The 72089-nt window shown below is 38.9% G+C and overlaps 1 protein-coding gene across 1 annotated transcript; it reads left to right on the forward strand.

The window, feature by feature from the left end:
* Positions 1 to 272: 272 nt before the first annotated feature.
* On the forward strand, positions 273 to 30509 carry CysRS-m (cysteine--tRNA ligase-like protein, mitochondrial). Its single transcript, XM_083119129.1, has 12 exons — positions 273 to 832; positions 2996 to 3113; positions 4906 to 5083; positions 9986 to 10199; positions 11945 to 12078; positions 13437 to 13568; positions 18647 to 18780; positions 20898 to 21023; positions 23664 to 23762; positions 24784 to 24906; positions 29306 to 29392; positions 29596 to 30509. The coding sequence occupies exons 1-12, from the start codon at positions 501 to 503 to the stop codon at positions 29650 to 29652; spliced, it is 1734 nt and encodes a 577-aa protein (XP_082975255.1). The 5' UTR covers positions 273 to 500; the 3' UTR covers positions 29653 to 30509.
* Positions 30510 to 72089: the final 41580 nt, after the last annotated feature.

A 72089-nucleotide genomic window follows, 5' to 3' on the forward strand; every position in this document is an offset into this window, starting at 1 on the left:
CACCCATTATTTGGAATCCCACCCGCCCAAAAGTTGTTTCTATTTTCTTCTCCAGAAATGATGTCACATGTTCAATCTTTAAACGCTTACACAGACTAAAATAAAACTATTTACGTTTGTTACTTTTTCTGGTGCAAGCATCCTCTTCCCATTTTTTGTTTTTTACGATGCGCGCATTAGATGTAAGGCCGGGTCACAAAGAAGAAGAAGAAGCATTAAATGTGCATTGATTTTAATGATCTGGCAACGTTGTGTAAGTTTATCCTACAAAATCGTCTGTGCATTTTACGTTCGCTAATAAATAAATAAACAAAATGTATTTCCAAGTTAGATAATGTTATCAGTCATTCGGAATTACTATTTTTATTCGTTTTGCTAGAATTTTTAATTTCATTCAATGCGAAAGTGGAAAATAGTTACTTGTAATGAAAATATAAGTATTGCTTGTTTAGTGCAAGGATAGTCTGCATATTGGTAATGGTCTGGCAAAGTTTTTGTCTATGCTGCGACTGGAAAAATACACCACCAATATGCTTTACAAGATGAACCTGTATAGAATATGCTTTTACGGTTGCAAATCAAACATCAAGCTAACTACTGTGAGTGTTGTAAATTTTGTACATCATAAAAGTACAATTGTGAAACCAGAAGAATTACAACTACCAAATGACAAGAAACAGTGGAACGTACCTGTTGGTTTCAATACAGGTGCTAGAATATATAACTGTATAGCTAAGACAAACGTGCCCCTAATATTACAGAATAAGAATTTCGTAAGTTGGTACATGTGTGGACCAACAGTATATGACTCTGCACATATAGGACATGCATGGTACGTTTTTAAACTTCGTACTCTTCATTTTCAAGAAGTATGAACCAGTTTCTGATTTTTGGCTATTTCCTTGAGAGGTTAGGTAACGCCAGTTAGATGTGTTGTTCTATGCCTTTCCTTTATACATTTCAATTAAACAGGAAAATGGCATCGAACAGCTGCTGCATCTTATTTAAATTGTCATGTAAACATTTTTAAAATCAATATCAAAAACTTGCTATTTTACTTATTTTCACTTATTCGAAAGTAAAGTCACTTGCACAGGACCATAAAACATGAAAGATTATTATTTTAATTATCAGTCATTAAACTGACCTGCCTAACCTACTCACTGTCGTAATAGCAATTACCCACTGATTATTGTATGGAGGGTGACAAATTATAAGTGACTATCCTAACAGCTGATGCAAAAGAAGTCATTTAATTAAATTTATCTTATGAAGTAACCTTTATGTAAAGTAAAAAGCTACATGCTTATGAATATCACCAGGTAGTAATGGCCATAAGGAAAGATGTTTGGCTTAATGCCCTTCCCACATATGCTATTTGGTGTATGATCTGTGCTTGTGGAAGTTGACAGCTTCATTTATATTACAATAAATGTAAAGGCCAAATTAAATTTTGAAGCTTTCCAATAATAGAATGGTAGCCTAAGTACTGGAATTAAACTTTTATTTAATTGGTAACATTATAGTATAGGGGAGATGGATTTCTTCAAATTTACAGGAGAAAGTACTTATGGAAATCATTTTCTGTAGTGTTGTGGAAGTTCGTGAATGTAGTTTTGATCCATTTTAATGCGAATAGGCCTACATGTTGTTTTCTGCGAAAATCTCTGTCCGACACACTGTTTCTGCTGCCGCCATTTGCTTTCTGCACGAGAGCACAATGTTCCGTGTGTTAAGATGATGTAACCCCATAGTCAGTGTTTCAAACTCGCCATGTTATCACTAGAACATGACGTGTCGAGTATTTTTCATTTTTTAATTTTTTTTAACTATGCTTGCCTAACCTAACCTTATGGAAAATGGTTTCTGGGGCTAACGTGAATGGTTTTTGGGGCTAACATCAATGGTTTGTGGGGCTAATGTGAATGATTTGTGGGGCTAACGTCAATGGTTTGCGAAGTATTAGCATAATTTCAAATCCCGGAACGAAAGTAGGTATTTTCCGGTGAACGAGGTTGCAACACTGCATAAATGGACAAAACACTCGCACAACGTGCCCTGAACCAGTACGCTATCGCCCGCCATAATGTGTTACAGAATCGAAATAACAAGTAACAGTAAGTACTCGTAAATGTAAGAAATAGACATTATCTTAGTTAGAAATGCATTATTCCACCTTAGGAAATGTTCCGCATTCCAGAATAGTTAGCAATGTAAAAAAGTGCGAAATATATGATTTATAGGTGTCTCCCCCATACTATTATAGTACCATTTAATTTTCAAAGAGTAAATATATATTTACAAATTTTAATGCTAGAATGGAATTGATGATTCAAGAATACTTCAGATCAGTGCAAATTACAGTAATTATGTAGTATTGCCCGAACACCTCTCACGTGTTTATTTCGTTAGTTTTAGCATTGATACTTACCTATTCTGCATTGCGGAAGATTTTTTAAGGTGAAGTTATGCCTTTTTCCATAAAATAGTGTCAACTTTTCATATTACGAGTCATTATTTGTGTTCCTTGTTTCGCTTGTGTAACAGACAATATGGCGTGCACTCGTCAAAGGATCATCGTGCGTCGTGCTTGTGTTGTGTCGATTTGCAGTGCGCAAACCTTAATGACCAAAAATTACGTCCTATTACGATTTTTTTAACATGTTTCCATGATTCTTGCATGATTAGCTCCATGAACCATGCACGATAAGGTTAGGTTAGGCAAACACAGTTAAAATTTGTGGTCGTTACCATTCATGTAAGTTAGTTCACCAAAGGGTATTTAACATCACAAATCATGAAACACCTTCACGAACTTCCACAATGCCAGAGAAATTGATTAAAGTAAGTAGTTCCTTCTGTAAAAATGAAGAAATCCGTTCGGGCGATACTACATATTTACCCAAATTACTAAGAAATTGTGCAGTGAATGTAACTTTTACCATATTGATAGGACTATGTACTGATCATTTTTAAATTTTCTGTATCATTTCAGCTGTTACATGAAATTTGATATCATAAGAAGAATTTTAACTAACTTTTTAGGTGTCAACCTTGTCATGGTGATGGGTATAACCGACATTGATGACAAGATAATTGACAAGGCTCGTGAGGTGAGTTTTCCAGTTTGGGCAAACATTTTTAACATGGGAGTTTAAGGATTAATTCTACAAAATGTGTGGACTAACTTTTGAATAAGCCAGTCACTATAAACAGTGGCGGATCCAGAAGTGACAGTTGGGAGAGGCAAATTTTACTCTGGTAAATCACCTCACCGAGAATCAATCTTAAGCCACACTTACATTCTTTTATGTAAACAATATATAGTACTGTGAACAGGAATCGAGCTGACTGCCATGTTCTAGAGATGAAAGTACTTTGGCAAAATTAGGAGTCCAGAGCTGAAATGGATAGTTATTACTGTATGTCATTATCAGGGCTATCTAGTCTATCTGCGAAGCCCAGACTCAATGACCAAAATACAGAAAAAAAAAATATCAGAAAATGTGCATAAAATTGTTCATTGCAATAAAATGATCAACCTGTTTTCTTAGGAGTTCGAAACCTTGCCCATTTTCTTTGCATTCGCGGGGCAAGGCAGGTTCAGGGGGGTGATGGGCGAGGCCAGGGGCCACGTGGTTGTGACAGAGCTACCACAATGTTGCAAACCAATTTTTCCCAGCATGTAATTTTCCCAGGAACGGGGAATTTTGAAGCCAAATCATCACAAGCAAATGGAAAGTGTGGCATATGGCAGGGATATTACCCCTGTTGGCATCATTGAACACTTGCAGATAGGTTGAAAAAGAGGTCATTGACTTCCAAGCAATCAGAGTGAGTTACAGTGGCGAGGAGAATTTTTTGGCTGACCGGGAATGTTTATGAGTGCATATAAAAATAACCTAAATAACAAAGACCAGTTCTACTCTAGATTGCATCGAGGGGTGTTTAAAGGTTCCTTGGTGTGCATGCTAATACAGTAGTGAGTGAATTGTATTTTTATGAATGATAGTGTAGTGAGCTGAAATGAGGGACATAATTAACAAGCTATCTATTCGGCTTATGTATGAGGATAAGCTCCAAATCGATGTTGACTTTTGTTTCACGTCCACTTTACGCACAGATAGAATAATGGGGATTGAACCTACAGTTAAAGTGGTATCCGAACCACCATGTATTGAACCCAGGACCCCTTAGTTTCAAGGCAACGACATTACCACTGCGCCAACGAGATGGCCTCGAACTTGAAATCGTGAAAATAAATAGGTAAAAGTTCATATTTATTCTCGTATATAGGCTTACATAAATATTTCACAATAGGGGCCTTTTTTTCTATGTAAATAAAAATGAAATTCTTGAAATCCTTTCCTTACTTACATGATTGATTGATTGAGTTGGTGTTTTTAAGTCCACTTTATGCACAGTAAGGCTAATTGGAACTGGACCTACAGTTTATAGAGGAATCTGAACCACTATGTACCTCCACTGGGTATCGAACCCGGGACTACTTGATTACAAGGCGATGTCACTAGCACTGCGCCATCGAGGAGGCTTTTACTGACATGGTACATTTCCATATTTTATTTATGAGTTATGTATTTTTAATCACAATGTCACATCCCTCCCAAATGAGCTAAAAAAGATACCCTCTCCACCAGCAAATTTTTGCCTAATCGAACATTATGATATGGTGAGATAGCGCAGGTTTTTAACCCAGTATACATCACTGGTCTGCACCTGCTACAAAGAGAGAGAGGGTGAGTGATGGGCAAAGGTTCATCCTTTGTGCATTTTTTACTTTGGTTATTCTGTTTGATTACTAATTGACTGAATTTTATTACCGTTATAAACTATAATAATAACAAGTTTTCTGCTTGGTTTTTGTAACATGGTTTTCTCTTTCAGCATAATACAGATATAAAGAGGATAGCTAGTCAGTATGAAGCAGAGTTTTTCCAAGATATTAAAGACCTGAGTATAACCCCACCTACCTTATCAGCCAGAGTTAGTGACTACATTCCCAGTATTATAAGTTTTGTTCAGAAGATCATTGATGCTGGTTTTGCATACGTCACAGATGATGGTAAGAGTGGAGTTGCCAGTTGGTAATTATTAATTTCTGACTTATTAAATATGATTCACTTCTGAAGTGTCTTATACTTGTAAAACAAATTGCAAAGGGTAGTACAGCAAATCGGGACTGTCTTTGCATTGTGTGTAATTTCAACAAATGATAAGAACACCACAATTGATCTTGTCAAGTATGAAGCGACTTCAGATGTAAGTAGGTTAGGTGGCTCAGGTTTCGCGCTCTTTTTTATTGGCATATGACGCAGGACTTGTGGGAATTGGATGTGCATTTAGCAGACCCACGGCAATCAGTTTAGTTTCGTCTATTATATTATATATTGTATATATATCTGTGTGTGTGTGTGTGTAAAAATTTCTACATTCCATGTTCACATGAGTAGTATTTCAGTGTAGTCAGGCAATTACACTAGTGTTTGACTGTTGGCTGGATAGTCAGTGGAGTAGGATGGAAAATGTTAGAAATATACATCTGGGATCAAGGGCATGGGTATAGGTTGGGATGGTTATTGAGCAGCAAGGCTGACTGGGTGCTTTGGTAGCATGCATAACTGATATGTAGCATCTTTCTTAGTGTTTCCAAAATGATGTGTTGGTTTGACCATAGTTCGTGGATAATGGCTACTCTGAAACAGCCATTGAGGTTAATGTTGTGGCTGTTGGTGAGGATGGCAATGGTGAAACTGGAGTTCTGGATGGAGGAGCAGTGATTGCACAAGGGCTAAATAAAAAGTGAAAGAGGAGAGAGGAAACACTCACCGGACGCAGAAAAACTTCAAATTTTCGTGATGGTATGTCACATCTTCAGGAGTAGAGAAACGTTGTAGAACTTTGTGACAAGAACAAAGAGTTAGCGTGACCTGCAGTGTTGCCAGGTCCAGAAAAAAAGTGTTGACAGTGCCACAAAATGTGACATACCATCACGAAAATTTGAAGTTTTTCTGCCTCCGGTGAGTGTTTCCTCTCTCCTCTTTCACTTTTTATATATATATATATATATATAGGGAACGTTCCGAAAGTCGCATGAGTTTAACGTGCTAAGCGAGTTATGGCAATTGGCCCTTCGTTAGAATTGTGAGTTTCATTATGCCATTCCAAAAGTCAGTTTTCGTGCAATGCCTGCACTTTGTTCTCGCATGGGCCAGGAGGCTGGTTTGTTCAGTGAGAATCATCTGCTGCTTGCAGACAACGTGGTTGCATGATGGCTTCAAACTGCACTAGCGATATGAAGCAACATGCACAAGATGAGTGTGCCTTAACTGTTGTTACAGTGTGATTAAAATGAGTAACAGTATCACCAGCAGTGGGGTGGCGTTATAGTACGCCCATACGCCTGGCATTCCCTGATTTAAAATTTTAAAAATGCGTAAATGCTGTAAATATAAAGTAAAACTTGACTAATTACATATATGTTTGACCTTTATGGCATTATAATAGCCATACTTGCGATCTACTTGCAACGCTTCACTAACAACACTCGTTCTAGCATATTTTTTTTTCAATGCCTTTCCTTTCCGGATGCCGGGCAGGTTTGGCGTAAAGGACTCTATTAGAGAGTTGCATCGAGGCTTTTTTGCTCAATCGTCTAATAGTTCGCATAGATGACGCTAGATTGCATTACGGAATCGATTGTTTCTCCGCTTGAGCGAATAACGCTCGAATAGGCAAACGACTGGTATATGCTTGAAGCCCAGTTGTTCCTGTACAACCGTAATTTGTCTGTGGTAGTGAGCCTTCAAATATGCTTTGTGAAGTGAAAAACGCAGGGAAATTGAAACTGAAGTGAACATAGTCATCATCTCCATGTTAAAATGTAATATAGCCTATCTTACCAGTACATATCAATATATGAAAACAAATAGATGATTATGGGTGTATACTACCAGCACGAATTTTACACATACTGTATATTTGTACGATTATTGAAATGATATTTCATATTCTTATATATTCAAGCGTGGGAGATTCGATCGATTTTGAGCGAGCGAGTCCATTTCAGTACTCTAGACTCTATATTCCTTGCTGCCTATCCGGAGGAAAGCTTGGATCTCTACAGCACGTGCGCAATGCTCTCTTCAACGCTGGCGTGCAGAGCAGAGAGCTACATGATTGGTTCTAGGGCTCATGTGACCCTTCCTTCCTTCCTTCCTTCACAGACGACAGAAGCAGAATTCCTACTTGTTTCTTCGGGCTCGTGCTGTGTGATGCTACAATATGCAATATTGACTGACGTAACTTTACCAAACTCAAATATACCATTTCTTAATGGCCACTGCATTTTATAATTTATCGCACGAATAGCGATGTGCATTAAAAACTAAAAGATCAACACAGTTTTAGTCAAATAAGCTGATGATGTCCTCGTGGTAGAAGTTCATCCTGTGGCTGCTCTACCACTTAACCTGCAAGCTATTCTTTTTATTATTATTATTATTTCGTTAGTTACTAACTGCTTAATATTGTGTCAGTGGAAATGTATAGCATTCATTTGGAAACTCTTAACATTGAATGGTCTGTGGACAAAATTATTTTAAAATGTTTATCAGCATTCTCAAGATGCAATAAACAGTGGTCTGAATTACTAATCGGCACTGTTACGTCAGTAGAGTGTACGAAAGTTGGATCATCCACCCACCTCCGTGTCAGAGTGTTTTGCACAGCGTGCCAAGACAACAGAGGCCCCTGATTCGAATCCCGGCGTGAGCATGGGTGTTCTTTGTGAGTGTCCCTTCATCAATACATCACTCATAATCATATTTGCGATTAACCAAAAGTGGTATAAAAGCGAAGTAAAATAAACCAAATCAATCAGTAGTTGGATCCTCCACAACAATGACGTCTACTGTTGTTCAGAGGCGCTTGTGATTCAGGTAGGTTTTTTAATGACTTGCATCATGCAAAAAGATATAAAACACCAGAGTTCAAAACATTTGCGGCATAGTGAGGCATCTCATTTTCTAGCTAAAAAAAATGTATGGATGATGTTTCATTGAAAACCCAGCTGACTTCAGGCAAATAAAATACCTGTGGAGACTAATTCCATAAGTAAATTATTAAACAAAAAAGGGCCGACCCTTCCTTCGGACTTGGCGTTCCCATCCGAAATGCCCATGCTACGCCACTGATCACCAGTAGAGTTTATTTCTGCTGGATGCCATGCAGAAAATTTCTATAAACAAAATGCTGCGCCTGCGCTTTCATCTAGAGCAGGGGTTTCCAACTGGCAGTCCGCGGGCTGCATGCGGCCCACGATGCCTTCTTTTGCGGCCCGCGAAGCCAGTTTGCAAAATACATTAATTTTATGTATTTTTATTAAAATATGTTCTATATTTACTGAAGGAACGGAAGCTCTGTGAAGAAAGACCATATCACAGGTAGAATTTATTTTGCAGTCAATAATGATCATCAGAAGGATCTAAAGTGAAACTTTCTCTTCACACCATGCATTTCAACCCCTTCGCTATGCGGAATGAACGTTTGAAAGTGTTTCTTCTTCAATGAAGTTCATCAAGAACCGCTACAGAAGCCGACTGGCAGATTCTTCACTGCTTCACCTTCGGAGACTTTCAAATACAGAAATTGAAGTGGACATTCCAACTTTAATAAAAGAAACTGATCGGGCTCAATTTTCACATTGAACACTTACTATGAAGGATTCTTATTTGTATGGTGTTTTCTTTTCATTTCTTTCAATTCATCCATAAGTATTGGGTTTTTGTGAAATAAATTGTAATTATACAATTTTGATTTGTGATTCCATTGTTTTTATTGCCTCATTTTAGAAATTTAGGTCATGCGAAAGTACTACATATTTTTAGTTCAGTACTTACAATTTTTGTAATGCAGCCCGCCAATCAACTGCTAGATATAATTTTGGCCCTCACACCTTTGGAAGTTGGAAACCACTGATCTAGAGCATCCCATAAGTCTGTAAAATAACTGGTTTCACCAGGTTCACGAGTCCAGTTATTTTCGTTGAATTCGTTCGTTTTGTTAAGACTTTTGAAATGCACCGATAGTGGACTAGAAACAGAAGACCTGGTAACAATGAAAGCATAAGATTTGTCATAAATAAACATACAACAATAAACTTGTATCTGATTCCACGCAATACGCTTTATTATAATGGGTTCCTCTTTCATCTCCATTTGGTTCCATGATATGAGTGAGAACTTCATGAAACGTCACCAAAGAATGTGCTGTTTATGTTAAGAAGTGATTACAGTTATTACAAGTATTTCTTGATAATTTGAAAGGTATACATAAGTAGCATACATAAGAATTAAGTATGTTTAATTCAGGTACTCGCATTTTCCACGAAGCTCTTTTAAGTAATTTTCTTTCTATTAATTTTGGTAGCCACTGCCACCATCCTCGTTGGAATTCGTATGAATAAGCATGTTTAATATAGACAGAAATCAGTGCTCAAAGTGGAAATTCCTACCTGAGGGATGTTTGATGAATAATGTACTGGTAAGGTTCACTGTTCATTAAGGTAGAATTGATTTATTTTCATGTAACTCATGGAAATACAAACATTTTGATTATTTTATGTGTAATTTTGTCACACAAGAGTATGTATAGCATAGCATACTTAAACAGTGTTCAAAAGTAGAATGTCTAAATTTTATAGCACTAACCAATAACCATCAATGCCAATGTTTTAAATGTTGTTAGAGTTGGTTTTAGTAGGTTTTTAAAATTACATGTAATAATTAGTAAGTGGCAAATCGTTCTGTATTAGACACTAGTATAAAAAATCTTCTTATGGCTAAAAAGTTTTTTATTCATTCATGACATTTCAACACATATACATTTGCCTTTTTCAAGATTTGGGCAATGTATTTCAAAGTACTTTTGGTATATTCACACCACTGACACTTGCATAATTTTACAGGTTCTGTGTATTTTGACACATCACATTATCCTCAATATGGGAAACTCTCATCACAGGCATCAGAGGAAAATCTAACACCCAGACCAGAGAAGCGCTCCCCATCAGATTTTGCATTATGGAAGGGTGCCAAGCCTGGAGAACCTTGGTGGAACAGCCCTTGGGGTGCTGGAAAGGGGCGCCCTGGCTGGCACATAGAGTGTTCAGCAATAGCAAGGTAAAAATGCAATGTATGCTGAGTATTGTATGAATATACTTGGGTGGATCAATAAATAAGGTAACAAGATCCAAAGAAACTTCAGTAACAATGGTGATTGATTTCCATGTTTGTATATTATAGGGTTTGAGGTCAATTACTTTGAACAGCAGGTAAAATTATTGTTTAAGTTCACATTATACTCAGAATGGGCTAATAGGGACTGAATCTGCAGTTTAAAGTGGGATCCATTGGGGATCGAACCCAGAACTCCTTGATTATAATGTGACACTATGCGCCTGGGAAGCCTGATGAGGTAGAATACAGCCCCGTATGTAGTTACTGAGTTAGATTGCTATGAGCATGCAAATACCAGGTATTTCATAAATAATAGAGTTGTTACAAAAATTTGTTGCAAGTAAAGTATTCAACTTATGTTAATAAGACCAGTCCAGAACGAACGAGGAACTCAAACATTTTTTTTTTTGTACACCTTCAAATGTTCAATGTGTGCACCACTGGTGACATGGCACACATCAACACGATAGTCTAGTTCTTGCCACACTTCCATCAACAAGGGCCTGTCAATGGTGCCTATAGCTGTGATAATACATTCCCTTAAGGCTGCAATATCACACAGCATTGGTGAGACGAATACCCTGTCTTTGATGAAACCTCACAAAAAGAAGTCACATGGTGTAAGGTATGGTGATCTTGGGAACCAAAACATTGCACAAAACACTGTGAGTGATGTGGGTGATTTGAGTGTCACCTAGCAGCACACTGTGAGTGATGTGGGTGATTTGAGTGTCACCTAGCGGCAGGGATATGAACTCTCAGCTTAACAAAACATACACGCACAAACTGTTTGCGTTCCTTAACATAAGTTCAATAGTTTGCTTGTAATAATTTTTTGTAACCCCTCAATTATTTATTATTTTTTATTTATTTATATTTTTATAACTCCCTTCTCTTTTCATGTGCTGCATTCCTCTCTAGCAGATCTGTTTTATAACCTCGCACTTTTAGTTACGAAAGGGGCTTTTAAACCTAGTATGTTGAGCTTGAAATGTTGTGGTTCTTATGGGAGGAATCAACCCATTTTAATCTGCACCCCCTTTGCCTGTATTCTACAATCTTTTAACTTACTTTGGATACCTGCTTCTTTACTTTTTAACTCCCCTGTCTCCTGTTGTGATTTCCCTGAAGGAGCCAAGTGACAGTGGTGAAGTATTGGACCACAACTATTTGAGTTTTAAGGTAAATATGGTGAAACTCCAATTTTATGTTCCTGGATTTTACATTTTTCCACATTATACATTCAATCTTTTTACATTTTTCCACATTATACATTCAATCTTTTTACATTTTTCCACATTATACATTCAATCTTTATGGTCGCAACATGGAAATATAAATTTTTTTATTAATTTTTACATTTTCACACATTTTAAGTTTTTTCAGCTTGATCCCCTGAAACACTTAAAATCGAGGTTCCACTGTACCTTCCTTTTAAAATCTGAATTGCTTATTCAAAATTACACCTAATCACTGGGTGTTTACTTTTATGTTGTACCAAGTGCAAAATCATCTTTGGGTGTTTTGTATTTTGCAACGTATTCACTTTTTTGGATCTGTGAAAAAATCATAGTAGTTTATCTCTACCTTGTATTGGAATATGTATCCCGGGGTTTCATATAGTTCTTATGCATGTGTTTTTTCCAAATATATATATATTAACATTTTCTCTTTTTTGTGCCTTTTAGTGAGCTGTTGGGAAGAAACATTGACATCCACTCAGGAGGAATAGACTTGATTTTTCCTCATCATGAGAATGAAGAGGCTCAATGCTGTGCTTATCACAATGTTCCACAGTGGGTGAATTACTGGATGCATTCAGGTCAGTTCATAGCTTTTTTAGCTATTTATTTGAAGGTTGTATTGGCTATACAAGTCAATTGGAACTTGCTTGATTAGGAAGCAAGTTGCAAAATCGTGGCTCTGGCAAGGATTTTTTTAAAAAAAAATTTACAACCTTGTTACAGAGTAAGAGGTTCATTTGAAAAGCCTTGAAGTGGACATTTTTTTCTTTGCCTCATTTGTATTTTTATTTATTTTACATAGTGATGGACATGTGAACTTTTTGCTGATATCAATAGTGTATTGATAAACTGATATTTAACCAGCCCGATAAAAAAAATGCAAATATTCCACGAAGAACATAAATGGTTCATTTAACCTCTTTATTTAATGTAAGGTCATGCAATGTAACCTTGTATCTTGAATTTTACACAAAGGGTAATTTTTATTTTTCTAAAAATAGTATAGATTGTGCATTGTTATTTTGCCTTTCTTTCCTGTTAATTTCATTTTGGCATGCTAATGAAAATTGCAGTAATATTATTTTTGCCACAAATAGACATCCTTACCCCATTCCTCTTCTCGTCTGCCAGCAGCCAGCCCTTCTCTGGGTATGGTCACTGCATTGTCCCATGGCATGTATATAAGGAAGGAAGGTTAAAATAGAAAGATACTTGACTAAATCTTTTGTGACCCTCGAAAAAGTGCTCAAGGGAAGATTGTCCACCTTTGTCACCCTCTCCCTGTTTTTTTCTTTTTTTTGGGGGGGGGGGAGGCAAGATGCTTGGTGACTCTGAACTAACCTTTCTTTGTCAGTGTGCACTACACCTCAAGATGACTGTGGTTTTCTCTCAGATTGAGCGAATGGAAGTTGTTTAAAAAGGTTGAGTACTATAAAGTACATAACAGTCATTCTGTCTTGGGCACTTCTTATGGTAAACACGTGACAAGCAAAGTAAAAGTGGTTCTGAAGTTTATATTTCTTAATTTGCCAAAAGGGACAGTAGCAGTTGCAGATAGTTTATCTTTCTTGAGTACCTACATCTGGTAGTCTACCATATCAGTCACAGAGCTCTAAAAATGTGCATATACACTCTACTTCACTTTCCCCCACAAACTTTAGTAAAATTTGCTGGTGTTGAGTCAGAAATTATACTGCTGTGATTTATCCACTCCCCAAAACTCTAATTTTTCTTAAATACCTCTTAACCCATCCCCCCAATTAGAAATCACTGCATAAATCTCTGCCGCCGTACTGGTACACCATCCTGTCTTACTAACAGACAAGACTTTGCCCTAGATTTCATTTGTTGTAACGAACACATTTTAAGTTGATTTGAAAATGTTGCTTTTCGTTTGCACAATCATGTCAAGTAATGCTCGATATTTATTTTTCAGGACACCTTTATCTCAAGGGAAGTGAGAAAATGTCCAAGTCATTGAAGAACACCATCAGTATTCAAGAGTTCTTGAAGTCATTCACAGCCAACCAGTTGAGAATGTTATGTCTGCTCTCTCCATACAGAAACAGTAGGTGTGGCTTTCTTTCCTAGATTTGAACTTTTAATGTGTAGACTTAATAGTTTTGAAAGTCCACTTCCACATTCAAAGTGTGAAATATATATATATATATATATAGGTAAATGTGCCCTGTTCACATTCTATAGATCTCGGCCATTTTGAAGGTGATGTAATCAGCACCAAACTCTGACTGCCTTTACCCTCCAGGGTTGCACCCAGGTACCCATTTAATTGAAGCTGGGTGAGCTCTAGAGGCACTTTATGCAGGGACAAAGTCGGAAAAATTCTGACCTTAGATCATAGATCATCCACTTTTGGAATCAAACCTGGGTCTCCCGCATGGTAGTCAGATGTCCTACCGACTAGACCACTGCAGCTACATGAAATGTATAACATATCTTAGAGCACATTGTATTTTGGTTGTTCAAAATGGGAGTACTGTTGATTATACACTTTGGAATAATAATTGCTGAGGTGGCTTTTAATAAAAAAAAAAAAGATAAAAAAAGGTAAAGTGCTCCCCTGTGCATAGCACCATGCCATGAAGGCGTATAGGGAGTGTGGGGGTAACGCCCCACACTTTCTTGATCCGGTCGTGAGTGGGGGTGATGTGATCAGCATCACACCCCTGACCACCTTTACCCCCCAGGGTTTCCCCCAGGTACCCATGTTATTTGACTCTGGGTGGGCACCGGGACCGCTTCCATCGTTAGAAAAGTTCCCGGATTTGAACTGGCCGGGGATCGAACCCGGGACCTTTAGCATGGTAGTCAGACGCGTTACCGACTGAGCCACTGCCTTTAGTTATACAGTGTGTTTCAAAATGATCTGAATGTTAAAAACATATTCCATGAGCAATACAACATAATCACCAACCCAATATCTTGTGAAATACATTCAAACACATCCTTAAGTCGTTTTGGAACGGTCTCAGTAGTTCTAAATTCTTCTGCCAGGGGCCAGGCTGACCAGTTGTAAAATGGCTGTGGTAAGGAGAAAGCATTTTGCGAGAGCACGTTGGTCGTGAGTGTGCAACGTCAGTTTCGTACACGATTTCATAAAGATCCACCAGGAAAGAACTCGATTAGATCCATTGCTTTAGTGCCGCAGTTCAAATTATTGATGAGAACATTCTGGAACATGGTGAAACATGTCTGGATGGAGCTAGATTACCGTATTGATGTGTGCAGAGTAACGAAGGCTGTTCACATTGAGCATTTGTTAGTTAGCTTCGCGATAACCATTGGCACTTAAACTTGTACAGTTATATTACATGTGTGTTAAGTTGTATCTTATTTTGACAATTTATGAATAAAGTATAACGGGTTGGAATCGTTCACATCATTTTGAAACATAGTGTGTAACAGTTGGGCTGAAAAGTTCGTAGGCTAACATAGTAAAAAATATTTTTTTGACAAAATTCGATTTTATTATTCAATATAGTTGCCTTCGAGGGCGATACAACGATTATAGCGGTCATGCAATTTTTCGATGCCATTTTTATAGTACGATTTCTCTTTAGCCTCAAAATAGGCCTCAGTTTCGGGGATTACCTCTTCATCAGTGCTAAATTTCTTTCCAGCGAGCATTCTTTTAAGGTCTGCAAACAGGAAAAAGTCACTGGGGGCCAGATCTGGAGAATATGGTAGATGGGGAAGCAATTCGTAGTCTAATTCATATAATTTTTCCATCGTTTTCATTGATTTGTGACACGGTGCATTGTCTTGATGAAACAGCACTTTTTTCTTCTTCAAATGGGGCCGTTTTTTCGTGATTTCATCCTTTAAATGCTCCAACAACGCTATGTAATAATCGCTGTTGATGGTCTGGCCCTTTTTGAGGTAATAGATGAATATAATACCATGCGCATCCCAGAATACTGATGCCATAACCTTGCCAGCCGACTGTTGCGTCTTTCCACACTTTGGATTCGGTTCATCACGTGCAGTCCACTCGGCTGACTGTCGATTGGACTCTGGAGTGTAGTTATGGAGCCATGTTTCATCCATTGTAATATATCGACGGAAAAATTTGTGTTTATTACGGTTGAATATCGCTAAACATTGCTCCGAATCATCAAAACGTTGTTGCTTTTGATCGATTGTGAGCACGCGCGGCACCCATTTTGCACACAGCTTTCGCATGTTCAAATATTCATGCACAATATGTCCAACATGTTCCTTTGATATTTTTAAAGTCTCAGCTATCTCGATCAACTTCACTTTACGATCATTTAAAATTATTTTGTGTACTTTTTTGATGTTTTCGTCGGTAACAGCCTCTTTGGGGCGTCCACTGCGTGCATCGTCTTCGATGCTCATTTCGCCTCGTTTAAATTTAGCAAACCACTTCTCAACGGTTGATTTTCCTGGTGCAGAGTCCGAATAATGTTTATCAAGCCAAGCCTTGGCTTCAACAGTATTTTTTTTCGCCAAAAAGCAATGCTTTATTAACACACGAAATTCTTTTTTATCCATTTTTTCACAATAACAAAAGCTGCTTCACTCACAATGCTATATCTCACGAACTAATTATCCGGCAGCTGTGAAATTTATACACATATCTTTTGAAGGTTAGTACTAAGTAAAAATCACATGGATTTAATTCTAGTAACGCCATCTATGAGTCAGCCTACGAACTTTTCAGCCCAACTGTTATATAGTTCTGTTATTTGGATGCTATTATTTTCTGTTTATATAGAGTGCCCATGGGAATGTTCTGGATTTTACTCAGTTAATTGTGCAAGTTGTGTTGTTTTAAGTCCACCTTATGCACAGATAGGTTCATCAGAACTGGATCTGATTAGGGTGGGATCTGAACCAATACATATGTGACTCTCCCTGAACCCCTTGAGTACAAGGCAATGATGGTTGGTGAGGAAGTAAGTACCACACATACAAATTAACTTGGCATGGATCCTTGGAGCATGCAACAAATTGTGTTGAGACCACAGCTCTACATCAAGACTGATTATAATACAGAATCAAAATGCATTCCAGCAGAGTATAGTATAGTAGAGTATAGTTGTATGAATGCACCATCTGACATGTTAGTTTGAAAGTGGGTTAAGCAATGCCATGAAACAGGTTTGGTTTATGACAGGAGTTGCCCCATACTGACTATGACTGCAAGAACAGAGGATGCCAATTTTCAGATCTCTTTTGTCCCCAGACTTGGAGATGTTACTTTTCCAGCCAGGTCTCCAAATTTGACAGTCCCAATTATTATTAATTATTATTATTATACTTGGTGCGTACTGAAAGTCGTGATCAACTTTTTATTTCAGACGTAAATGTTCATGTAGAGCGATGCGCTGTATAAGACAGTTAGAACCATCTATTGTGACAACATACACTTGAAAGTGGGGTGATCGGCGCAGTACGTATGCGCATTAGCGAGTAGCGAGTAATGGTTCCGTTTGACACGTCATTTCGCCAGCGTGCAGTAATTGAATTTCTGTTGAAGGAAGGTGCATCGGCATCAGATATCCACCGCTGATTGCAGGAAGTGTATGGTGATCAGTGTATGGCTGCCAGTAGCATCAGGCGATGGATAAAACATTTTAGAGGTGGAAACACAGACATCAGTAATCTCCCTCGCACAGGCCGCCCGAGAACTGCCTCGAACAACAGGAAATCGCATCCAGGAAATCATCCAGGGGAACAGGCGTGTTTCGGTTAGGGAACTTTCACACATTGTTGGAGTAGGGCACAGTGCTATCCAGGAGATGATTGGTGTACTGGGTTACCGGAAAGTGTGTTGCAGATGAGTGCCAAGGGATTTGAATGCGGCACAAAAACGAAACAGAAAAGATGTTTGCACGGAACTTTTGGCGCAGTACCGAGCAGAGGATGGAGGTGAGGGTTTCTTGAAGTGTTTGGTTACTGGAGACGAAACCTTTTTCCACCTCTACGAGCCTGAGAGTAAACGTCAAAGCCTGGAGTGGGGACATCAAACATCACCAAGAAAGAAGAAACCGAGGACAATGTCATCAGCTGGCAAAGTAATGGGAACTGTCTTCTGGGATTCGGAGGGTGTTCTTCTCGTGGACTTTCTCACTCCTGGGGAAACAATCAATGCATCTCACTGATTGCGCTCTTTGAGAAAACTTCGTCGTGCTATTCGTGAAAAACGTCCTGGCAGGGATAGTGTTATCCTCCAACACGACAATGCCAAGCCGCACACAGCACAGCTAACGAGGGATGAAGTTGCCAGATTTGGTTGGGAACTCCTTCGACATTCTCCCTACAGTCCAGATCTGGCTCCTTCTGACTTTCACTTGTTTTCTGAACACATGCGGGAAAACAGATATGACACCAACAAGGAAGTGGAACTTGCCGTTAGGAGAATACTCAGACGTGACCGAACGGAGTTCTACAACAGAGGAATTTTCAAACTTCCAGAACGTTGGTAAAAATTTGTCGATTTAGATGGTGATTATGTTGAAGACTAATAAAGGTATGTACTTTAACAGGCATATATTAGATTCTTTTTTGTACAGTTTACTTCCTTCTTGTAACATGTTGATCACAACTTTCAGTACGCACGATAAAATTGAAGGTATGCTGTGTTTTGTAATCAACTAGGTATCTGATTGGGAAAGATTGTTTGCCTAGCCAATGCTGTGACACGTGTCATTGGGCTCAGGACTCATCAACCAAATGGTGGAGATTTAACAGATATTCTCTTCCATACGAAGCATTTAAGATAAACTTTTGTCGTGAGCTACATCTGTGGTTTTCTTTAGGCTTTAGTAGATATCCTTCTCATGCCAACCATTGCTCTGAGTTTCATTTAAAATACCTAACATTCTTGTTGTTGAGTTCTTGTTTTAAGTCCACTTTTTGCACAGTAAGGCTAATTGGGACTGGACCTACAGTTTAAAGTGGGACCCGAACCACTAAGTGCCTCTACCAGGTATCGAACCTAACATTCTTGTGATCCACTCTTTATATTAACTGGTTCATAAGGTAAAGCTATCCACTATACATTGCACTGTGTCATGTGTCACATACCAGAGGTGGTGTGATTAGTTTTAATATTTTAACTCTCTTATTAAAATAATTATTTTTCAAATCTTTACACAGATATAGAGTATACGGATTCAACTATGGAGAATGCTGTAGCTGTTCTTAAAAAGATAGAATCATTCTTGGATGACTGTGAAGCTTATATCAGTGGATATAAAGCTGGTGCTATTGACGAATCGGAATGGATGCAGGTAAGAATGTAGGATTCCCCAGAGGTGGGTGTCCAGATTTTGTGGAGAGTACTGGATTATTGATAACAGTGAATCTGTAGAGTAAACTAGCATTCACGTCACCATTATGTTCTTCAAAAGCAAGTTTAGAATTGATAAGATTTCCTAGATCTCTGAGTTTGGTTTATTTCATTAGAAGATAGTCATAGAGGATTCAGGATACTTTCGGGATTGTCCTGGGTCAAGGAAAGATGATGTGTGAGTATTTGCAGGGCTCCTGAACAATTTCCACCATTCAGAGAATTTATTAAAGTTCCATGTCTGTTGTGTTACGTACCGGCACAAGTAAACCATATGTCCCAATGATTGAAATAAGGAATCATAGATGGCAGCATGCGGAAGAAATATTACGATCGCAGATTATAAACAATGTGCACGTGAATCGAATGAAAGTGTTTGGGAGAACTGAAATTAATTGTGCTTACATAAATTTATGAACTGAGATAAACAATGGAGATGGATAAAGACGAGATAAAGAAATGATCGACACGTGCAGCATATGTGATTGTATGTAAAGATTAATGAAGTTATAAAGCGATTACAATTTTATATCTCTACCATCTTAATGGGAAGGAGTTGTCCCGCTAGACCTTTTCGGTTGTTTTCCCCGGTACGGCTCCAACTCAGTGGCGGCCCCCAAGCACTTCCGTTGTGACCCGGATCGAGGTCGAGGACGGGACAGGCGGCACCCTTCGATTAACCCCTTTTTTCTGCTTCTATTAGGCTATTGTGCAGCAGAATATTGATTTGAATTATTGTTGTATCTTTGACAAAGCCCAAAAGAGAAGGGAAATGTAGCAGAAAAGATACGGGAATCAATCCAATGTTTAATAAATGAAGGAATTTGGATATAGGTGCTTTTGTAAATAAGAGATGTATTTACTAGAAGAATAAGTATATTGATTAGTAGAAGAAGAAGACTAGCAACTAGTAGAAGAAGAAGACAACCTATTGATAGAAGAAGTGTATTAAATAATAGAAGAATAAGTATATTGATTAGTAGAAGAAGTCTACTAACGAATAGAAGAATAAGTATATTGATTAGTAGAAGAAGAAGACTATCGACTAGTAGAAGAAGACAATTAACCTATTGATAGAAGAAGAAGTCTACTAACAAATAGAAGAATAAGTATATTGATTAGTAGGAGCAGATTATCGACTAGTAGAAGAAGATGCCTATTAACCAATTGATAGAAGAAGTCTATTAATCAATTTATAGAAGAAGAAGTATTAACCAATCAATGATAGAAGAAGAAGTCCATTAACCAATAGAAAAATTAGTCTATCAACTAATAGAAGAAGAAGCCTATTAGCTGACAGAAGAGGAAGTCTTTGACATATCCATAAAGAAGAGGAAGAAGAAGCTTGTTAGCCAAATAGAAGAAGAAGTCCATCACGTATCCATAAAGAAGAAGAAGCCTCCCAGTAGATGAAATATGTTTAATAGAGATATATGTGACCAAGAAACAAAGAGACAGCTTTAAATACAATCCTGTATATAAATTTAATGTAATATGAAAATTAAGAATATACAGTGCATTGTACCTTCTGTAGTAGGTTAAACAAGTTGTTTCCTTTCTTCCTTTTCTCCTTCTAAAGTAAGTTATCAGTCAGTTTTAGTTGCCCTGAGAATCTCATGTTTTTACCCTGGCCTAAGCCGGACTGGTGTCACCCTCTACGGGACGTGGCACTTGAATGTTTAATTTCTCTTAGAATTAAGACTGGGGCTGATCCGATACCAATACTACTGTCTATGCATTTAACCTATTCCCACCAATACCGTATTCCAAGTAGTTCAAAATATTAAAAAAAAAAATAGTATGGAAGATTTCAATTTAAATATACCATAGCAATGTCCCATTTTTTGTTGTAAAATATAAATAATTCAGGCATTAGTATTGGCTAAGCCCTAACTAAAACTGCACTTGATATTGAGGAATTAAAATGATTTGTAAAATTGTCTAGAAATAAAACAAGTAGTATCCATTTGTAGTAATTAAATGCTTGGCTAAACAGAATACTTGTGCATGCTGTTCTGTCACAATTCATAATGTAGTTTTTTTATGTACTTTTTGCAGGCTTTGAGTGAAACCAGAGAAAAATTTAGTGCTTCTCTTTTAGATGACTTTGACACAGCAAAAGGAATGAATGCAGTGGTACAGTTTATTACAAAAGGGAACAGAATGCTAAAGACAGAACCATCTGTAAGTACAAGTCCATTGTAACTGGAAAAATTACAGATTTTTTAAAGTAAAATAAGAGAGATAGGCAATTGTGTTATTCTTACGGCTCTTGTTTTAGAAAAAGTAACTGCATATTTAGAGATTCGTATAAAAGCTCACTCTTTCCTGACATCAGCAACAGAGCAATATAGGTAGTAACATTATGCAGTGGAATGCTGATTGAATGTTTCTGGATATTACATTTTCCCTCAAGCTTCATGATCCTAATAGAGCATAATGTTACGTAATTTCCGTGGGTTTTACATTTCTCTTCATTTTAAGTTTTTGTATCTTAGTTCCCTAAAAACAGAAAATTGAGGGTCCCTGTTTACAACACTTCAATTCTCATAATTTTTAAAAACTGTAAGCCAATAAAGCAGTAAATTATGTATGTCCAAGAAAGTTGATATTGACAATAGCATAAAAGTATATTAAATAGATTTTATGATGAGAAGTACTCAAGTTTAGAAATCCTAAAGTGGCTTCCGTTTCATAGTACACTATCTTCGAATCTTGGTACTTGATCACCCATTGCACGGAGTTACATTTCCATGGGAATTTGACACACTTCACGGTGGGTTTCTTGTTTCGAATGAATGGAAATAAAAAGTGTGGATTTTAAGCGTCCCAAGTTTTCCAACTAAGCTTGATTAGGTTGCCAGCAATACATGACAGTCATTTCAAGTTTTAAGACATTTTGTTTTCCAAATCGCATTATCTCCACCTACAGCAATATTTCATGGCTTGCAAGGTCACCAGATCTAACGGGCAATTTCTTCTTGTGTGGTACTTAGAAGAGTGGTCCCACTCCCTCACAAGTTATTGAGGAACCTAAACAAAGAATTTGACACGAAGTGTCTCAGATTTTCATGGGAATGTTGCCTGAATGATCCCTGATCAAGATTCGAAGAATGTGAGCAGTAAAATGGAGGCTATATTATAGGCCTCGCGCCACAACTTGAGCTCTGAGGAGAAATTATTCGAGTTGACCGCGGAGGCAGTTACAACCCTCATAATGAGTTCTTTGCCCTTCAAAAGCAGTGTTTGCAACCGCACTAATTTCTTGATATTCTCAATATATGTTATCAGAAAGCTTGTGATAACCCAGAGCATTTCTTATCAAAGCTGTATATACACTACGTTCTTTTAATTGACAAAAAAGTATATCGCTGTTCTAACCAATTAGAGCCATGTTTGCTTTGTATACAATGCTGCGAGCTTCTCTTCCCCCCCATTTCCTTCTCTCTCCTTTTCGTAATGGAAGTTATTATATACATTATGGTATTATCTTCTCTCTCTCTCTCTATATATATATATATACACATATTTTTCACTAAGGGCCCCAAATATTTTACTTGCGAAAGGCCACAAGAAATTGTGCTACGTAGATGGTTGCCATTAGAAGCCTCTCCTTCCTTTTCCACTTGGTGGGAAAGACCTTACAACGTCTTTGTCACACTACCAAGTTTTGGCACCGTATGATGCTCGTTTATGTGTGTTTGTCTAAATAGTACACTACTGCTCCAGTGTTTGGGAAGTCATGAATTTCTCTAAAGAAATCGGCACGCACAGCAATAATATCTGGTTTCTCCATCAAAACCTCTTACTGGTTTCAGTTCTCTAATAAGGAAAATAAAGATCAAGTAAACATTTCTATAATGTGATACCAAATCGAAATTGATTTTTTCTCGCAACTTCTTTGATAGGTGTAGGTAAAGTATTGTCCATAACGTAAGAATCTCTTACAAGCCTTCTAATAACCCCTTTTTATGGTTTGTTTTGGAGTGATTAGCACAGTGCACTTCGATGTCATAGGTCCCGGGTTCGAATCACGGCCTGGGCATGAGTGTTCTTTCTGATTGTCCCTTCATGAGTTTCGTCTTATCAATCAATTATTCTGATCTTCGCGGTTAGCCAAAAGTGGCAGAAAAGTGAATATAATAAAATCAATCAATGAATTAATAATCCCTTTATCCAAATTGGATTCATTGATTTGTTTTATTTTACTTGGCTTTCCTGCCACTTTTGGCTAATCGCGAAGATGACGATGAGTGAGGATATGATGATATTGATGAAGGGACACGCACAAAATCTACCATCTACTGGTCGGAATTCAAACCCGGGGCTCCTCACATCGTAGCTCGCTGTGCTAACCACTCCGCCACGGATATCGGCAAATATCTTGGGAAACGAGGCTTCTCTCACATTTCTTGCCTGGCTTCGCAATGCAGAACCGCATTTTTCCGAATTATGCAACTCTACATCTAAACTGAGTGACCAGTTAATTGTTTACATCTGTAGATGGCAACATTGGAATTTTCTCCACCAGCCTGCCTTTTTCTTGACAAAACCCATATGGCCTCCTTGGATTTCCACTTTCCCCAGAGTTCAAGTTGTCCCACGAGACCTATAGGAGTGTTGTTTTCGCAACTTGAGATCTTTTCAACATAAAATCAAATGATATCGTACTATGTATTTATTGTCAGCAACAGCTTCTTGGTCAATGTACATAAAAAATATCAATGATTTAAAATCACTTGTTTCATTCGTCCACCCAGTATTAATGAATAACTCTAACGTAGGAAAAAAAAACTGTAATTGTTATTTTTTTATTCTTTTCAGAATAATGAACATTCACGAAGTCCAGCTGTTGTGGCAGCAGCTGTTAATCACATCAGGCACATCATGCAGCTTCTTGGGGTTACCATTTTACGAAAAGATGTAAGTTAATGAGTTGCAACCTTGGTCACTAATTTCTCATGGATAGGCGTACGTACATATTCTACATTGGAATGTATGCAGCTGGCCAGGGTAGATTTTACAAATATGCAAAGTGCCACATTGATAACATCAATATTAATATCATAAAAAATAAAATCCGAATTTTTGGACCTACCTGGGATCTTCATCAGGGGAATTTGAAGATTTTGATCTTAGTTGAAGGCACATCCCTAGACAGTGGTCACTTTACTATTCGTTATGCTACATGCCACATAGCATGAAGTTTAGTCTCTTTTTCTAATGGTTCATTTAGTAACATTTCAGCATTTTATACAGACTTAACAGATCACCTTTTGATCTCTTTTAATTAGGTTTTAGCCAATACCAGTACTTGGAAATTGTAACAATTCAAAGTAGGTCAGAATGTTTATAAATTTTGTATATATACGTTTTTAATTGGAACTGAAGTGGAACTCCGATTTTACGTTACTGGATTTTCCTGCATTATGCATTCAAACTTGATGGTCTCAGTAGAGCAAAATGCTATAAAATTTTCCTCGATTGTACATTTATCAGCAGTTCAAGTTTTTCAGCATGGTCCCCTGAAAAACATAAATTCGAGGTTCCACTGTATATCCCTGACAATCATAAAAGATCCATTTCCTCCCACAATGTTGTAAAATTATGAAAGATGGATTTTGCATCCTTTCCAGAATATTTAGACTCTATGAGAGTGCATGGCATTTCGCAGATTGCATGAGATGCTTGGACTCCAGAAAAGTATCGGCGGTACTGGTGATTAAATTTCAACCAGCACTTCCTGATACTTACATTGGTATCAGCCAGTACCAATACATTGGTATCGACATCGACTCATCCCTATTTTTAATATTTTCACTAGAACTGAAATGTCAATGAAAATGCGGTAATTACATTATTTTTTGTAATTTGATGGGTTAGGTCCATAATTAGAGGTTTTTCTATGTTGGAAAATGTTCTATTGCAGTTTGTTGTTTTCTAGGAAGTACTAAAAACTGAAGCCGATGCCGTTCCTGTAAAGGTGGACGAGATATTGGACTGTATGCTTCAGTTCCGCAGTACTGTGAGGGAAACTGCTTTGCAGAGGAGCCTTGATGGGAAAAATGTGTGTAGGATTTATCTTTTTTTTAGAACTATGCATTTATCTTAAGTAAACATTTCTGTTGTGTGGAAAAAGTTCCTTGTGTCCAGGTTGATATTCTTGCTCTTCTGACTAATTAATTTTGATTTTGATTACACTGGTCGACATTTTTTCAAAAGTTGAACGATGTTTTGAAATGAATAGGTGACTCTGAAAGGATTTTTCATGCTGAATTCAAATTTGAAAACCGTTTTGCTCCATCACGTCACAATTTTTCACAAATCGTGAAAACTGAATAGCATATAGGGGTCTATTATGGTATTATTGGGATCATTTGGGGTTTATATAATCATATTACAGACACATAGAATAAATAATTTTGGAAATATAGTAATCAGTGGGACATATATTGAGATTGTAAAATCTATATTATATACTATATTCATGTACATTTTCATTTACACATGTCTAGAAAGAGATATAACATAGTGAATTTTGAATTACTGAGACTCAGGATCAAACTTCATTCTTTTTGACTTTCTGCCTTCCCCGACACCCGAAGTAGAAACATCTCTTTTTAACATCCAACAAAAATCTTCCATCATGGAAACATTCCATCGTCCCTGGTATCTCCGTTCCATCTCTGCTATGTCCTTGTGAAATCTTTCCCCGTGCTCCTCGCTGAAGTGTCCGAGATTACTCGGAAAGAAATCTAGATGTGAGTTAAGGAAATGCAATTTGAGGCTCATTTTACAACCAAGTTTACATAAATTCGTTAGCAGATTTTTCACAAAACGTTCATAGTTAACGTGTTTTTCATTGCCCAGAAAATGGGCAACCACCATTTTGAAACTTACCCAGGCATCCCTTTCCGTAGCAGTCATTATTTCTTCAAAATCTGCATCCAACATCAGTTTCCGTATCTGAGGGCCAACAAAAATACCCTCTTTGAGCTTACCCTCAGTGACGGATGGAAATTTCCTGGCAATGTATTTAAAGCATTCGCCGTCTTTGTCTAACGCTTTCACAAACTGTTTCATTATCCCTAACTTAATATGCAACGGAGGAAGCAGTATTTTAGACGACTGAATTAATTGCCGTTGTGTCACATTCTTCTTCCCTGGAGTGAGAGATTCTCTACTTGGCCACGTTTTCACTTTCCAATGATTCTCCCTGTCCCGACTGTCCCATTCGCACAAGAAGCAAGGGAATTTTGTGTTCCCAGCAACAAAGCTATCACTTTGAAATCTCCACAGACAGACCAACCATGTTCTTCATATTTCACTTTCAGTAGCATGAACCTCAAAGTTTCATAAGTTTCCTTAAGCGACACAGAATATGCAACTGGAATCGATGGGAACACATTACAGTTATTTAACAGAACACCCTTCAGACTAGTCTGTGATGCATCAATGAAAAGTCTCCATTCACTTACATTGTAAGAAATACCATACAATTCTATGACTTTCCTTATGTTGTTACAATAAACAAGGTTTTCGTCTTCAGTAAAGTATGGGAATAGCTCTGTCTCTCGATGCCTGTACCATGAGAAATGTGTTCCTGGAGACAACAGGTGTTTCTTACTCAGTCGGGAACCAAGAAATTTGGCACTCTCCTTTGGTAAATTTAGGTCTCTTACGAGATCATTCAGTTCATGTTGTGTGAAAGGTTGCAGAGTGCCTGTACTTGTACCAGGACAGAAATCGTCACTGTCATCATAGTGTGCACGTTCAACTTCATTGTCACTTGAAGTGCTGCAATTATCACTACTCGTACGTGGTACAGGTACAGGTACATCTGGCCCATGAGGCACGGGCCTAATGGCCGATTTTATGTTGTTGGGATAGCTCACATTGCTCTTGTTCTTAGCACTGAAACCGCTAACATCTATAGCACAGAAATATCAGTCATCAATGTGATTTTTTGGTTCCCGCCATACCATTGGTATTCCAAATGGCAATGCTTTCCTCTTGCCACACTTCCACAATCGCAAAGCTTCCACACATGTTTTGCAAACTTCATGCGGGGCCCAGTTTTTGTCCTGATCACCTACTTTAACACCAAAATATTCGTGGTAAGCAGACCTCACAAATGTGGTGATACGTTGTCTTTGCCTCTTCACTACATAGCTTCCACAAATGTAACAGAATACATGGGGCGAGTTCAAACACTTCCTGCACGACGACATTGTCTCTCGACACAGCACGAACTATCGACAATGACGGAAACTTTATCAAATGTTTTGCATTCCCTACTGCTATTTACATATATAATATCTACAATATACTTAACTAAGGTTTTCGGATCACGTAACCTTATACACGGTAAATAAATTAAAAACTGTACTATTTGCATTAGTTGGTATCGAATAACAAAACTTAGAAACAAATTTATTGAATCATTCATTGTTACTAGGCGTCTTCAGCAATTTTGTTAATCATATAATGTAATAAGAGGTGCACTGCCATCTATCGGGAATATTATTAACTTCTAATTTCTGGGCAGGAATTAAGATTTACAACAATGAAGATTTCTAAATAACTGAGGGTGATACAACAAAAACAAGGTCACTTCTGAAATCAGCATCAAATGTAGTTTCAGAAACCACAATTAGTTTCCAAACATCAGAACCCATGTCGACCAGTGTTATTAATCAACATCCCACATGGCACCCTGTATTCTGAAAAATCCCAGACCTGCTGTAAAACTCCCAGCTGCCAACCCCTAACCACAATAGACAAGAACCACAAGACACTAAGCAGCACAGCACAGCAGAGGACACAACCTATCACTGCATAGCCATAGGGAATAGTGTAAATCAAAACTTCTGCCAGTCAGTTGTAAACAATGCAGTGACATAATATTACCTCTGTACCAGACACCAACCTACATTAACACATTCGGGTCTGGCCTCATAATACAGCATTATTACCTCTGGTCTGCGGTTTTTGGTTGTTTTTCAAAAAATCATAGAAAAAATATTTTTAATTTGTTTTTATTTACCACATATTTCTTAAATCTACAAAACTTCCTCTTTTCAAGGAACAAAAATTTGTTAAATTTTATTTTCATTTTCAGACGTTTTTTAGTATTTTTTTCAGCAATGTTTTGTGAAGAAGGAAAAAGTACAACATTGTAACAAATGTAAATATAGAGATTTTTAAGTTTGTAATCGGGAAATTTCAATAATTAACTACATAAACTATCAATACATCTTTTGAATCTTGCATAAGAATACTTCTTATGTGCACATAACAAAAAATAATTACAAATTACAAGTAATTATCTTTTGTATGAAAAAGAGGCTGCAGGACAGGACCAGACGATGTATCAGTTGGTTCTGCGTCATCTGTAAAAATTAAACAAATAAATAAATAAACTAAATAAATAAAATAAATTTTCATTTTACATACACTATACAAAATAATAAATGGAAAAACTAAAAATTACATCAGTGCATGTAGGAGAATCAAGCAAGAGGCAAGATGAATAGACCCAAAAAAATTACCTCTTCTCACTTCATTCATAAAATACTAGAGTTTGCAACACTGTTTATATTGTCGACAATAATTATTATGAATATAACCTACCTTCCAAATCTTCAAATTCATGTGCATCATCAAAATCGTCGCTAACTTCAAACTCTGTGTCGGAATCCTCCATGCAGTCTTGATCTAACGACGCCATTCTAAACAATGCACAGTACATCAACCCGACAACAAACAGTCACAGGTGCGAGATAAAAATAGCACATGAGTCACCTAGCAGTCGGAATTTCAACAGAGGGGCTTGAATGAACACGCGCATGAGACGAAGTACGTGCATAGCCTGTCGTTCAATCGGCAAAGCGATTGCATACCGCAGGACGGGCTATGCCCGTCATTCGTCCACATTGCCTTTAAGTGCACTGCGGGCTATGCCCGTCGTGAGACCCCAATGTGTTAAAGAAGACACTGAATATTTCAAATTAATCTCTTGCAAGAGCAATAAGAGCAACATGTAACTTTTTCACAAAATGTTTTCACCACATAAATGGTGTGTTTCTACTCTTTTATGGTATTTGCAGTGATGAAAATGGAAATAGATAAAACAAATGCACTGAAGGATCTCTGTTCTGATGGGCCTTGAACCCAGAATGAAACTACAAATTTAAATGTCAATTGTACTGCATACAGTTCAATAATTCTTTGTCTTTTCCTATTCAAAAGTTGAATTAAGAATACACTTTATTTATTAAGTATATGATATTTTAAAATTGGTTAGTCTATGTATCTATTAGTTTATTTTTACAGGTAGTTAGTTCAAAATCATAGTGTATTACTTCATAGAAGTTGAGATTCTTAAATGGTTCTTCTACTTTTCAGTTTTCAGAATGCCTGAAATTCAAACTCAGGATTTAATCACTAGTATGCTTCTTTTACAGAGTGATGCTAGTGAGAAGAATGAAGTGTTGTTGAAAGCCTGTGATAGCCTTAGAGAAAATTTGTCTTCAGCAGGAGTTCAGTTAAAGGTAAGAGAAAACTTCTTTTTACAATTTAGCAACCAGTATTTTCTTTCTATCTTTTGACATTGTTGAATGTCAGTTTAAAAAAATGCATACATTGTCAGAATTCCTTTGTTGGACTTGTTTTATGTTGGTAGTTTAGGCTGTTCTTTTATTGTTCATGTATGCCTCGTTCAGTCGCAAATTATGTTTCTCCCTCGCCTTTCTAGGACCATGGCAAAATGTCATCTTGGAGTCTTGCTGGCGGTAACAGGAAGAAAAGGTAGTGTTGTAGTTTTCAATGTACATTGTTAATATTTAGATGTAGGTAAAAACTATTGTAAATAAAATCAAGTTTGTACAATGAAATTTGTAAGATTTTGTGCAAAAGTATTCTACAAAGTAACAAATGTATTACTTTGTCACACAACCCTAAACCCATCTTAGAATTGCCTACACTTTTAGCTCTTCAGTGAAGAATCCTCACTGTCCTTGTCCATCCCAATCTTCCTAGGTTGTCTCTAGGCTCTTGTTAACATACATCCTCTAGTCCTCGTTCTTTTCCTATGGTCAGATTAGGTTGTTGTAGGTTGACGTTGACGGGAGTATAGGAGTTCCCATTCACTCTTGAGTGTCTCAATAATTATTTTTTAGTACTATACATGCATTTCATAATTCTAGCAGAGATAATTCTTACATGCCTTGCTGTGGTATTGTTCATGTAGAAATCTCACTGTTTCAACAAACTGCATTGTTTTTAATCAAGAATTAATTAATAGTATATTTTGATCTTATACCCATGGGAAGGTAAAAATGGTATAATAGTAACATTTAGGTATAAGAGTAAGTACATTGGCACAAACACATTCACTCCATGCCTTCCAGTTGAGATATACAGCATCATAACTTAGTTACAGTGCCAAGTGATACTTAAATGTTTAAGGGAGACACCAAGTGTGTAGTCTGAGATATTGTCCAGTTAAGATTGGTTTCAGATTGGATTTCAGAGCTAATAACATCACAAGATGGTGACTAACATTCTCTCTCTTCATTGCATGATTTTTAGTATCTGCACCCTAGTACTGCATTGATAAGTATTTTGTGTGTGATCCTTTTTTGTTATTTTCTAATAAAGCACTTTGCACTTGTTGATCTATGTGTTTTCTTTTGCATTTATACCAGGTGTGACAATAAAGTTTCTGGACCGAGTTTATTTGTCAAGTTTTGAGGTTGACAGAGTTGACAGTTTGTGTGTCCATCATTTCACATATATCACTTGTTCATTACGAGTTTAGAATGGAAGAACATTGTAAATATCAAGCTCTGCTGTAAAACAATTTGGAAAACTGCAGCAAGAATGTATGAAATACTGTGTGTCCCAAAATAATGTTTACTCTCTTCAAGCTTTAATAACAGAGAAACTACGAGGGTCACTATTTATATTTTGAGCCTTGGCAACACTGATTGAAGTTAGGCGCGATTTGACGTTTGCACGGAATCGTCTGGCATTATTGACCATAACATACTTCAAATGTTTTGTCAATTGCTTCATTTGTGTTGTTTATGTTGCCTTGGAGATTGCGCAACAACAATAAAATGGAATTAACTCGTGAACATTTTCGTGCGATTTTTACGATTTTCGACGTGGATTATCAAGACAAGAGTGCATCGATCAACTTACTTCCACATTTGGCGATGAAGCCCCATCCTTTGCCACTGTGAAACGCTGGTATAACAAATTTAATCGTGGCCGCCATTCGCTCACCGACGAGATTCGCGTAGGTCGTCCAAAATCAGTTGTTGTTCAAGAAAACATTGATGCTGTGCAAAACCTAATACTGCAAGATCGTCATGTGACATACTGTGAGATTGAGGCAACCATAGGCATTAGTTCCACCAGCATATATAAAATATTACATGATCATTTAGCTGTGAGAAAGGTATGTTCTCGTTGGATCCCACACAATTTGACAAAAACTCAAAAAGACGCTCGCGTCAATTGGTGCAAACAAATGCTCAATAAATACAATCGTGGTGCTTCAAAAGATGTATATAAGATTGTAACAGGTGACGAATCATGGATATATGCATATGAGCCGGAACGTAAACAGGAGTCGACTGTATGGGTGTTTCAAGATGAACCCAATCCAACAAAAGTTGTTCGCGCTCGAAGCACATCGAAACAAATGGTCGCCTGTTTTTTCGGGAAAACTGGTCATGTGGCAACTGTGCCTTTAGAGGAACGTAGAATGGTCAACTCTGAATGGTACACAACAATTTGTTTGCCAGAGGTCTTCGGTCAAATACGAAAAACAAACAAATGCCGTCGGATCATTCTTCATCAAGACAATGCCAGCTGTCACACATCTCGTCTAACAACCGACTTTATGAACAGTCAAAAAATCGAATTGATGGGTCATCCGCCGTACAGTCCTGATTTGGCACCCAATGACTTCTTCTTGTTCCCGAATGTCAAGAATAAATTGCGTGGACAACAATTTTCGTCGGCGGAAGATGCCGTTGATGCGTTCAAAAACCATATTATGGAGGTGTCTCAAGAAGATTGGAAAAACTGCTTTGACAAATAGTTCGAACGAATGCAAAAGTGTATTGACCATAAAGGAGAATACTTCGAAAAACAATAAAGCAGTTTTCAATGCCAAATTCCTGTTTTTTCATTGTTAGGCTCAAAATATAAATAGTGACCCTCGTATTAAAGATGACTGGACTTTTTGCATTTGAAGCTGCAATGTCTATGTGGAGCATGTGTGAGAGCATATAGGCCCTTTGTTTTTAGTCCTGTCAGGCTGCCAAGTGGTAGTAATTAGTGTATAATAAATGGCAGAGGTGAGAAATTTTTCTTTCAAGAAACATAAGATAAGAAGAGTCGAATATCCATCCAGATCTCCTGATTTAACACAGTGAAATTACTACCTCTGGTGAACTAGGATGAATGCTGTGTACGCCACAAAATCAGATACACTGAGTGATTTGGGACATGCAATTGAGACAACCTACGCTTCCCTTTCTGCAGAAACTGTATCTGCTGTTTATCAACCTTTTCAGATTGCGCATACTGTATTACTGCCTAAGGTGGTCATTTTGAACATCTATAACTTTCAGGTATGTGACACCAAAAAAGAAGTTTGTGCTTGCTGTTATTAGTGTTCCTGGTATTTACATTCAAAGATTTTAAACACTATTTTTGGACACACTGTATTAAAAACTCTATGGTGTTACCAATATGACCCTGAGAGCAAATCAGACTATGCAGTGGTACTGAAAGGATTCTCCAAAACCAAAAGAAAAAGAAGTTTGCCTGAAAGTAAAGACAATGTTAATCACATTTTTTTATTCACAAGGAATTTGTTTTGCCGGCCCATGTGACGGAGTGGTTAGCACACCATGCTACGATGCCAGGGGTCCTGGGTTCGAATCCCAGCCTGGGCATGGATGTTTGTGAGTGTCCATTCATCAGTTTCATCATGTCATCACTCATCCCCATCTTCGCAAATTAGCCAAAAGTGGCACAAAAGCAAAGTAAAATAAACTCAATCAATCAATCAAGGAATTTGTTTCACCTGACGCTATCATCAATGGTGTCTTGCTCGGAAGTTCTTACTTGACTTTTGAATTGACTCCAATGGGTTAGACCCCAGTATAGAGTGCTGGGGAGCTGGAGCCTCTTAACAGCAATGCCCCATGTCACAAGGCAATCATTGTTAAGCAGTTTCTGGCTGCAAAAGAAGTTATAGAAATTACTGATCCCTTGTATTTCCCAGATCTAGCCCCTGCTGACTTCAAGTTGTTTCCCAAGTTGAAAACTACCTTCAAGGGGAAACATTTTGACAGCATTAAGGACATTCAGAGGAGTTGACAAAAGCCCTACATAACATTCCAGAAGAGGACTAGCATAAAAGTTTTGATGCTTCGCATCAAAGATGTATGCAGTGCATTAATGCCACAGAGTATCACTTCGGAGAATAAAAATAATATTTCCATCTCCGAGTTGTCGTGGATTTTATAGCCCCAGTCTGAAAACTTTATTGTCATACATTCTATGTTGTTAATGTTAATTTCACCTTCTAATGCACCTTTCTAACCTCTAATCCTGTGTTATAAAAAAAGAGAAATGTGAGTCACCATCGTATCTTACTATAGCCAGCAATGTTAAAATTTTCTTCTGCCCTTGTTTTGTCTGTTTTGATTCGGTCTTCACAATCAGAACATTATGAGAAGAGAAATAAAATAGGTTTCATTTTTTTGTTCATGTGAAATCAGTATTTTTTTTTTCATATTCAGCATTGAGGACAATGTAAGTGAAATTTCATACAAAATATTGATAAGCTCATTTTCTTACATAATATAAGGAATTTTTGAAAGAATTATTTCTCTTGAAGTCTACGGTTGTTACAAGCATAAAACACAGTTTTTTGTTGTGACGTTTCATTCATTTTCATTGTGATAATTCTACAATGCAAGCAATGCACGCATACAAGAAAAATTGTTGATGGAATGTAGGTATGTGTTTGTTGATCTTATACTACCAGATTATAAATTCTAAATACATATTTTGTTGATGCAGATTAGAAAATAACAGGACTGATTTATCAACCATATATTAGACTATTCTGTTCTTTGCACTGATTTTATGATGTGCTATTATAGCGTTATTCAATCTATTTTAAGATGACAAAGGTAACACTAGGGCAAACAGAACAATGACTTCTTCGAATAACCGAACTTGTATTCATTTAGAAGTGGTACGAGGGTCACTATTTATATTTTGAGCCTAACAATGAAAAAACAGGAATTTGGCATTGAAAACTGCTTTATTGTTTTTCGAAGTATTCTCCTTTATGGTCAATACACTTTTGCATTCGTTCGAACTATTTGTCAAAGCAGTTTTTCCAATCTTCTTGAGACACCTCCATAATATGGTTTTTGAACGCATGAACGGCATCTTCCGCCGACGAAAATTGTTGTCCATGCAATTTATTCTTGACATTCGGGAACAAGAAGAAGTCATTGGGTGCCAAATCAGGACTGTACGGCGGATGACCCATCAATTCGATTTTTTGACTGTTCATAAAGTCGGTTGTTAGACGAGATGTGTGACAGCTGGCATTGTCTTGATGAAGAATGATCCGACGGCGTTTGTTTGTTTTCCGTATTTGACCGAAGACCTCTGGCAAACAAATTGTTGTGTACCATTCAGAGTTGACCGTTCTACGTTCCTCTAAAGGCACAGTTGCCACATGACCAGTTTTCCCGAAAAAACAGGCGACTATTTGTTTCGATGTGCTTCGAGCGCGAACAACTTTTGTTGGATTGGGTTCATCTTGAAACACCCATACAGTCGACTCCTGTTTACGTTCCGGCTCATATGCATATATCCATGATTCGTCACCTGTTACAATCTTATATACGTCTTTTGAAGCACCACGATTGTATTTATTGAGCATTTGTTTGCACCAATTGACGCGAGCGTCTTTTTGAGTTTTTGTCAAATTGTGTGGGATCCAACGAGAACATACCTTTCTCACAGCTAAATGATCATGTAATATTTTATATATGCTGGTGGAACTAATGCCTATGGTTGCCTCAATCTCACAGTATGTCACATGACGATCTTGCAGTATTAGGTTTTGCACAGCATCAATGTTTTCTTGAACAACAACTGATTTTGGACGACCTTCGCGAATCTCGTCGGTGAGCGAATGGCGGCCACGATTAAATTTGTTATACCAGCGTTTCACAGTGGCAAAGGATGGGGCTTCATCGCCAAATGTGGAAGTAAGTTGATCGATGCACTCTTGTCTTGATAATCCACGTCGAAAATCGTAAAAAATCATCGCACGAAAATGTTCACGAGTTAATTCCATTTTATTGTTGTCGCGCAATCTCCAAGGCAACATAAACAACACATGAAGCAATTGACAAAACATTTGAAGTACGTTATGGTCAATAATGCCAGACGATTCCGTGCAAACGTCAAATCGCGCCTAACTTCAATCAGTGTTGCCAAGGCTCAAAATATAAATAGTGACCCTCGTATCATATTGAATGCTTTGATGAGGTGTATATACACAATGCAGCGTCCAAATCCACAGTCAGTGCCAAGGCTACTAGAAATGCTTTGCTGCTGGATTATGCCACTGACTTTCTCTGGCCTCATGAAATGGTTGGGTTACTCTAGGCAAGTTTGATATTTCCTCACTTCCTATGGCAACTGTTGATGTTAATAGGAGTTGTTGAATGTGGATACTATGTATTTTGGAGCATTGTGCTAACATTGTACACTGTGTTTCATAAGTCCTTCCGAAATTTGGAAGTTTGGCCGTGCAGTAGCAAACCTACATACAAGAGATGAAAGCATGTCATCCAGTAGGGGAAATGTACAAGTTTGTTTGGTGACAGATGCTGTGGCTTAGTCGTCTGTTTCTCTGCTATGAGGCAGTAGTGTGTGAAAACATGGTGTTTTCAGGTGAACAGAAAGCTTTTTGTGACCCTGGCCTCCCAGGTCATTCGACCTCAATCCATGTGATTTTTTTCCATGGGGTTTTTACTGTGTTTACCTGCCTCCTTTACGAACAGATTTACCAGAGCTTCAACAAAGAATCATGTTGCAGTTGCTACCATCAACATTAATATGTTGGAATGTGTGTGGCAGGAGCTAGAATACAGGATAGGCATCTGTTGAGTTGCCAAGGGAGGACATATCAAACATTTGTAAAGTAGGTTAAAAACTTCAATATTTCTTCTTTTCACTGACATGCTCTCATCCCCATGGGTGAGTTGGCCCTGATCTGCCGGAGGGACTTATGAAACAGCCTCTATTGTATGACAATAACAATAGTTTCAAATATAACATAGTTTTATAATCTAATTGTGGGTGAGATATGCAGAAAATGTCATAACTTCAAAAGACCAGCTCAAATATACCTGTGTAGGACCAGCTATCTTGCAATTTCCAGAACTGCCTTATTACCAGTCTGGTGTTGACTACTGATTGCAGGGATTGTAATTGAAGATGTGCGGAAATATGAAGCCTGCTTTTGAAATACACCATTGTCACAAATTATTGAGCCAATTTCAGTCATAAAAAGGAAATGATCAAGTGAAGAAATTATAAAATTATGTTAAACAAGTAGTCATTGGCCATCTGTGTTCAACTGTTGACTGGTAATAGATGGCCTGAGGTATGCACTGCATTATGTGGATTCACTAGTGGAAATCAGTAATAACTGCCGAAAACGTTTCCACTAGTAGTACTGATGTAATCCTCCTAGTAATTGGTTAGGAAATCATTGGCATCATGGATGCTGATGTGAGGAGCTTATGGAGAGAGAAATGAAACACTGACTGAATATTGCACTTGTTGCAAATTGAGCACATATTGAATTCTTTTCAGTTAAAAGTTCGTGCAAGTGCAAAAAAAAAGTAGGAGCTGCTCTATGCTTTTATGTACAGTAGAACCTTGATTTAATGTTTAACTTAAGCTGGCCTTCGTGGCAGAGTGATTAGCGTATCTTGCTACTACACCAGTAGTCTCAGGTTCGAATCCTGTGTCTTGGTGCAATAGAGGTTAATTCTAGATTTCAAGGGAAAGGCTTTTTAAACTTTAATAAAACAGCCTGGGCATGGGTGTTCTTTGTGAGTGTCATCAACTTCATGATATCATCACTCATCCCCATCTTCGCGATTAGCCAAAAGTGTCAGGAAAGGGAAGTAAAACAAACCAAATCAACCAATCAATAATGTTTTTTAAGGAGCCTATCATAAAACTTAAAATGCAGGAAAATGTTAAACCTGGAGAAATTTGTTAACATTTCGTTCTGTTGACCATAAAGGTTGATAACTGTTGCCTTCCTATCACAACAGCAGTGCATTGGCAACACGACTTAGTGGCAGAAAATGAACAGAGTTATGCTTAATGCTGCATTGTATATTTCTATTTTTATTTGGTTATTTTGTTGTTGTTGCTTTTGTACCTTGGTTAATCACTACAATGAAGATGAATGATGAAATGGTGATGGAACAAACACAGTGATACATCCATGCCTTAAACATGGTTGTAACTTTGGTTTCATAGCGTAGCGTATTATACTAACTACTTTTGCCGGGGAGGCCGGCATCTGCAATGTGCGCAAAAATTTGTTTATTAGTTCCACCCCTTCAATTTATCAACTCTTTATTATATGTTTACTCTGTTCACACATATTTTATAGGAAAGGGATACTGTGGCCAAGCGCAGGGAATAAGTTAAGTTTGTCTGCATTGTGTTTAAAACATTTTTAAAGTATATTTGTCCTAAAAAGCACATTTGAACTACACAAATATGCATGTGTCCATTTCTGCCAAAGTTGAAGCAAAGATCTCCCACGTAAAGAATGTCGACTTAGAGCAGTGCCATGCCGAGAAGGGAGTTGAGTAAGACTTCGTAGATACGAAAATAGGTCGTCCAGTGAGAAAAGATGACGAATGTAGAACTGGCAGCATAAACAAAGACGTCCCATAGAGGTTTAAAATAATTATTTTCCATTGAGCCCTAGGGCGGAAAAAAATATCAGGGTAGGTGTAAGGTCGATTTTAGGAGGGGGTCAAATGACCATTAAATTGGACTTATCGTATGTCACATTCTAGGAGTGTGGATAAGGGGGGAAAATCCCCTACGAGAATTCGTCATTCCGCCTCTGATATCAGATGAGAATTATCGAGGGTTGAAGGAACTGAGCGCAGTTATTGTTGCATGATGTTTTCTGGGAAAAGATTTTGTGGGGGAAAAAAGAGATGACCACAAACTAGGTTACATGTCCTGATCTGGAAAGAGTCCTGCAACCAGGACCTGTCGCTGTCGATGCAACTAAAGCTAATTAAAACCGCTCAATTAGTGTCATATATATTACAAGAGCGGAGACCAACCAATAAATCAGTCATCGGTTGTCTGCCAGCACGGCACGACTCTTTCGTCGTTTTCTTCTTCCCTCGAAATCTCGGTCAATAAAAAATTTCCCTTTCTTTTCGTATCGCACTTGGCAATAGGCCTGCGCTTTCACCCGAAAGCCGACGGAAAACACATGGAAATATGTTCATCTCGTACCGATTGTTTCTCGCAACTTGGAACACACTGCGGGGCTCCTTCGAACGCGAGCGTGTAAAAATTTTCAAGTTTCCTCGCTGCGGCTGCAGCAGAATGCTCGTGAACCTTCCAAGCGGCGTTTCAATGTACCATGTTGCACGTCGTAAGAAGGGCAGTGAACCGACGATGTCCTAAATACCGCGGGCCGAGGCAAAAGAACCCAGTCATCCGATCCTAAAGTCTTAAACCGTGCCGTGTTACATCAACTGGCTTGGCCACAGGCTTCAAATTTTCATGTGATTCAGAGCATAGTGGATGTTGTCATTGTTCCGGTCCGTGAGCGTACCCAGGTTCGATTCTCGGCAGAGGCTCATTTTAGAGTCGCGGTTAACCTACCTGTGCATAACGTACGGCAAACATATCTGGAGAAGTCGAGACTAATTAAGCGTCTCAGGCTTAATAAATTAATAATGTGTATTTTTGTTATTTCACGTCGCCTTTCTACCACTTTTGGCTACTCGCAGTGATGAGGATGAGTGATGATCAGCTGAAATTGATGAAGAAACACTGGGACACAGACCGGAATTTGAACCACACCACCGAGCCAGCAGAATACTGTTTACTCATTAATAAATCTGTTGTGATTAATATTACACGAATGGGTAAAAAGGTGATGTAAAAATAAAGAACACCATGTAATCATTTTGTAGCTTATTTCTAATTAAAATCACTAAAATTTTTATAATAACAGCTGTTCTACCAAGGAAATAGTGTAAAAATAATTGTGAATATGGAAGACTCATAGATCAAAATTGTTTCTTCCATTTGATGAAACTTCTGATTACTATTTTTATGTATTGTTATTACCAGTGGCGTGCCCAAGGGGGGACTGGTGGGGGTTATAACCCCCCCTTTTGACTCAGTATTCCTTAAAAAAAGAAGTTAAAGGTAGGAAAAGATGGCAAAATAAGAGCTGACTACCAGAAAAGGTATACGTAACCCCTCCCTTTCAAAAATCCTGGGTAGGCCACTGGTTATTACTGTACATTAATTGTCGTAGGCACTGCCAATACAGAGGTAATTCGTCTCTGTTGAATCCTTACGTTCATTTAAGTTCGACAGAAATAAGTAATGTTATTCAACAAGCGACTTCAGTACATGGCAACTTTTTCAGGGGACATTCGAAACCACTTCATCCTCCCTAAACACGTCCTTGTCTCAGAAGTTTTATTCGCATAAGTTGCTTGGATTTTTCTCGCGATCGCCTCATGTTAGAAACAGTGTTCGAATTGAAAACGAGGAGATCGGCACAATTTTTATATTGTCGACTTTGCTGAAAAATTAATGGAGAAAGAAAGAGAAAAATTATAATTTTAATATTTATGTACAAAATGATATCGAAATAGAAAAAGTCTTTGTATTGTATGTCATCCATATTTAGAAATTTCACATTGAAACCAGGAATTGTGCTTTGATCTTGGAACAGTCAACCTGATAGAATCCCGCTGCTAAAATGAAGTGTTGAGAGAGGAATTACTCCAGCCTTCCCAGAAGGCCGAAATGAATCAACAAACTATAAAGTTAACGTCCGTCCACAGATGAGGTGAAACAACGTCCATGTTGGGTAGCCGGTCTCTGCGTGAAGTTTTATTTCCTTGTTTAGGAAACTCTTCGTGTGGCAGTGTGCATCGCAACCAGTTTCCTTTCGAAGCTGCCAGCGATCCTGTTTTCCTCTTCCGTGCCTTATTCAGATGAAATGCGCGGCGCAAAACCTGTCGTAGGCGAAGATGGCCACTGCTGGACTCTGTGAAAGCGAACATCTCTCTCGTGTTTATCTGTACTAGCTCCAACAGGCAAAAGTTTTTTTTTTCCTGAGAGTTTCTTGGCAGCTAAAATGTCTCTTTATTCGAAGAACCACATTGATATTTTATTATTTTTTGAAAAAATATATCTTTCTAGTACTTTTCTTAGAGCCAGTGCGCGAAGTGGGAGAAATACGAGCTATTCCCGCAGCTAAGAAAATTTTCATGAAGCATCCCCTACCCAGTGACGTGCTCAAGGGGAGGGGGTTGATGGGGGTTATAACCCCCCTCCCACTTGGCCCAGTATTCCTAAAAGAAACAACGTCAAAGGTAGGAAAATATAACAAAATGAGGACTGACTACCAAAAAAAGTGTACGTAACAACTCCCTTTCGAAAATTCTGGGCACGCTACTGCCTCTATGTTGTCTCTATGTTGCCCCATGCAAGCATTCCCTCATATCCCCGAACTAAACGGCCCCACCTCCACCTGCTAGCTAGGCATTTCCACTTCGAGTGAGGAACTTTAGGACTAGGGAGAAATTATATCGGGGCAAGGCGAAATGTGGCAGTGACTGTCTGATTTCGAGTTGTATACGCCAGTCTTGTTCTCAGTTTTGTCTCGAGACTGGGATCCGAACCACTGTGTAATGTACCTCCACCTGGGCTCGAACCTCTTTCTTACATAGCATCGAATAGACTTAAATACCTGCTTCGCTCTCGAGAAAAGCATTTTTCAAATATTTCTCTCCTTTCGAAGAACCGATATGACATTCCAAATTCGGAAGAAGACTTGTGTGTTTGGAATTCAAGAGCATTCATTCGTGTAGTGTCAGGCCCGTAGCTAGAGGGGTGGCAACCGCCCCCCCCCCCCCTGAGAGCCTGCTCTGCCCCCTCTGGGAAAAATACAGAATACATTCCTACCTGGAATTCTCACTAATTGTTACAATTATATACTGTATTACTCTAGCAACATAACAAAGACATTTATTGATTTTGTGATTTATGAAGGTGTGTGGGATTACGTATAATGTATCAGGATTGGGAAGAAGAATTCCCTTCCAGATTCAGATTTCGGGAAATGATCTTGCAATTTTCAGTATCTAGAACAGTTGTGACATTTTGAGTAGTCTTATAATAAAGGTGCCTTAATGTATTTGGATGTTTCTCTTGGATGTGCTGCTATGAAGTTTGAACTGCATAACTTTTTGTTTCCCAAGTCTACCTTTTAGTAATAGCGATTCATTCATGTAAAATAAAATAAAACGAAAAGATCCATGAGGACAATAATAAACAAATTGAGGAATGACGGCCTGGCATACAGTTAAAAGAAGCCAGAAGCCATACGCGGCACCATTTTGTGCGGGTGGAAGGCGGACATAAATAAATAAATAAAAAAAATAAAAAATTGCGATTCATTCATGTGATAGAGAGAGGGAGTGGATATTTGATTTGTGTTACTTAGCGTTGCTTTTCTGCCACATCTAGCTAATCGTGACAATGAATGATGACGTGAAATTTATGAAGAGACACTCGCAAACAGTGCTACAACCACAGGGGGCAGGAGCATTGTCCCCCCAATCTAGGGGGGCAAACATTGAAGTAAAGAAACATGACTAGCAGAATATAAGGAAAGCAGGACAAATGGATACTCAAGATGAAATTAGTTTTCAAGTGTTTCTTGTATTTTTCTTCCAGACGGCTAAGGGCACCTGCAGGAGGCACAGAGGGGCAATTGCTCCATCGATTTAAAATTTTATACAAATAAAAGTATATTTCGTAAAATTGTCTTGCTCGCTTCGCTCGCAAGAGGGGAACGCCAACATTTGAGAGGAAGGAGGCCCCTTATATCGTTCGGTTTCGCACCATAGTCATTAAGGAAGGTATTTTTCATAATGTAAAGAGTACAAACGTAAACTATATCCTCTTGTATGCAACTGGTAAGAGGAAATGGCGTTGTATATTGCGTCCTACCGTGAAAGTGCATGCACCGACTTACAAGTTACGTTTAATATGCATGCTGCAAACTGGATTCGAACCTGTACCTGATCCAACAACGGAAAACATCTGTTCCACAAAGGTGGTTGCGTGTCCTTTCTCTCTCTCTCCCCTGCCTACCTCCTCCGAGCGAACTGAACTTTTGACACCCGGCCATGTTCGTTCCACATTCTTAGAAAGCAGGATGCGTGTCACGGTCCAGCCGCAGCCTCTGACGCCTAAACAATGGCATTATTTTCCACCGCGAGAGGCTCCGTGGTGCTTCTAAATGTCACCTTGCATTTGTTCCTCTGGTGCTCTTGCTCGCGTTGAGATGTGCGAGGAAATCACCATTATCAGTCCTTTTGGCACTGACTGACATGTTGTAGATCAGTATTGGTATTGAAAAGGGTTCTGAGAATCGAAGTCGGTGGCATGCTTGGGGTGGGGGTTGTTTTAAGCACTGTTGTAGGGATGTTTTTTAGCCTTAGGGCTAGCTCTGGGGCGTTCCTTTATTTTAACATTTGGAGGGTATGACAGCTGGGAGTATGCTTTGCGTAATTTTATCTAGCTAGGTGACACCTCAACACTCTTCACTTCGAGCAGGGGTTTTAAGTATACAGGCAAAATGGAACTTGGCGCAGATTGCCCCCACCCCAACTACTATTATATATGCAGTATGTAACATTCTTTTTCGTACACACGGATTTTCAAAGAAAATGCTTTAATATCTGGAAGGAAATACACTCTTTTGAAATTGTTTCTTTACAATTCAATAACTAATATCATTAGGAACAAAAAATCTTACCCAAATTCTGTATAACCAATGACAATAATAAATTAAATGAAACTGAAAGAGAAACATACCATTTTTTGTACAACTTTTCTATTCGTACAGTTAATAATATAAAAGAAAAAAGTATATTCAGAGCAAATTGACTCACAGTTCTAATACTTTGATGCGTATCCTTTGGCTTTAATTACTGCTTGACGCCTGTTCTTCATAGAATTAACCAGTTTCTGACATGTTTCAGAGCTTATTTTATTCCACTCGGCTTGCACAACAGTTTTCAACTCTTGTTTGGACTTGACGCCTGCTTTATGGACTCGCCTCTTCAAAATTGGCCATAAATACTCAATGGGATTTAAGTCTGGACTTTGAGCTGGTGTTTGTAGTAGTTTGGGCACATTTCATATTAGCCAATTCATGTTAACTCGTTCTTTATGCTTACTGTCATTGTCTTGTTGGAATCTGTAGATAGGCGGCATGTCCATTTTTTGGACACTCTGCTTTACATTGTTCTTCAATATGTTCAAATATGTGATATAATGCACCCTGGAACACATGATTCACTAATTATTTGTGCCTGACATATGCATCCATGATACCATCAATAAACTGGATGGTACCAACACCTTTGGACGACATACAGCCCCAATTCATTAATGACCCACCACCGTGTTTAACTTTTGGAACTGTATTAATGAGATCATTGTCTTTATTTGATTTTCTCCAGACCCTATTTATCCCATCTGACCCGTATATATTAATCTTGGACTCGTCTGACCGTATGACACTATCCCAAAATTCCTGGTCCTTGTGGATGTGCACTTTCGCGAATGAAAGTCTATTCCTGCGATTCACCATACTTACATACGGCCTTTTTTGTGGTATTCTGCCATGTTATCCATGCTTCCACAAGGCACGTCGGACAGTTTGATCGGACATCATCTTGCCAGCAACATTTTCTACTAACGGTCGTAACTGAGGAACACTTAGTCGGGGGTTTTCTCGCATTCTTTTTAAAATAAAGCGTTCATTACGTTTATTCAACCCTCTCTCTTTTGGTTTTCTCGGCACATTCTGTGCTGAACCATCCTCTCTAAATTTGTTTACTATGTATTGAACTGTGGAGTGTGATTTATTGACTGTTTGTCCAATTTTTCTTAACGAATAACCTCTAAGGGCCAAATTATAATAACATCCTTCAGATCGGAACTAATTTCCTTCACCTTGCCCATTTCGAACACTCTGATAGATAGACGATAGGCCTACAACAATAACTACGCCAGCATTCCGCTTGACGGGGAGCGCGCCTGCATGTTCAAACTTGTTACGAAGTTGCAAACTGCACGAAATCGCCCGAATAGCGGTGGCGCTGTATGCGAGGAAGATTGAAACTCTTGCCTGTACGAATAACAATGTTGCATGAAACAGCGTGTTTTTCTCTTTTCACACAAATTATATGCTCTTTTTATACATTTTGAACATACAATTTTATTGACATTTGTTGCTGAAACCTTCATTAACATTAATTTCCAGGTACATATGAAAATGATTATATTTACTAGTAGATATGACATTTTTCCCTCGGAAATTCTATGTGTACGAATAACAATGTTACATGCTGTGTGTATATATATATATATCAGTGGCGTATACTGAGTCCAAGATCTGGGCTATCTCACTATTTCACATGGTTCTAGGCTATGAATAGAAATAAGCTGACCAACTCCTAAGAAATCAGGTTGCAAACTCATAATAAATCAGGTTGCCAACTCACAAGAAATCAGGTTGCCAACTGCAGAATCACCATCATTTCACTGATATGAATTTACAATTTCTGATCGATTTTTCTCCTGTATTTTATTCTCTATACTTCAGGCTTCGCAGATAGCCTAGCTAGCCTAGAATATACGCTCCTGCTGTACATTAATTGTCGTAGGCACTGCCAATACAGAGGTAATTCGTCTCTGTTGAATCCTTACTTTCGTTTAAGTTCGACAGAAATAAGTAATTTTATTCAACAGGCAACTTCAGTACATGACAACTTTTTCAGGGGACATTCGAAACCACTTCATCCTCCCTAAACACGTCCTTGTCGCATAAGTTGCTTGGATTTTTCTCGCGATCGCCTCATGTTAGAAACAGTGTTCGAATTGAAAACTAGGAGATCGGCAAGGAAGTTACCTTTTCAAGACTTTCTTGATATGCACAATTTTTACATTGTCAACTTTGCTGAAAAATTAATGCAGAAAGAAAGATAAAATTATAATTTTAATATTTATGTACAAAAAGATATCGAAATAGAAAAAGTCTTTGTATTGTATGCCATCCATTTTTAGAAATTTCGCATTGAAACCAGGAATTGTGCTTTGATCTTGGAACAGTCAACCTGATAGAATCCCGCTGCTAAAATGAAGTGTTGAGAGAGAAATTACTCCAGCCTTCCCAGAAGACCGAAATGAAGCAACAAACGATAAAAGTTAACATCCGTCCACAGATGTGGTGAAACAACGTGGTTCTAGGCTATGAATAGAAATAAGTTGACCAACTCCTAAGAAATCAGGTTACAAACTCATAAGAAATCAGGTTGCCAACTCACAAGAAATCAGGTTGCCAACTCATAGGAAATCAGGTTGCCAACTCGCAAGAAATCACGTTGCCAATTCCAGAATCACCATCATCATTTCACTGATATGAATAATGGTATTTACAATTTCTGATCGATTTTCCTCCTTATTTTATTCTCCAGACTTCAGGTTTCGCAGATAGACTAGCTAGCCTAAAATATACGCTCCTGATATATATATATATATATATATATATATATATATTATTGTGCCTAATATTTTTGAAGACTCGAATGTTCTGTCTGATCGCCAAGTTTAACAGGGTCTAGAATATTGTTTAAAATTTGATTTGATTTAAGACCACTTGATGCTAACGATAGACTAATCGGAACTGGACCTACAGTGTAAATTTGGATCCGAACCAGGGTGCAATATGCCTCAAATGGAATCGAACCCGAGACCTGTTGAAATAATTGGGTTTTGTTTTCCTAGTTTATTGAGTATACTCCTCATACCTGATCTTTCAGTTTAGAGTGGCAATGGGAGAAATTATGATTACGACATAACAATAATCATCAATTCCAGCCCTGGACCGTATTTATGCAAAATAATACTCTAATCTCTAAAACATGGAAGTCAGCTTGCATAGTTCCTGTTTACATTACTATATATTGTTTACATAAAACAGTGTATGGCTTTGAATTGATTCTCGGCGAGGTGAGTTACCAGATTTAAATTCGCCCCTTACAACTGTAACTTCTGGATCCGCCACTGCTCGGAAATGGACCTACAGTTTTGAATCGGGTGTTACCTATTCGGGTAACAGAGAGAAAGACAACGAGTAAACGGGAAGCAGCAGATTCATGAAGAAGCAACCTTATAAAGCTTGAAAGGGGCGGCAACATATATTTACCCTTACCCCGCATATATAGCCATATATACTTTTTAGGTTATATACGAGGCGTATTCGTAAAGTAAGTACCGTTTGCAAATATTGCCGCTGTCGCGATGCGTTCGCGACCGTGTGAGTTCTCGCTGACGTCCTTCATCCGTTAGTTAGCCACAGGCACGCGTGGGAGCAGGTCATGCTTTTTCTTCGTAGTTTTCTGAAGGTTTGAAATGTTCAAGAAAATTAATCGGCCCACCGACTGTGAGGTCCGGTCTGTGATTTGTTTCCTCAAGGCAAGAATGGTTGAATTCTTGCCTAGAGGACAGACCTCCAACAAAGATGCCTGCTGTGACACATTAATCCGGCTGCGTCGTGCAATTCAAAACAAAAGACGCGGAATGCTTAGCGAAGGCATTGTGTTGCTTCACGACAATGCTCGTCCGCATACGGCCCAACAAACTCAAAATTTCATCACGTCATTCGGCTGGGAATAATTTGTTCATCCGCAAACAGCCCTGACTTGGCACCAAGTGACTACCATCTCTTTCTTCACCTGAAGAAGAAGTTTCTTGCTGGTCAGCGTTTCGACGAGAATGACGACGACGAAGCAGCAGTGCATGGATGGCTTTCGTCACAGGCGGGAACATTCTATGATGATGCGATACAAAAACTAGTGCCACGCTACGACAAATGCTTGAACAATGGTGGAAACTACGTAGAAAAGTAGTTTAAGGTCTGTAGAATGCAATGCAAATAAAAAAAGTTACGAAACTATTTTACTTTATTTTTTACACCATTTCGGTACTTACTTTTCGAATACGCCTCGTATGTACGCCTATGAATTAAAACTGTGTTGGAAAGAGTTAGTGAAAGGAGAACGAGCAATACTGGAAGTAATCTAGAAAAGAAAAAAAATGGCTGGAACGGTGGCTAAGAAGGAACTGCCATTTAAAAGACGCGTTGGAAGGAATAGTTCATGGGGAAATGATCCGGAAGAAAATAATATATCATATGATAGATAATATTAGTAAGTGTATCCTACACTGATATGATGTGTAAGGCCAAGATCGGAAAGTTTGGAGGTTGCAATGAACGATAAATGAATGAATGTAGTAAATTAACTACGATTTTTTTTAGGAACTGCTCGTACATACGTCCCTCGTTTTCTACAATTCGAATACTGGTTATACAGAAGGCCCAGGGTGCGAAATCATTGAAGATTTGTGGGGAACAATACCTCAATTTACACACACACACACACACACAAAATCATTTGTTACTTGTATATACAGGTATGTCAGATATTTATAAGTACCGAACTAATTCTTTACCAATTGGTTAAAAATGTCAATAAATTACAAAATAGTTGAAATGGTTTATGAAGTGTGTGTGTGTGTGTGTGCGTTGGTATACCCGTCATTAGGAGGAACAAGATCAGAAAAATTACCAGCATTAAGAGGGACTTTTTCATTGCGAGGTAATTTTGGTGGTTCCTCGGAACGAGAAAGCACATTATTTAATATTATGGCCGAACCGGCAAAGGAAAATTTAATGTCGTGGAATTAATCGACGAAGGGGACCAAGATCTATATTTTGATAAAAGATAGAACAATGTCCGACAATTGTACTCGGAGTTATGCTACAAAACACTGCATTTTTCTGGTTACTCTTTTCGGGGCATTGTGCCTGTACGTGTGTATCAGGTGTTTATCGGTTCCTCTCAACGGGGCTCTGTGCTTATCACCTACACACAACGTGTGTGTCGTTTGTGCGACGCCAGAGACATCTGCAGTGTGTGAAAAATTGCGGAACTACATCAGCGGTGACGTCAAGGCGGAGCGAGGAAGATCGTAGGGGGTGGGGCCTGCGGTTGCAGAGAACAGCGTTGTCGGATCTCCCCCTCAACTTACATGACTCAGCATTTTTCACTGGCGGCTCTGAACGTTGCATTGTTCGCAGTGCTGCATAAGTTGCAACGCTGGAGAATGCAGCGTTGCTACATCATTGCCTACATGGAAAATGTTAACGGCGCTTCACGATTGCGTTCTGAGAGTGTTCGTTGTGTGATAGTAGCCGTATTTAATATATCGGTTTGAGCTTGGGCAATTATGTCTCGTATTTCTCGGAAAAGATATATATCAACGAAGAATTGTAGCAATCTGCCGGAGGGTGCGTGTGAACGAGCAAAGAATATTGTAGGAAATGCTTGTGTATTTCCTCATCAAGAAAGCAAACTAGTAGGATTTCTTCTTGTATTAATTAACAAAATATTCAACCAGAGTTCCTATGCTAGAATACTGGAAATGATTGCGCTTAAGCTAACTAAAGCACAAAAGCCAGATACAGGACAATATAGTACAAAAACAACATACATATTTACGTTCTTAATTGTGGTCTAACTATTCGTTTTCTCCGTCTACTCCACTCGTTAAAAATTTGCTCCTCCTCTGTGGTGACAGTGGCGTATTTAAGAGTACGACTTCAATCTCCTTCCCGAAATACCTTCCACCCTTAAAATGTTTCTTTCGTCACTAGAATGCAGATGCATATGTTCAAAAATGGCAAAATACGTTGTTAAACATTAATAAGAATAGGTTCTTCACTAACATTTCAATATTTTTCGTAATACATGTCTCTAAAGTAAGGTAGAATTCACACCGAACTTACAGGCGACACGTGTTGCTTGAGGATTTCACCAATCCAACGCAAGTTTCTGAGCCCTATTATGCCTGCCGCTACGTTATGAAACGTTGCTGCGGATTGACGCGTTTCCAATCGACATATGTCATTTGCACTTGCTGTTTGGAGTGAAATCCACGTGTTGCTTGACGTTTCGGTCTGAAAGTTACAGGCGACAAGCAACACGGAGATGCCAAGCAGCTTTCAGACCAAAGCGACACACAACACATGTCGCTTCGGAACTAGTCAATCAATATCAACGTTTCACACCTTACCGGTAGCCCCAGAAGACTGATTTCGACTGGTGAGATTCTCAAGTACCACATGTCTCTTCAATGTGAAATCTCTCAATGAGAGAAGAGCGCAGTTCGAGCGACATGTAAAAGCTCACTAAAGCAACACATACACCGCGCACAAATGAACAGACCAAGTCAATTTGATGCACGGCCCGAGCGACATGGTGATTTCACACCCAAGCGACAAGCGACACGAGACCCTTCAATCTAATGCAAAATATTCATTGCGTATGCGGGAACAACAGAAACAGGTGACACGATGCACCGTATTGAGAACATAGTCCAGTCCAAGCTACAAATGCAGCTTGTGTCGCTTCAGTTCAAAATTTTTGTTTTCAAGAAGCACGTTACATGGGGATTTCACACTGAAACGACACAACACGCATGATTTTGTGCGAGCAATAAAGGTTTCGATTTCCTGTGGGGCATAGCACCTTGCACTGGCGTACGCAGGGGCGCTGATGGGGCTACTGCCCTCCAGAAATTTTAAATCCAAATTTTAAATGAAAATTTGTAAGAACTCACAGAAAGGAAAGATGTAAACGCAAACCTCCCTTAAAGTTAAAATGACACCCGATAACCATTTCTGTGTTCGAGTACAGTTTTAATAGTGAAAAGCTGAAAATGTACGATAGCCTATATATTTTATTCGGTATCCCACAATTCTAGAACAAAGCTATATACTATACACCTTTAGAATTTCAGCCCCTCCAGAAGAAAAATCCTGCTTACGCTAGTGGCAACGTTAGAACAATTGGAGCAGACTATGATAGCGAAAACCAGAAAACTACAGCGACTCAATTGTATTTAACTTAGTATATGGCACATGTTTTCCCTCTTCTCGAGTGGCAGCAACGAATCGTCCCCTACGTATGGTCAGTGCATCGCCCACTGGCATATACATGAGGGAGGGATGAGAGACAGGCCTGCGGCAAGGAGTAGCAAGTCTCCATTTCCACTTCACAGCCTAACAAAGACAACTAAAGGTGGCCAGGTAGGAAAATTTCGTTTGGGCTCAGGATGGTGGTGTGTGTTGCAAGGCGTGCTGTCGACAGTGGCGGCGATTGGGTTCCAAAACTGGATTGGGCAAAGGAACTTTACTTTTCCTTTATAGATAAGCTTTAGCATAGTGGCGGAGCAAAAGTGGCTAAAAGTGAGGGACAACTGCCGCCCCACGCTCCCTCAGTCAGTAATGATTATTCGACTGTGAAATCAGTTGAAATATTGGAATCAGATTCTTTCCTCATTCATCCATAAACATTCTATTTCATTTCGCTTTGTAATAAAAATAAGCACTTTATAAATTTAAAAAATATATATTTTTAAAATTATTCTTAAAATCAACGTAATTAAATAGAATTATGGCTGACACATTTTAAGAAAGAAGTTACAGTCCGTGAATTACTTTTTCACAGTGTTCAATAATTTTATTAGGAGGCGCTTTTCTGCCATTTTATTTAACCGCGACGGTGCGGATGTGTGGTGATTAGAAGAAATTTAGGAAGGGACACTCATGCCCAGGCTGGGATTCAAACAGGGAAACCCTGGCGTCGTATTACACTGAACTAACCTCTCCCCCAGATTCTGGAGGACAGAAAGTAAGTTATTCATATAATATATAAGATGTAATATATAATATATTACATATTATATAATATAATATTCGAACCAGTGTATAGTGCACCTCCACTGCATATCGCCAGTTTACAAGGCGATTCTCATATTCTGTATACTCTCACAGTTACAATACAAGTGTCAACCCATTGAGAAACCTAAGTTTGCCATTTTAGAATCTCTCTCTCCAGGACGTAGTGTAATCAAGAGGTCCAGACTTCGTTACCCGGTTGAGGCACATTGTGGTTCCGATCCCACTTTAAACTGTAGGTTCAATCCTGATTACCCTTTCTAGGCATAAAGTGTACTTAAAAAGAATCTTACGTTGAACTTGATTGAAATTACGTTCTTGCAAGTTTGAATATATATATTAATATTAATAATAATAATATTAACTACTTTAATTAATAGAGTATGAGATTTGATCAAATTGTCCTTTGCTTGTAGAGATGTTACTGACGCAAGTATTGATGGAATGAACTGCAATGAGTATTTTGCTACCCTTGAAAAAAAACGAACCAAAGGAAAACCCCGCCCGCCTCCCCCCTCCCTGTCCTGTTTAAGGGGGGAGAGTGGTCAGACGTTCAGACCAGACGCTTGGCAATTCGGAACTACCCTTTCTTTGTCAGTGCCAAGGGGCATGGGCGTCCGGAAGGGGGGGCAAGGGGGGGCCGTGCCCCCCCTGGAAAACGAAAGTCAACCAAAAATTACATATTTCACACATATAATTTAATTTCAGCCACAATAATGTGGGTTAATTATTGCATGAACATGATAAATTCAAATTTAAGCAATGTTTTTTGAGGGATGAACACTATTATTGGGGAAAATATGCCATGTTGCCCCCCCTGGAAAAAAATACCTTCCTTGCCCCTCCCTGGAAAAAATCCTGCGGACGTCCATGCCAAGGGGTACGTGCGAAGAAGTGTTTGCGCACCCTTTAATTTTCTTCCTCACCCATTTTTCAACCAATAACACCAACTCTTAGAGTGCCATACCTGGTGGAGGCACATAGTGCTTCGGATCCCACTTTAAACTGTAGGTCCAGTCCCGATTAGCGTTACTGTGCATAAAGTGGACTTAAAACACCAACTCAACAACAACAACTCTTAGAGTGCCATGCTGTCTCATGTCATATTCAGCGCCGAATGTTACGTTCTAAAGTGAGACCGCTGTTATTGTTTACATCAGGCAAACACTGATCCCCGATTTCTTTCCTGTACTGTCGGCAGTTTATAAAGGTAAGCCGCCATTGTCTTTCTTTCGTCAGCATTGTTGTTAAGAATTGTTTCTTCTTATGTTTCAAGTAGTCTGCGTTTGTCGATAAGTGCCTATAGCTAAGTGTCAGGTGCTTTGTGTTATCCTTTGCATTGTTGATCCACCGTTTTTGTTGTCTGCCTACTATCGGATCAAAAGCTATGTATACTCGAGTTTTGGACTCCAATTAAAAATTAATCAGTAGACCTAAATAAAAACGAGTTACATCAAAATTTGACTGTTTCAATTCTGTGTTAAGCTATAGTAACCAATCGTTTTCGATTTTTAGTCGTCTTGAGAATAAAAAAACTGCCGTTTTTTTGCTTTTTCCAAACAAGAAATCAAAAAAATTAAAAAATCGTCCGATCGTGATCAAATTTAAATATGCAGGTAGAAAGGTTGTAAATATAATTCTTAATTTTCAATTTTTTATTGGCTAAAAAGTCAAATGTGTCTTATCAATTTTCTGAAATATTCCCTCCCATCCCGTGGGAAAATACCTTTCTTGCCTTTCCTTGGAAAAAAATATTCCAATTTTTCATGTGTCATTGGCCTCCCTTCAAATTGTTGGCCTCTCCGATGGCGCAGTGGTAGCATCGTCGCCTTGTAATCAAGGGGTTCCGGGTTCGATTCCCGGTGGAGGCATATAGTGGTTCGGATCCCACTTTAAACTGTAGGTCCAGTCCCGATTAGCCTTCCTGTGCACAAAGTGTACTTAAACACCAACTCAATCAATCAAATTTCTAAACATGTCTTGTACTAAAACCGAGCAAGAGTGAAGCAGTTGGAGTTTTAAAGTCCGCTTTATCCACAGTAAGTCTGGACCTATAGTTTAAAGTGGGATCCAAACCACTGTGTGCCTCCATCGGGTATCGAACCCGGGACACCTTTCGCTAGTTTTATCCACTTTCATTGGCATATTATTGGAATTTCAATTAGTGGCTAAAACATGCATGCCTGTTTCGTGTTTTCTTTATTTTCAACACCGCGCCCCTTAAATTTCATTCCACACCCTCTCAGCACTTCTACAGAGCATTCATTCCCCGACATTCGCTACGAGACTCGGCGGCTAGCGGCCCGGCGTCAGCGCTTGTCTTTCCCAGTGAACGGGTCCGCGACAGTCGCACGCTAAAGTCTGTTTTTTTCGCTCTCCCTGCCTTCGCTCTCTTTCCCTTTCTGTTGACGTTGCAGACTGACGCCAGTATAATCCTCCCTCGGAAGTTGTGTTGTGTCGTGTCCGTGTGTTGAAGATTGTGGCTTAATATGGCACAACAAAAGTTTACATTGCAACAAAGAATTTACGTTGTCGAGTGTTACTTCGGAAAGAGGAATTGTGGAGAAGTGCGACGACGTTTTGCAACGAAATTTCCTGGTGTTCCCGTTCCACATAGGACCACTATATTAAACCTCGTAAAAAAGTTTCGAGTAACAGGGTCAGTTCTGAATAAAAGTGGAAAGAAACATGGGGAAATCTAAAAATAAAGTATACAGTTAAAAGAGAGTATTGTACGAGAAATCGGGAGAATTACAGTAGTAAACGAACTTGCACGTGTAAATGCCAATTTCTTTCGGAGATGCCAGGAATGTGTTCTAGCAGAGGGACATCATTTTCAACACCTTCTGTAGTCAAGGTTAGTACACAATATGAAAACTGTAATTTTAATAGCCGACTCGAGCGACTGTCGCGGACCCCGTTCACAGGGAAAGCCAAGCGCTGCTACCGGGCTGCTTGCCGCCGAGTCTCGTAGCGAATGTCGGGTAATGCTCTGTATATAATTAATTCTGGCAACGCACCAAGATTTACGGTTGTGGTTTTCTCTCCGTTGGGAACAACGAGGACGTTTAAGTAAGCAAATAAATAAAATAATAATAATAATAATAATAATAATAATAATAAACAGTTGTGTTTATATACGTAAAGTGGCAATAGTTGTGATTCGTGGGACCGTCTGCTCAGTTGATATCTATGTTTTGGCTTTTTGAGTGTGTGCAGTATTCCCCAAGGCCCTCTTCTCTTGTTGTTGCTGTGCAGAAACACAATAATCCTGAAATCGCTTGTATGGCTAGGCTTTTAGAAGGAACATGAGTTCGGCCAATACTCGGCCAGTGCTACTGCGCCGTTGCCAAACTAACTGCTAGCGCAAGGAAAGGACAGAAGATTCGCGATGTATCCATTAATTTGATAATGCATGTACAATATATATGAGTACAGTGAAATAATATACAGTATACCCTCGTTAACACGAATCCCAAGGGACCGAAAAATCAAGAGTTCGTGTTAAAAAAAATCGTGCTAACCGGGGACTCAAATTTTATTGTTGTTCTTTCTACACATTAACCATTTACAATACTTATTTTGTATGTCACCATAGAAAACACTACTACATTAATTATTTTTTAAAAAAAGTACTCACAGATCATTTTCTGGTGAAAAACAGTTCTGTATGTGTTGTGATGACACAGATTCCCAGGATGCGGTGATAGTTTTTATTGTATCAAGCACACTCCTACTTGGGGTTTCAGTCTTCTACGTTTTAAAGAATAGAAAAACACATCGGAACACACAACTGAATTTGTTGGTTAAATACGTATAAGCTCATTGTTGACGCGGTAATGGCGATTGTTGAGCAATTGCACCCAAGTTTTAATATTTATGTTACTCGTACTGGCTATGTTTTAAAGAATAGAAAAACACCTTTGAACACATTGTGATCTTAATCTGTTGGTTACAATACTGTATAAGTTGATTGTTGGCAAGATGATAGAGATTGTTGAGCGATTTCTTACATACCTAGCAGAGGAACGACAGAGGAACAACAAAAAAAAAATATGAAAAACTTTGAAAGTTCGTGTTAAATGAGATCTAATGACACAACGGACTGAAAAACAGTTCGTAATTCGTGGTAACCGAAATTCGCGTTAACCGATAAAACTTTCTATAAGATATAATACATCCCTGCCGGGACCAACATTTTGTTCATGTTAACCGAGTGTTCGTCTTAAGCGAGTTTGTGTTAACGAGGGTTTACTGTAGTGAATATTTCTACACAGGATTATAATATCATATCACTGTAGCATATACGAGAAACCCATACCTGAAAGAAGCTCTCGTCGTCTTCCTCGGTCTCCGTGTCACTCATTTCACTCATTTCCGAGTCACTCTCCTGGAGGTTAATGATTAGATTTTGCACCCTTGGTGCCTGTACTACTGGTGCTAGGTTTCGAGAGTGACATTACGTAAAATAAAAAGAACACACGGAACACACATTATTGTAGAAAGGGCTGTATTTAATCTTTCCACAAACTGTTCATTGTGGCGCACGAGTGAACGATAAGCGAATAATTTTACATCAGCCTTGCTACGAAAACGCTGAACTCAAACTGACCCAGACTTTCAATGTTCGAGAACAATGAAGGGTCGTTGTTTATATCGAGACGAATTTAACACTCACAGTTTTCCTTAGACACAACAACTCAGCTGCGTCAAAACGGTGGCAATGAAAAAAAAAGGCTGAAGGAAATGAAAGGTGACGTTTCCCTTGTTTCTTCAAGGAACGATAACTCCGTCTGTAGGCGACGGAAATTCATGGGACTTGGACAGTCAGGTTCAAAATGTCTTTCCCCATCTTATGATGAACCTTAAAGTGGCGAGTTTTATGAAAACATCTTGCGCGCAAGAAAAATACAGAACACGGCTTTTAACTTCCGCGCCGCAGTCTCCTAACTGTACAACGTTGCACTCCTGCCATTGGCTCATTGCCACGCAAACCCTCTACGTGGCCCCTCCCTATATCGCTTCTAAAAGCGTGCGTCGTATACAATGTAAGTGACAGCGTTGAAGAGATTAGAGGGAAGAAATGGTATGGCAATGAGTGAAGTTGCCAAACGAAGAATGTGTGTATGAGAAATTACTATTGTTTTTGCATGCATAGTTCGTCATTAACTTTTTTCCTTTTGTTGCAACATATGATTTTTACTTCAAGTCTTATAATAGGTCTGTGTGGGCCTCCCTGATGGTGCAGTGGCAGCGTGGTCACCTTGTAATCGCTGGTCCAGGGTTCGATACCCTGTGGAAACACAGTTGTTCGGATTCCACTTTAAAATGTAGTTCCAGTCCCGATTAGTCTTTCTGTGCATAAAGTCGACTTAAAACAACAATTCAATTCAATTATAACGAACGCTTTCATTATACTTAAATAATCCTAATTATTGTGCATTGAAATATATATTGATACAATCAACTCCATAAAATTCTTAAAATTGATATTGGAAATATTAATAGATTGAAGAAACAGGTGTATATATAACTTTACTCTTCTTGTTTAAAGTAATACAATTTTGAAGGAAAATGTAACTCACTTCCCCTTTTGTTATTTAGTGTCTAGTGGAGTGACCTACTAATTCTGACAGCAAATTCAATGAGTCATGATATTCATCTTGGTCAGGGTGTGGATTAGGGTGGAGTGAAAATGGGCTAAAAAATTTTTTTTTGAATTTCAATTAGCTAGATATGTCAAAAGGTGCCAATAGATCAATAGAACACTGTGTAAAAATTTCAAGACTTTTGAACAATATTTTGATCGCCCTTCGCAACCTTTTATTTTGCAATACTAAGCGACATTACAACGATATAACGATATAGTCAGTCAATAGTGACTATTAGTCAGTTTAGTCACCTTAAAACTCAGTTAATGCAATCAAATGCCACAAACAGTTACAATATAGTGAGAGAAGTCACGTTTCGACTCGAACGTCGGCATTAGCTGTCGAGAAGCGATGCGTGCACGGATGAAGCCATATCGCGATTTCTGTCCACAAACAGCTTTCGCCGCCTCGGTCACCAGCTTCACGTGTGTGGTTGGGGAATTTTGAGAAGGTGAGAGTTAGAGTCACCACCATCGTGATGAGATCCCTGAGCTCAAGTGTCCGTCATTGCCTTGATTACGGGAGGGTCCGAGATAGGGCAGATGGCCCAGTCAATCACGTCGAAGTATTCCACGGCGTCGAAGTTGAGTTTTGCGGGAACCTTAAACCTCCGTATTTGTCCACTGGGGTCTGCTGCAGCTCTGGCCTTCATCACTCGTCGCAGGCCCAGCTCACATATGTGTGGTCGATGGTCCGTCATCATGGACAGGAGCAGATTCTCCGGGTGAGCGAAGTATGACGGGACCAACGATATTCTTGTGCTTAGGGCTGAGGTATCGTCACTTGACGAGCATCTGGTGAAGGTGCCTAGCTCCATCATTGTGTGACCAGTGGGCTTTTACGGCGAACCACGTTGGAGCATATACGCGAATGATGAACGTCACCAGCTTTTTCAGATTCTCTGACGGTTCCATGTCGCTTACATATAATCGGAGGATTCGATTGGCTGTCGTTATCCATCGTGAGTGATTCAGGCAACCTGGGTTTCGCATTGCCGGATTGACGCTACATTCACCTTTGCCGATGGTATTGCACATTTCCAGTAGATAGCGCTGATCTGTGCTGAACTCCTTCGGGTCAACATTGGACAGTTGCTCGGTCAGCTGCACCGGTGCAAATGAGGAAACAGGCTGTTCCCTACACGTCACTAGCCGCTTTCCTATATCTCCACAGAAACCGTGCGGGCCTGTAGTTGTGCCATCGAGTGCCTGGAATAGATGGCGCAGGGGCAGCTCATTGGCATGGAGCAGACATACCAGCCACTGCAGAGGACACTCCAAGGTTTCTTCCAGTCGGAGGATAACGCTCGCTGTGTGTCTCGTGTTCACATTTGTGAAATGTCTTTTGACACCCTACAACTTTAATGTTCTCTGTCTGCGCATTCCTCTCTTTGAAACTAGTGACTATTGACTCAGCTATGTCTTTGCTGGAGCCTGATGGCTGAGTCGTGTGGCTGAAGTACGAAGAACCAGGCTCTGCGATGATGCTTATGTGTTCTTCCGTGAGGGTTTTTCTGTGTTACTTGTTGTCGTCGCCGAGAACTTGTGTCAAAGTTTGATCCTTGTGGGCATCAAAGAATACTGCCTTATGCCAGTGTGAGTGTGGTCAAACTGGTCATCATTCTGCTGGAGTTCCTTACGAGTTTTGCTGCGTTCTCGGCGGATCTTGCTTCGATCGATTACTTTAGATCGGTCGATTGGCGACACGAGACCAAGATCATGCAGAACTGATGTTGCTAATGCAGCAGCTGATCCATCCGAGACTCGGATCCGATCGCAAGCTTTAGCGAGTGAAGGTAGAGAGATTGTCATTTTCTTACATTGGCGATTCTGCTTTGGCTTAGTCTTGACTGATTCTGTATCTGGAATGTACTCATCGCCAGTGGCACTGACCGACGGGTACGTGTCATCTTCGGCACTGTCGGCAGAATCGGCTTGACCTTTACTCTCAATGGTCCTCTGCTTCTTCATTCGTTCGAGATTGGCTTCCTCTCTTTCAGCTTTCTTCTTCAATTTTGACGTCTCCTCTTGATCTATAGTGCTGATTATCATCTTTTTTAGTCCTCTCTGGTCTTCTAGGAAATGACGTTCCTTTGCCGGAACTTTGAATTCTTTCGCACATTTGCAGTTGGAAACCATGTCGATGCACTTGCATTTGCTGAGATCAAACAGACTGTTACCTCTGTCGCGAAAGTCTGAGAGTCTCCGTTGGTAGTTGGTTTGATCCTTTTTCCCTTTGTAGACTTTTAGGATTGTGTTGTATTGTCGTGGAACCATCTGAGTTTTTCAATCGCTTGTGCGTGAGTTACTGTTGGAAGTGAGGCCCTTTCCCAGATCTCCTCGACTTCATAGCACAGTTTGTGAGATATGTTTAAAAATGATGGGTATTTTCCATTGTCCGTTCTCAGGTGTGGTCGCAGTTGAATATATTTCTTCATGAGATCGGTGTAGGTCGGCAGAGTATTGGTCGGTAGGTTTCGTGAAGCGCCAAATATCTCTTGTAACTACCATCTCTCTGAAATTGGAAGTTCTGGGGATGGGGATATCCTGAGGATAACATGATGTCCCCAGGATATCCCAAGGACATCCTGGGGATAATGTGTGTTGTATAGGTAAGCTATAGGGCAAATGGCACATTTTCCATATTCCAGCTTCTAAAAATAAAAAAACAAAAATTTTCACTCCACCCTACTATACAACACACGCTATCCCCAGGATGTCCGTGGGATATCCTGGGGACATACTGTTCTCCTCAGGATATCCCCATACAATGTATAGGTAAGCTTAAGATGGCCAATACCTTCTCAATAAGTAGCTCGCTTAGATTCGCTACTTAATAAGCCATGCTGAAATCAAACTGAATCAGGCTACAAAGTCATAAAAAGGGTTAAAATGCCAATTATTTCAATAAGGTGAAGGGGGATCAAAAAGTTGACAGAAAATAATATGATTTTGCAGGATTCTTACTATGGACAAATGGCACATTTTCCCTAGTCTAGCTTATAAAAATAAAAATAAAAGTTTTTTCACTCCACCCTAGTGTGGATGCCTTTAGATTGTGTTTCTTTTATCACATATTTAATAGTTCATCCTCATCGCCGCAATTAACCAGTATAAATATAATTTTGACCATAAATAGCAAAATGCAAGTAAAAACTTCTTGATGTTTACGATTTTCTTCGCATCTAAATTGTGGACATACGCCTAGTAGGCTCCTGTTGTCTGCAAAAAACAATCTGGAATTTTATTAAATTTCTTGCCGCGTCTCATCGGGCTTGAAATGTATTACTTCACAAGAAAATTTTGAATAACTGTACTATCTTGCATTACGAGCTATAAAAGTAAGTAAATTCATCAAAACTTTCACAAATCGTTGGTTGATTTGGTGTTTTAAGTCCACTTTATGCACAGTAAGACTAATCAGGACTGGACCTACAGTTTAAAGTGGAATCCGAACCACTATGTGCCTCCACCAGGTATCGAACCCCGAACCCCTTGATTACAAGGCGACGACGCTACCAATGCACCATCGGGGAGGCCCTGAGGACGCGTTAAGAATGACCGATAGTTCACAAGTTTTCTTTTTGGCGTTAAAATATATTTTCAACCAAACATGTATTTTTATGCATCTGCAACTGCAACATAAAATGTTAATCACTAGAAAAGTAGAAAGCGAATTACCAGATTAGAAGAAAAATCTTCATTAGCTGAATATTTCAACCTCCGATTATTATACCCTAGTACTTAAACCGGACAGAAACGTCGTCGCCTTGTAATCAAGGGGTTCCGGGTTCGATACCCGGTGGAGGCACACAGTGGTTCGGATCCCACTTTAAACTGTAGGTCCAGTCCCGATTAGCCTTACTGTGCATAAAGTGGACTTAAAACACCAAATCAATCAATTAAACCGGACAGAAAAGAGAGATTTTTGTTACGCTACTCCTCTATTTTAGACGCTGTTTATTGTGTTGGTTGGTTTCTTGTGTTCATTAGCTGTTTACCAATAGGTTCGATAAACACTTTAATGGTGCTTGGTGTAAAGGTAAAATTAATGATTGGATAGGTTTAAGTAAAAAAGAAATCAAACACCAAACCGATATCACATGGTATATTTGGTGTTGCGATATTTTCGAAACTATTAGTTACAAGTACGAAATTTGGTGATTTGAATTAACTATGAATTATCAAGTTGATACAATATGATATCCTATTCTAGATCAGCCTGTTTGTGTGGGTGTTTTATTCTGCGCAACAATCGAACCCAATCTGAACGTAGCTGTCACGATCCACATTCGTTCATACGTAACTCAGTTCTGCGTAATTCGGTTTTATACGTCAATTACTGTACCTAGGTCTTGGGAAAATATAATTTTAAAACGTGCTAATTAACCTTTACTTGTACGTAATGCATTTATAGGTAATTCTGTGTTATACCTATAACATAAAATACAGTTGATTTGTACGTAACCAAGCTACAACAATGTCACACAAAAACACAAATACGCAACAGGATAGGTGGATATGGCGGCGGTCGGTCTGGAATTGCGAGAAAGGGGAGTGCGGCGCGGCGGTGTCATGGTATTGTACCATCTTCGCGATTAACCAAATGTGACAGCCACGCTAAGTAGCATAAATCAAATCATTGATTGATTGTTTAATTTGGTTTGTTTTACTTCGCTTTTCCTACACTTTTGGCTAATCGTCAAGATGGTACGATAAAATTGATGAAGGAACAAACAACCCATGGCAAAGTAAGGGTTCGAACCCGGGATCTCTGGCTCAATAGTCAAATCAACATGTTTTGGATTTTCGAAAGTGGGTGGGATTAACACGCGCTTCTTTTCAGTAGTCCTTCCTCATTTTGCAATCCTTTCCTTTCTTTGACGTTCTAGTTTTAGGAATACTGGGCCCTAAAGGGGGGAGGGGGATTATGACCCACAACAACCTCCCTGGGCACGACACTGATTGCTACCCCAAGTGTCGATATCAACGCAGGACACTGGTATACACACTGGTTCCGACGAAAAATATCTTGAAACTCCTGTACTCGATTGCCGATAGAGAAAGGGCTGTAATGTACAGAATGCTATTTTTGCTTTTGACTGATTGTTGTGAGAAGCGAAAAAAAGGTAAACAAACGAGAACAATTGACACTTGTTTACTGTGAGTCTTGTGCATGCACAACAATGACAGAGTACATTCTTTCCTCAATAATGTTCGCACGGCTATCAGCTGCCGCGGGATAAAAAAAAAATCGGGGGTGGGGGTATTATTGTTCTGTATTAGTTGGTAAGAAAAAACCGCATCTTCTTTGTCCTTAATTTAATTATACTACCATCGATAATATCAACTATCCGTTGCGTTAAAGGTACGAAGAATAAATTATAAAATAACCGATTATGTGCAAGACAATTACGAAATTATACAGAAATATGTCTTATTATGAGAAAATTGAAGAAATACGTTGTAAAGACGCGAAATTGGTAAAATTTGTTAAAATATGCCTTGTCAAGTTTGTCTATTTCGGCTGATTTTCATCATATAAGCGTAGATAAGTATTCGATTCGATGCCAAATGAAAAATATGTTATAACAATAAAGTCCCGGGCCCTAGTTATGTGTTGTATAATTTGTAAAACAAATCTCAAGAGTACAGCCCACCATAGGAGTGGGCAAAGGAGTGGGGGGGAGTTGCCCCTTAATACTGCCGATTAGAAATTTAGTGTAGAGGAATCTTATTGACAATATTATACTACTAAAGAAAAATGAAATATCTTCATGTCAATGAGAGTTCCAAGCAATTACGTTATTTACTATGTAATTGGACTTTCCCACTTTATCCTCTAACAAATTTATTGTCATTAACATTCCGGAAAATTTCTTGTTTTTAGCACTCCTTCATACTTAGGTGGTTGAATGATTCTGATACTACGTCAAATGCGACATGTACATTTTTTTTCTAAAATTCTGCAGATTAGTGGCAACGATTAGTGGACAAGGGGGCAGTTGCCCCTCTACTTTTTGCACCCGAAACATTGCCTCTTGGAGCTAAACCTTGTCTACTAAGAGAAAGTAAACTTTCCTTGTACACCCAAGTTTTGGCATCCAATCACCGGTACCATTGACGTCCGGAAGGAGGAGCAAGGGAGGCCAACACCCCACTGTAAAATGAATGTCCACCTTAAATTATATGTATTTCATACATAATTTCATTCAGACACACTAATTTTTGTTAATTATTATAAGGGCATTGAAGAATCATTGCTAATGCGCATAATTAAATTTATAAATATATTATTATCTAAACCTAGAATTATCATGGTTGTTCAATGGTGCTGGTGTAAGAAAATTAATGGAAAATTGAAAACACAGTTTGCGGAGGAAAGTACTATAAGAATACTTCTGAGAATTGAGTGCAAAAATAATCACTCATAAGTACGCTGTGTGACAGACATTGTATGTGAGCTACTGTGCTGTTTATTGTCAGGTTGGGAGAGGGGGTGTCTATCGATGAATTGATTTTTTTCCGTTACTTTGGACCATAATTTCAAATATTCAATTATATATCTCCTTGTAATAACACCATAGCATTGCTGGTCACATCTAATACTCCAACAGCTTTTCGCCTACCACCGTGGCAGAGTGACTAGCGTATCACGCTCTGACGCCAGGTTCGAATCCCGGTCTGGACACGGGTGTTCTTTGTAAGTGTTTTTCATCAATTTCATCATATCATCACTCATCCGCATCGTCACGATTAGACGATTAGCCAAAAGTGGCAGAAAATTGACGTAAAATAATCTAACTTAACTAATCCAACTGCATTATCGATTCTTCTCTTTGTTCCGCATTTTAGGATATCCCCCCACTCTAAAAAAACCTGGGTATGGGCCTTTGATATGGAATGAGGTTTTAATTTAACCGACTGGATTCTCATCAGGGCTTTTGCCCCCCTCCCCCCTAATCCGAGGTCTGCGCACTCCTGTGCAGCCCACATACGAAGTACCCGTAACGAAAAACAAACACCGCTTCAAATGCCCTTTCTGTAGCTTGAACAGATAAAAGAAGGGAGGGAGACTTTCAGGCGGCACGGCTTTGATCAAAGGTGAGAAGCCGCGATGGAAACAACCAGCCAAACTCTCCAATAACAGTAAAGGTGGGGGGTTACGTTACGATTGTTGTGTGGCATCTAATGTCTCCGAGAAATCTAGTTACAAAGGAAGCCTGCCGATTTACTTTGTCAGTAATCCATTAATCATTGTCACTGTAGTGCGGTGCAAATGTTTGCGTCTTTCTATTTCATGCAATATCTCAAAACCCAGAGTATTTGAGTAACGCAAAAGGTGTGACGAAGTTTAGCATTAATATGGCAGTTAATTAATTAAGGAGAGGACGTTTCACGAAAAAACACCTTGCGACGCCAAGGATATCACATTTAAGCTGATTTTATGCATCTGTTGGGAAGGCGGGGGGGAGGGGGGGGGGGCTAGTGCTGCATTCATAACTCTTACGAGTTTAACTCCATGAGTACATATAATTTGTCCACTTAATTTTCCCTGGAAATTGTTTCTTTGTTTAAGTTTGGTTTTAAGCCCACTTTAAGTAAAAACTATTGAAATTAAGAAATTAATGTATTTTCACCACAAGTGATTCTGATATCCACAAATTACTTATGTGCATTATTGTATATTTATTTTATTTTAAAAGTGACACTGATTTTTGTCAATCACACAATTTAAATCAATCATACTGATTTATACAACCTTGAAATTTTGTAAGCATATCATGCAATTTGTCATGTAAAGGCTTGCTCTAAATTGTAAATGACTATTGACGTTAATGGTTTTTATATTTTTCTTCACGAGTAGCTTGGAGAGAGAAAAGGAAACATTGGGAACTTCTCTGTACTTACATTTAAATTGCGCACATAGGCATGGACATGAAAACTTGAAAGAGAGAATATTTCCTTTACCAAGGAATCTTTCGATTTTTAAGCCAAGACCTCTCCCCGATGGCGCAGTGGTAACGTCGTCACCTTGTAATCAGGAGGTTCTGAGTTCGATACATGCTGTTTCGGATACCACTTTAAACTGTAAGACTAGACCTGATTAGACTTTCTGTGCATAAAGTGGACCGAAAACAAAAACTCAAACTCATTTTAAGCTGATAACCGCGATGATGGGAACACGAGCACTCTGATTTCATTACATTATTAATCACGGAACTCCGTAAATTGTTACTTAGAAAACAAACAAATGTTTTAAAAAGTGGAAAGTATAATTTCCCTTTGCATTATGAAAAATTTCCATTTATCCAAGGAAAAACTAAAACACGATCACAAAACTTTATGAAGAAAATACGGTTTTCCCAAGTAAGAAGTTTGAAATATGTAATTATGAAAAACTGATAATTCGTGCCTCCATTCAGCTTGATTTTAATATGCAACGACTGTATCTTCAAATATCTCTGCAGTTTCGATCCCTTTTCACCAACGGCGGCGCAAGAATTATTCATCTAGGGTTGCTGAGGGGTTGCAGAAAGAAAGTTAGGGGGTGCGATTCTGAAAATAAGGAAAACATGAAACACGCATGCAACCTGTCAAAACTGAGGGAGCCCGGTGCCAGTACTGTGGGGGGAGGGGAGGGTTAAGGACAGTTTACTTTTCCTTGGTAGATAAAGGTTTAGCACAGTTCAGGGGCAAAAATAGCAAAAAGCGGAGGGCAACTGCATCCCTAATCGCCGTTACTGATTAACATAAATTACTGAGTGAAATTAAAATACATGTGTGAAATATATAACTTAAGATTGACATTCATTTTCCAGGGACGCTACCCCCCCCCCACCCTGTGCCCTCCACCTGGACGTCCATGATGATATGTATTAAGTCTTCTACTCCAAGAAAGTGGTCATACCATGCAGTGTATACATTCAGATACACGTTGCAGTCTTATTGAACAAAGTAGTGAAATAAAAAATAAATCCATCCTGCCCTTAAAAAGACAATTTTTGAACCTTCTCAATCTAACCAATGAAGGCACCGTCTGCCACAAGACAAAATGCGAAGAGCACAGGAACTGTGTCATCTTTAAAATCCCTTCTGCCGCACTATCCCCAACAAGGAACTGTAAAATTTCTTCGTGACCATTGGGCCTCTTCCTAACAGTCTTTGAAAAAGCTTGAAATGGTACGTTTACTGGACATTTTACGTCGAACAAATACATAGAACGTATTAAGAAGAAAACTACCCTTCATGTTACAACTCGCATTAAATAATTTCCAGAGCACGACCTGATGAGGTGATACCTTAAAAGCACCTGAATTTTTTGCTCCAGTGTAAGGAAGAACAAGTAGGCGGAAAACAAACCGTTTATGAACAATGCAAAAAAAGAAAAAAAAATATAACTTACATTAAGCTATAAGCAATTATCAAAAACCACGAACAGACCACATGAAGAAACAAAAGAAGAAAAATTGATAACAACAATGCTGACGAAAGAAGAAAAACGACCGCTGATCTTTACAGAGGCTGCCGCAAGTACAGAAAAGTATTGGTACCTCTTTCAGTGCTTGCCTGTTGCATGCAATAATAACCTATCATTCGGCGCTCAATATGACATGACATAATATTACATATTAATGTTAGTGTTTTCAGTTGAACGTAGGGTGTGCTGAAGGGGGTGCGGAAGAAAATTAAGGGGCGCGCAAGCACTCACTCGCGCACCCCTGGCGCCGCCCCCTTTTCATCTAAAATCTTGTCTGAATTCTTCTGCCCTGAGGGAAGTCTTCGCATAGCAACACTAAACTGCAACAATGATTTATACCAGTTGGATGGGTGAAAGAAAACATTGTTGCCTGCTCATCTCTTTCCTGACGACAGGAACGTACGTTTAAACGTGAAAGTTTAAACCCCCTCGCCACACTGTAATGGACGAATCCTGAAAGGCTGGCCTTCGTGGCGGATGATGGTTAGCACAGCACGCTACGTCGCCAGGGGTCTCGGCGTTCGAATCCCGCGGCCTCGTCATGGGTGTGTGAGGAGTGTCCATTCATCAATTTCATTGTATCGCCACTCATCCTCATCTTCGCAAGTAGCCAAAAGTGGCACAAGAGCGAAGGCAAATAAACAAAATCACGAATCCTGAAAGTTCGAATTGCTTTGTAATTTTTGTGTGCATACTTCTTTCCAACGGTAAGGGACTAAGGGTATAAAATATATAGGATCACAGTTAGTCCAGTGGCTAGTGAGAAAACTCTAGGAAGGAATCTCTTCACTTACGCCAACAGCAGTTACAGCATGCCATCACAGGTCGGACAACCCTAAGCCTGCGTTCGATTGGTTTTATTTTTACAAAACAAGTGTTTTCAATATGCAATGAATATTTTACAAGTATGTAAAAAACAATTTAATCAGCGATCAGCAAAAACAAGGTAATGCACACAATTAACAATATTGGTCTTTTTAGGTTGCACCGTGTCCTCAACGATTGTAAAGGCCGAAACTTCTCGACACTCTCTTTTTCTTCAGTTATTTTCGTTGTTTTTTATCTCTTGGGGTGACGATGAGAATGCATTTACGAGTGTACAATGGGACAAACACAACTATACACTCTCATGTCTCGCACAAAATAAAAAATAAAATTAAAAGGGATTCTTCTTTCGCGCCAATAAGTGCTCCTTGATAGCTTTGTAACGACTGGGGCAGCCAAGGAGACTAACTTTCCATTTTAGACCGTCAATTTAGGTTCTAATCTTGCAAACATTGTGTGAATCTGAAAATTTATACATCTGTTCTATTTGATGTCAAAACAACATATCAACAGTCCTGAAGTCCTTTCCGCATCCTGAAATTCCAGGCGGTGGTCAACTTGGGATGCTGAATGCTGGAGAAGTGCAAGTTATCACTGGAATGGATGTTACGTCCAAGCAGCTAAACCCACGGATTTGAAATAGGGCTCCACCGAAAGAGGAATAAGCGGGCTTTAACTATGACTACACATATTGTCTTCCAGGACCGCACAAAAGGAACAAAAACTACCAAAGTCGATTTTTTTTCTATTTATCATTCTTGACGCTTTGATATCGCGGATGTCGAGAAGACACTCCTATAAAAGGTTTTCATCAAGCTTTAAACTTTCCGTTGACATCTTTGTAGACCATGTGCAGAATTGTTAGGCCACGGGATGTATTAAGCTCGTGTATTATTCTGGAAAAAAAATCAAGAGGCTTCGTCTCTGATATATGCAGCAATAACGCTAGTGAAATAAAAATTAAGTGCAGAGAAACAAGAGGGAATATTCTTTTCTGGGTATTACGACGCATTAAAACAGTTAAATTCATTTAATTAACATTTTTGTCGTGCCTATTTGTGGCGCGGTGGCTTAGTCGGTGTACCATGCTAAAGGTCCCGGGTTCGATCCCCGGCCGGTTCAAATCCGGGAACTTTTCTAACGATGGAAGCGGCCCCGGCGCCCACCCAGCGTCGAATAACATGGGTACCTGGGGGAAACCCTGGGGGGTAAAGACGGTCAGGGTTGTGATGCTGATCACATCACCCCCACTCACGACCGGATCAAGAAAGTGTGGGGCGTTACCCCCACACCCCCTATACGCCTTCATGGCGTGGTGCTAAGCACAGGGGAGCACTTTACCTTTTTACCTTTTTTACCTATTTGTGGCGAAGAGTTTTTGACAGCAGGGAATCTAAATTGTGAATACTTTTCATGCAAAATATAAATGGATTGTCAATAATTCAGGCATTTATATACATCGATAATACAGCCTGTAATTCTTGTTTACAAAGAAAGTTACTTCATCATTGTTTGAACAACTAATTTTTTAGGTATTCATGAATTCTAAATGTGTGATATTACACTTTACTAAAGCTGACGCCAATTATAGTCTAGTCAAAGACACTCGCTTTCGGAGTTTCCCCTTGCCTCCTCCACACCCCTGGCCCTCTAGGGTTGCCTCGCTTGTTCTAAGCTGCTCAGTTGACACTTTGCACCTTGTACAGTCAGGGACACTTCTGGATTATAACAATACCATTGACTTTCAATTAAATCATTACAACCTACAAGTGTCCGTGACCGTACGTTTGCGGTTGGTTTCGTTTTCGATGTTGTTTTGTAAAAGGGCTATTTGGTTATCTATTTAGTATTAGTACAGTAGTTGCGATTAGGAGGGGGCGGGGGGGGCAGTTGCCCCCCTCACTTCTCGCCACTCTTGCCCTCACACTACGCTAAATCTTATCTACAAAGGGAAATATACTGTTTTTGCCCCCCCTCCCCCCAGTTTTGGTATCTTGCCCCCTGGTTTTGGAACCCAATCGTCGCCACTGAGTATTGAGGATTGAGGAGCAGGATCTTACGTGTGGAACATTAGCCGGTGGAAGCGAAGCGTCCCGAAAGGACACCAGAAAGCAAAATAAAATAATCATTGCAAAGGTTAACAAGATTTTCAAGAATCTTGTAGACAACGAAAAATTTAGAAAGCTACATTTACTTCAATGCGGTCTCTACAAAGATCAGCGGCTGCTGTATCTTTTCCGTCAGCATTGTTGTTAAGAATTGTTTCTTCTTTTGTTTGTCGCTTTCGATAATTACCTGTAGCTTAGTGTGAGTATATTTTCTTTTTTCAGTATTGTTGATAAAAACAACACTTAGTTCTTTATGATTGTAACTTATAGCGTTGTACACAATATAGTATACCATGGCCAGCCTTGAACAAGCTTTGTTCGTTTCGAATTTCATAGCCTGTGGTTTTTGGCTGTGGTAAAAAGAAAAAAAAACTTGCAAAAATGAAGTGCCTCCTCGATGGCACAGTCCAATAAGTGGTGGACTTTTGATATTGTCACTGAAATTCAATGGTTAGAGCCCCGGCCTTGAGTTCCCTTTCATCAATGTCATCTAATCATCATTCATCCTCATCTTCCTGTTTGGTCTAAAGTGGCAGAAAAGCGATGCTAAGTAACACATATATACAAAAATTAAGTTAGTTCATACAGAAGTCTTCACTTTCATTGACATATTTTCATAGAAACATACTAAAAGTTGATTAGTATTTGATGTAGTGGCTAAAGGTTTCATGCATTCTATATTTTTAACATCGTACTCCATACATTTCATTCCGTACCCCTTCCGCACTCCTAGATGATTAATCGTCCGCCGCCGTTGTTACACAGAGAGAGAGAGAGAGAGAGAGAGTGAGAGTGTTGATTCTTACTGTGGAAGAGACAAATATAATGTTTTGTAGAGTTACGGGAAATATTTGCATCTCCAGTAAGTAAATGAAGCCTGGCAAAAGCCACAGGTAGCGAGCGCGCAAGATCAATGCGCAGCAAAATTCGTTCAAATGAACCATAAAATATAGCTGACATCTTACGCTAAAAATGTTGTAGCCTATTTGTTTTCAAAATTAATTTGAATATTTTATTACAAACTTTTGTCACTGAAAGTGTATAGGTGATCAATTAGAATGCAAGTTATAGTTCTTGTCTAATGTTACGGCGGGCGCTCTACATTCTGCCAAGAGAAGTGGGGATCGGGGAAGTGACCAACCCAGAGCGATAAGAAACGCAGCAGCAGTGTTGTTAACTCTAGCGAGAAGTCGCTAAACCTGGCGGATTTGTAATGCTAGTTGGCGACAAAAGACGTGAAAAAGTGACGAGCGACTTTTCTGAATACTTCGTGTGCTCTTTAGCAACTAATCTGGAGAATTCACAAAATATATGCGTAGGTACGTCTAAATACCGTTTCATAGTTATTAAATAAGCAGGGACGGCGTCAGAAATTTTCGACTGGGTGGGCAGAAGCGCCATATTGATAGATTAGTGTGGGCAGTATAAATGTAAGACCATATATAGTAGTATATGTGTGTATGTAAGTCGTATGTATCATCCTCTCTCTTACACTCCCGATTCTCCTCTTACATCTTTTCCTTTTCCTTATCCTGTTTTCCTTTTTATTCTTTTCTAATCTATCCTCCCATCTTGTTCCATTTCCTTTCGCTTTGTCTCTGATGTACACAATTATTTCAAGGAAGTATTTAGCATGTGCAGCCATACATTCTAACCACATTATTTCATGCATGTTAATACAGTGAAATAAATGTGAATTAGGTTTAAGCTTGTGTTGCAAATGCAAGGCACATACTTGATTTTATGTATTTGGCGACAGTGATAGATTCATTTGTTTGGTTGATTGATTTGCTTTATTTTACTTCGCTTTTTGTGCCACTTTTGGCTAATTTGCGAAGATGGGGATGAGTGATGACATGATGAAATTGATGAATGAACACTCACTCACAAACATCCATGCCCAGGCCGGGATTCGAACCCAGGACACCTGGCGTCGTAGCGCGATGTGCTAACCACTCCGCCACGGCAGCCGGAGCGACAGTGATAGAAAGTGCGATGGTAGACAATCGTGAAATTTCTCGTAATTGAAGACATGTTCCTGAGCATAGTAGGCCATAGTACGGGTGCAAAAAGTGGCAAAATGTGGCGGGGGAACTGCATCCCTCACTTCCCGCTCCTCCTAATCGCCGCCACTGAATGTTTGGATTAAAATGAACGTCTTATTAGGAATGATTTAAAACACACACGGAAATCCAATTCTTTGTTCATTGTCAATGAAGTGTTCATAGGCTAATGAAAGGCTATTTTGACAAAATATCACTCATATGTAATAAACAAGTGAGATTGAAAAATCTGTTCAGAATTGAAGAGATTATTAGCTAAGCTGCTATTCGTTTTCTGAACTCTCATGTATCTAATGCGGGAGAAGCAACACAACACACGTATGGTTACATGAACTTTTTTGAGGTAACAAAATGATTTAGGACACAAGGAATTCATCGAAGTTGATCACCGTAACAGCAATAATTCATCTATTTTTTATAGATGACTTGAGTTGTATGGCGTGACCATTTCGAATACACTAGAATGTCAACCTGTGCAGCATACCCTGGAAACTTAATTCTTTCAGGGCAACGAGTCCCTGGCGCCTGGAACCACTGTCAAAGTAATAATTTATGAGGGTTTGTATTTTGAGTGTCAGAATGTATTTGTTTTCGCCCCTTCGTTACTTTCATCTAATCACAATTGAAATGACTTAAAATAAAACAAATCAACCACGACTTACTCTTCCAAAAATGGAGTTTCATTAGCTCGTACCTCTTAGAAAGTTGAGGTGGTAGTTTCAATTGCACAGCGTTTCATTAGTGGATCAAGGCAGCCAATTCCGTGAACAATGACGTTATTTTCCGAAAGTCTCAATTTGTCTCAGGCAATCACCCTCTCAAAATGGACGCATCTTCTGTGGTGATAAAATGACACGTTTGGTGCGAGTTCTGTC

The sequence above is a fragment of the Lepisma saccharinum genome, chromosome 3, assembly GCF_977018435.1.
Source record: "Lepisma saccharinum chromosome 3, izLepSacc3.1, whole genome shotgun sequence".
NCBI lineage: Eukaryota > Metazoa > Arthropoda > Insecta > Zygentoma > Lepismatidae > Lepisma > Lepisma saccharinum.

Coding starts and splice junctions, on each gene's coding strand:
- CysRS-m (XM_083119129.1), top strand. CDS start 501: ATGCTGCGACTGGAAAAATACACCACCAATATGCTTTACAAGATGAAC. Junction 10,200..11,944: donor GAGTGTTCAGCAATAGCAAG/GTAAAAATGCAA, acceptor TGTGCCTTTTAG/TGAGCTGTTGGGAAGAAACA. Junction 13,569..18,646: donor GCTCTCTCCATACAGAAACA/GTAGGTGTGGCT, acceptor ATCTTTACACAG/ATATAGAGTATACGGATTCA.